Source organism: Sphaerodactylus townsendi, linkage group LG06, assembly GCF_021028975.2.
Source record: "Sphaerodactylus townsendi isolate TG3544 linkage group LG06, MPM_Stown_v2.3, whole genome shotgun sequence".
NCBI classification, from domain to species: Eukaryota; Metazoa; Chordata; class Lepidosauria; order Squamata; family Sphaerodactylidae; genus Sphaerodactylus; species Sphaerodactylus townsendi.
Window position 1 is genome coordinate 91,449,163 of NC_059430.1, and position 60,948 is coordinate 91,510,110.

The following is a 60,948-nucleotide window of genomic DNA, read 5'->3' on the forward strand; positions in this document are numbered from 1 at the left end:
AGGTGGGTTATTTATTTCCATGTACTCTGGGTTCCTTTATTTAAAAAAAAGAAAGAAAAAGCAATTCTGTGTTTCTGAAAGGCCAATAATTAGCACTGTTAAAAGAAACCCAGCTAATGGAGCACCATTTCTTCCTACTTACTGTCAGTAAGGGGATTAAGCTCATTAACAGGAAGAATAATCTTTATATGTGGTTTTGCACATAGCAAAATTTAATAGGGCTGGAGTCATTTCCTTTTAGATCCTCCTTTTGGGCTTTGATCAGGGTGAAGACCCAACTGTTAAAAGGCCTAAAGGCCTGGCTCTTTTCTTGCATTTTAACTGATTCTAAGGACCCCCAAGGGCATCACTGTACAAATTCAGATATTAATTAGCTGAAAGGGTTGCAAGTTTAAATGTTCCATGTTGTGTCTGAACTAAAAACAAGCCCTCAAGGAAATTAAAAAAAACAAACCAACCAACAAAGAAAACAGCAATAAGGAGTATGGTGATGTGCTGTATGTATGCAATTTGTTCCTGAAGATTGGTTTGAAATTACATGACACGTATTTTGCATGCTGATGTCTGTGATAATAACACGAACACCGTTGCTGTCTGATGAAAAGCTTATGAATATGCAAATCTCCACAAAAATACTTGCCTACCTGCCAGCAGGCAAGACTGTATGTCATCCTGGTGAATAAATCTCCCAGGGGTCAGATGATACTATAATAACAACTCCAAACTCCCGTGGTTTCAACTTAATTTGAATTTTCCTTGCAAGTAATTGTTTTTTATTTATTAGCAGTTAGTATAAAGTCTGATTAGCCTAGGAATTATCACGGCAGGTAATATTGTGATAGGAGCCCCATGGCTCAAATTCAGTTTCAGGTACCTTGCGTAAAGTCGACTCAGACTTCCATCCTTCTGAAGTTGGTAAACTGAGTACCCAGCTTGCTGGGAGTAAAGTCTAGAACCATGGTGGCGAACCATTGGCACTCCAGATGCTATGGACTACAATTCCCATCAGCCCCTGGCAGGGGTTGATGGGAATTGTAGTCCATAACATCTGGAGTGCCAAAGGTTCGCCACCACTGGTCTAGAAGATTGGGAAAGACAATGGCAAACCACCCCATAAATATAGTTTGCAATGTGATGTCACCCCATGGCACAAGCGTAGCAATGGGGAAAAGCACCCGGTGCACTGGTGCGTCCTCCGCCCTCACCCCGTAACTCCCCCCGAACACCCACCACCACGCCCCTACAGGGGCACACCCCCAGTGTGTCGCACACACCCCAGTCCCCTTGGAGCTACGCCTCTGCTCCATGGGTCAGTTATGACCTGGTGCTTGCACAAGGGACTGTCTTTACCTTTATAATTGTATTGCCCTAATTTGGCTTCCCCAGGCTACCCCAATCTCATCAGTTCTGGGAAACTAAGCAGGGTTGGCTCTGGTTAATCCTTAAATGGGAGACCACCAAGAAAGTCTAGGGTTCCCTGGAGGAAGGCAATGGCAAACCACTTCTGTTAAAGATTGCCATAAGTCAATTGTGACTTGATGGCACTTTCTACCACCAATATTGTGTGATGGGATGACAATTTAAAACTGGCTTGCAAAAGAATGATTGGCTACCAAGTCAGAAAAAAATAATTGTAAACAGCTATTCCAGTCCACACAATCCAGAATGAGAATTAAAATTACCGGTAATATAAAACCTTTTTATTAGGGCCAGTCAAAATGTCACAAAATATTGTGCAAAGCTTTCACATTTGTTAGAACCCTTTATCAGGCAGATATACAAACTTTAAAAAGCAAAGGGGAAAAAAGACAAACTCACTTACCAGGTCTAGTAGCATTGGATGCTGACAGGCATACACATTTGTTTAATTGTTGGAGGGCTTAGATTTGAGCACTTGTACACTGGAAAGAAGAAGTAAACTGTAAAGGCACATCACAAGCTCAACAACAGTCTGTGGGTCCCTGCAAAAAAGGCCATATACTGCAGGGACTAGACCAGTCATGCCCTGTAACCTTGATGCCTACGAAAGAGCTGCAGTTGGGTAGGTGCCCTCTCACTGTGGCATCCTAAAGAGTTACTTGGCTGCAGATCTGACCTTGGCTATTCCCTTCCCCAAAGCCTCCAGTTGGTGGCTATTGGGAACACAGCACTGAATTGGGTGAACCTCTCTGGTCTGATGCTGGAGGACATTTATGTTCCTTTGATGATAATGGGGGCCTTTTTAAAATAGCACTTTAAAAGTAAAGCTAAGCGCTTTATGTAAATGAAAGACAAAATCGATGCCTCTAGAGCTACAATTGGAGACAGACATTAGCACTTGTGACACTACATGAATGCTGGAGGATCTGATCCAGGGAAGGAAAGCCTGAGGGGAAAGTTGAAATTTCAGACACTTCTCTGCTGTCCAGAACAATGGAAAATCTGTATGTTGGGAGGGAGCATGTTCCTCAGGAATAGAACTGAATGCATATAAAAACAGAGATGGGAAATAGAAGATGGAGAAATCTTGGAGTAAAAGGAGACAGCAGACCAGGGGGAACATTAATGGTTTTGGAGAGAAGACAGGAGAGAAAAGGGAGGTTGAGATAATCTAAGTTTTTATGGACTGGGTTATTATTCAGCCTTGAAAATAAGTCACTAGGCCATAAGAATGCTAATCTCTCCACAGATCTGTTAAGTTAGCATTCTGCAGAATGTTTGATCTCCTCTCTCAGCTCTTATGCACTTATCTAGTACTTCAGGGCCTTTTCCAAGAAGGGCATCTTGCTGTTGGATGAGTGAATTTCAAAACTGTTCTCGAGACCTTCCATCTACTCTCAGACTTGCTGTTGTGAAAGTAGATTCTCAGTTCTGTTATCAGCTTGACAGTGAAAAAGCTGCCTCATCCTTGCTATGGAATGCCCAGCCTCTGGCTAGCCTGTCTTACAGGAGGCTTATCAGACTGGGAAAAGAGGATTAAGTAAACTTCTCATGAGCTGCTAAGAAATCAATGTTCTGGGAAGATAAGGCAATGTACAGACAGTTTTGTATACCAAAAAGGGTGTCAAAGCAGGTGATGGGGAGCAGGACAACAAGTTCCAGCTGGAAAGGCCGGTCTTCCTGTAGAGAGGTAATAGGATCCCCCTGGAAAAAGAGGTTGTAAGGGGAAAGAGCACAGAGAGCATTTTAAAAAACTGACAAAGAGGAAGCCTGACCATACTGGTTTGGCTTTGTGTAGCAGCTAAAAAATAAGTTGCCATGTCTATGAATTGAATATCAATTTTGAATGTCAGGAATACTAACACTAGCTTTCCTAGTGTTAGAATGATGCTTCAGTTCAGCTGATGGAATACAATTCTTCAATCTATAAAGCTGCAGAAATCAGCATGGCTGCCCTGGAGCTTGGAGTGTTTCGTTTGTGATGCATCTGATGAAGTGGGCTTGGGTCCAAGAACAGGAATGCCACAACCAAGACCTTGACAGTATGCTGAGTCATTCTCATCAAAATACATTCAAACTGCAGTAACACTGCATAGACTTGCACTGTTTAGCATCAACATCTTTAAGACACCACCAGACTCACTGATAGTTTCATCTTAAAGCAGCTTCTGATAGATGATACAAAGGGCTTTAAAAATTCTCATTGTTGTTGAAAGAAACTTTCACACATAAAAGGAAAACATAAGTGCAAAAAAACTGAAGAATTTCTGCTAGATGTCTTTTAAAAATGGGGAGAGACTCTGTGGTTTTCATAAAATCTGCTTTGCTTGCAGAAGGTCCCTATTTGGCATCCCTGGCAATGGCATCCCTGGCAATGACATCAAATCTCTCTAAGAATCACCCAGTTTTACCATATCATTTTGGCCAGTTCTTACACATGATGTCACTTCTTGGTTTTCCCAGAAGTGACGTCATGCTTTTGGCCAACAGCCATACCCCACGCCCTCTCCAGCTCCAGGTCTATATTATTTTAGAATAGCCACTGTCTCTAGGCCTCTACCTTTTCCCTGGCTCCAGTCAGTATTAGCTGGTCTAAGTTACATGGACGTTATAAGGATAATACTTTCAGATTTTATGAAAACTGCTCTTAAATGAGGTTGTATCAGTCTGAAGGAAAATAAAAAAATGAAAGTAATTAAAAACCTATTAGGCACAAAATAAGCCCTGTTCAAACCTGAATGCATGCATAATCCACATGCAGAGTACGCTAGAGTTTTCTTTATGTATCCGTTGAGTAATTCTCATGTTACATTCAATCCATATACAGTGGAATGTATGATTTGAAACCCCACGAATATCCAGATACTTGTCCCCAGTTCCATTTGTAAAGTGAATGAATGTTGAGTCTTCTTTACAAACAGGTGAACACTTCCACATGTAGGTTGCATGTATTCATTATAACAGGGGTAGGGAACCTTTAACACTCAAAGAGCCATTTGGACCCATTTTCCATGGGAAAAGAAAACACTTGGAGCCGCAAATAATTTTTGACATTTAAAATAAAGATAACGCTATATATATATTGGGTTTTTTTACCTTTTACTCCGCTCATTCTGAAAAGCGCATTGATGCTCCCGCCCTGCTGCCTGCAGGGTGGGCAAGGATGAAGCCGGCGGCTTGGGAAGTTGGTGGATCGGGAAAGCGCCCGCCCCGCTCCAACGGGGCGGGTGAGAGGGGAAGCCCGCAGCGCGGCCCAGCCGACCGCGGGCAGTTAGAGCACCCGCCCTGCTGCCTGCAGGGCGGGCAAGGATGGGGCCGGCAGCTCAGCTCGTGGAGCCACAGTGCAAGGGCAGAAGAGCCACATGCGGCTCTCAAGCCGCAGGTTCCCTACCCCTGCATTATAACGAGTGAACAGGGTTACAGAGGGCAAGCTTTTGAGATCTCCAGCACTCTCTCTTCTTAAGGATAGATGTTTCAAAGTAATGAGAGAGGATGTCTCATTCCATCATCAAGATTAAGATCCAGCATGGTGTAATGGTTAAGAGCAGTGGACTCTCATCTGGGGAACTGGATTTGTTTGCCACTCCTACACATGAAGCCTGCTGGGTGCCCTTGCGATAGTAACAGTCTCTCAGAACTCTCTCAGCCTTACCTGCCTCACAAGATGTCTATTGTGGAGAGAGGAAGTGAAGTGGGATTTGTAAGCCTCTTTGAATTTCTTTACAGGAGAGAAAGGTGGGATATAAATCCAAACTCCTCCTCTTCCCCTTTTTAAAATACCCATCATTTATGAAGAATTCTGAATAAATTATTGTTATTATTGCATAAATTTATCCCTAGGTATTCTAGTGAGGAATGGTTCCAGAAAATACAAGAGTATAGATCTGTGGACAGATTAACAACTCTACTCAAATAACAACAGTATAGACTCTTATACTAAAACATGGGATCCACAAATATGATCCAACTACTATGAAAGTATTAATAACAATATGAGATTTGTATATATTACATGAATAATATTATTATATTTCTCTTTCTCCTCTTTCTCCTATTCTAATGATTTAATAATTACCTAAACGTCCCTTCTACTGTATCAATGAATCACATTCGCTTTGTCTAAGATTACATAACTAGAAATATTTGTAACAAAGGAGAAATCTCCTTTACTACTTCTTTATATGCTATCATAATATATGTTTTTGTGTTTTCATTGTGTTAACCTTGCAATAAAGATAATATTTTTTAAAAAAAGAAAAAAGATTTCTGGAGAACTCAAAACACAATGTTGTGTTATTTTAGTAGGTCCTAATAAAAAGTAGGGCATGGGATTTTTGTTTTGGAATTTTGCTCTCAAATTCTAACTCTGCTAGACCTTTTAAGCTCTGCATAAGTTATTGTTGAGAGCCAGTATGGTGTAGTGGTTAAGAGCGGTGGATTCTAATCTGGAAAACTGGTTGTGATGCTCCCCTCTGCTGCATGAAGCCTGCTGGGTCATCTTGGGCTGTTTAGAACTCTCTCAGAACTCTCAGTCCACACAAAGGAAGGCAATGGAAAACCACCTTGGAACATCTCTTGTCTTGAATACCCTGGAGGGTTGTCGCCTTACGTCAACCATGACTTGATGGCACTTCCTCCCCCCACCCTCCCCAGTTACTGTCATAATGTAAAACCTGAATATTTCTGTTAACATTAGATTCACTATCTGGATTACAAATGCTCCATTAATTTGTTTACCATTATTACCATATTGTGACTTTAAAAAGAAGCAAAACAAGTATGGGATAAAACTCATTTGGCATTCGGACCACAGATCTTTTTTTTCTTCCCAGATTCCCTCTTTGTGCAGTAGGGGGCAGTGTGGACAAGTCCTGGAAGGCCTTCTGTGACTCAGCCAGTCCATCCCAGGGAGGTGTTGGTTCTTATTATTAGTCACTAGGAAAGAGTATGTTGGCTTGCCACTCTCTTCTTCCCTGATGCCTCATTCAGAGAAAGCATTTGAGATAATTACTGTGAAGCCAGTGCTGAACATTTACCACTAGTGCTGGCATTTCAGGCATTATTTTTAGATAAAAAATCAGTTGTCAGAGACTCAGTATCAATTTAAAGATTTATTTTAAATCCTCTCTACTTATTTGGAGCAGTTTCTGCCTACTTTTCTGGGGACATGTTGTAGCTTGTGTTGGAATAAATAGTACTGCTTAAATGCGATCCACAGTCCATTAAGTTCTCAGTTTCTTTTCTTCAGTCTCCTTACCATCTTACTCATTTCTGGAACTCCCCTTTCCCAACGGAAAATTTTAAACACTGAAGTTTATGACTGATTGTGACAGACCCAGGGGACCATGACTGTTAAAGGGCTGGGTCACCTAGAACTAGCAGGGACAATGGAATGGCCCTACAGGAGTGGGGAGTATGGCTGGGAATGGCTACTACTGAAAAGTGTTGGCTGATCCATCATCCCTGTCACTTCCATATGGGATGAAGGGATTCCCCTGATTTTGAAGGATCAATGGAGCCACAAGTCAGTGAGGTCAGTTCAAAACCTACCACCCCACTTTTCTATGCGCATTTATATATTTACCTCAGCTTGTGTATCATTTCTAAATAAAGTCTGTTCTGCTCCCTGTCAGCTTGACTAATCCCTCAGCTACTGATCCAGGCTTGGATGGGGTTTATAAGTCTGATTCATTGAAAACTATTTCCACTGGAAATTCCTCAAGGTTGTAGAGAAGGTGGGATCATGACAGAAAATTTTTTCAGACTGTTGTCTAAGACCAGAAAACTGTCATACTTATAAGGGAAATAAAACATTGCTAAAGGGAGACTGATGAGATTCAGCAGAAAAGCAGAATGATTTTTTCACCTCTGTCACCTAGAACTACTATTTTCAGAGAGGATGTCAAGAGAATTTAATCAAATAGAGGTGACAGGAAATGAAACTCCAGGGTTAATCAACAAAGTAGAGACTACAACATCATAAACTCTAGGCTGGAATAACTCCAGAGTTCTTTCAAAGGTGGAATTGCTGAGCCTCCAAAATTCAACTTGTCACTAAAATAAAATTTCCGACTACAGGATAGGGAAGAAGACAATGCACTCTTTGGATCCAACCTAGACAGTCCAAAAACGAGCATCCAAAGCATATTACCACAACATAAGGCTTAATCTATTATTAAAACCAGTTGTTGCAAATTTAAAACACTTAGAGGAATTTTTAATAAGTCTTTGTCTGGATGCAATCAGAATGTGGATGGGTTTGGTCAAATCTTAATTTTCATTATACTACTCCAGTTGGACAGCAAAGTGTGGGATCTGTGGAGGAGACCTGTTTTGAATTCAAAATCATCCAGTTGCACACTTGCTCCCTCCAGAACAGATGAACATGGCAACCATTGTCAATAGCAACATTTCAATCTTGAATAAATTAAGCTTGACTGCATACATTTGAAAACAAAGATACACTAATTTGAGTCAGATTCTTAAGTCTGTCATAATCGGTACTGTCTCCTTTGACAGCTCTCCTAGGTCTCAGACAGAAGTCTTTCACATGCATGCTATCTGATCCTTTTAACCAGAGATGCCAAGGATTGAACTTGGAAACTTCAGCATACAAGGAAGATGATCAACCACTGAATCACAGTCTCACCCCTTGAGTTGATTAGCCCTCATCCATCCCTTCACTGCCTTCAAGCACTACATCAGGACGTTCACTATCTCACCTGATCCAGATGAAAAAATGAAGCAGTTCTGCATGTCACACTGGAGTCATCTCAGTGCAAAATCTCCAACTGATCTTTCCAAGTAGTTTCATGTAGATGTTAAACAGCAGAGGGGACAATATAGAGCCTATATTTCAAATGCTAAAAGGATCAAGCAGTGTTTCCCTAGCATCCCATCTTAACTGATCAACTAGGTAGGAATGGAACCCTTGCAATATGGTGCCTTAGCAACCAGTCAGCTCAGGAAAACAACATGGCCACTGTTATCAAGGATTGCCAAGAGATCCAGGAGAATCAATAGGGTTAGAGTCAGATTCCCCTATCCTGGCAAAGTTTGTCAGCCATGATCATCAAAGCACTTTGTGTCCCATAACCAGACCTGAAGCCAAGAAAGCCTCGAGTTGCATGGCAACCATATGCTTGAATGCCTTACCCCAAAAAGTGTTCTGTTTGGTTCTCGGGGATAGTTGTTCAAATCTTCTCCATCTAAGGAGGGTTTCTTAAGAGGAATCTCACTCCCTCTCTTAGGAAATCATATGCTACACCAAAGAACCAGCTATGCGGTTTCCTTTGGCTAATTGTCAAAACGGGCAAGGGTCAAGCACAGTTGTGATGGAATGCAACTCACAAGTCACAAAAGCAAAGCCTGAAAAGGGGAATTTTAAATGATCACGCACACCTGGTCTAGGGTTGTCAACCTCCAAGTGTCTGGAGAACTCCCAGAATTACAACTAATCTCCAGACCACAAAGATTAGTTCCCCTGAAGAAAAAAATATGGCAGCCTTGGTGAGTGAACTTTATGGCACTATAGCCTGCTGGGGCTGCTCCCTACTCAAACTCCATCCTCCCCGCACCTCCTGGAATTTCCCAAGCGGTAGATCTCAGTGGGGCATATTCCTGTAGATTCCACCCTCTGAAGCTATCATTTCCTATGCAGTATGGAGTTCAGTTGTAATTCCAGAAGATCTCCAGGCAGTTCTACTCAGGGAGCAAGTCCTCAGCACTCAAAGAATCCCCTCTATTTGGCTTACCTCCAAGAATGCGATCTAACCCATCAGTACATACAAAGTCCTTCTCTGTGGAATTTCCCATGGGACTCTCTCTCTCTCCCTCTCTCAAACCTAATCTAATTTCCATTATAACTTCCTAAGAGATATTTATTTGATTTGGCTTCCTTCTGAGCTTTGTCTTTCAGCTCTTCCCTGGATTTTTCTGATGAATGAGAGGGAAAAAAAGAGAGATGCACTTCTTGTTCAGAATCGTTCTGCTGGCTTATTAATTCCATCACCAGAGCATTCCTCATCTCCATCAAGAAAAATGCTTTCACTGGCATGATCCTGAGTATGAGACAGATGTGGATGCCTAAAAATACTGCTCCATGGCATCAGGAACCCTATGGTTACTAATGCCATCTTTCCAGCACTTTGTGTGGCAAAGAGTACAAAGTGAATCTAGGAGAGAAAGAGGCCACCAATTTTGTCTCCTATGTGGGTATGTTGTACCTTTTGGACACTCTCACTGTGCATATCTCCTACACAGCCATATGCTTCTGCCATCTCTTCCAAGCCAACTAGGAATGTACATTTAATCAAGATTCAACCCAAACCACAACCATATGATAGATGTTCTATCTCCTAGCTGAGTAAGTTCTGACTCTCATGAGGACTCAGAACCCTCATGACCTGATGGTTATTCTGGTGTTTTGTTATCTGAGTTCAGTTTCTAAAGCTGAGGGATGGATAGCTGGGGAAGAGCTGAGGAGGATACTGTCCAACTAGGACTGTTAGCCAATCTTCTTGCAAAACAAGATTGTTGCAACATCTTTATACAGCATTTTTATATTTCCCCAAATCCTTGCAACCTTCTCCATTGGCTTCATCTGCTTCCTTTTCATTTGCTGTAGCTGTATCTGCTAAGCAGAGATCAAGGCTTAGTTGGTGCATACTGCATACCACTTTAGGGCACATAGATATGCCCATTTTAGGGCACATAGATATGCCCTTCGGGGGTTGGGTGGTATATAAGACTGATAAATAAATAAATAAATAAATAAATAAATAAATAAATACACAAGCCCTTCCCACCTAGTCTGGTGTAAAACTATGAAAAACATCCAAATCCTCATTCTAAGCAAATTAGATCAACATCACATCCATTTAAGTTTTCAAAGGCCCATAGGAACAATGTAGCTTTGCATCACTTCTTAAATCTTCACTTCTTAAATCTTTCCAGAAACCAGGCTCCAAATGCCTCTTCTGGCAAGCCAAAATTTGTTTGCCTGGAGATGAATAGGGATAAATGTTCATACCCCAGGGAATGATGGCTCTATCATACTTTCCCCCTCTGCAAAACCTTTTGTCTGTTTGCAGTGTTGTTTGTTGCAAGAAAGAGAGAATTTGAGGCACAAGAAAGGAGAGAAGAGAAGTGGCCACCCTGCTTTAGGATCTAGAGATGTCACCTTTGCTTTGATGTAGTTATCAGGGGGTGGGAAGTGGCATTTATACATAGTATCACGGTTGAACACTTACCACTTTACCCTTTTACCGAGATGCATTTGTGTGAAAACTGGCCAGAACAAAATCAGTAAGGTGGGCTTCAAAGTAAGTTTATTTCAAATGAAGGTCAATATTCATCCTATCAATTAACCTTTCCCAAATGGCCTCATTTCCAGCAGGAGGGTCCTTCTTCCTCAAAAATGTCTCACTCATGAGAAACATTCTGAGCAACTACAAGAATCTGGCTATGAGCAGCCATATTCCTGTTTCTTCCTTATGACCCTCTTTCAGTGGTGTAGTGCCAATGGGGTGGGGTGGGGAGTTGCATTTGTCAGCAGGAAGGAAATCAAATTCCACACATGTATGGAAGCCCAGCCACACACAAGAGTCTCTTAAAATGATATTTAAGCCTTTGAGTGTTCGAATCCATTATTTCCCATGTTTGCTGGGGTACTTGGGATAATCAAAACGACAGCTTTATGCAGAGTTGTCCTTTGGAAGAGTATGTGTCCTTGGGCATCACTTTTATCCTCTTTTTTAGTAACTCCTCAGCAGAAGGATCCAAGACCTCTGAAAAAGGCAAAGACTCTGCTTTTTTTAAAAAAAGAGTTTGCAGCTGTTCATAGCAGCTGGGACAAATTTAGTTTCACAAACTTCTTCACAGTTGGGATGATTGCTAATTTTGGTGTTTTCTCTTTCTATGACATGCAGCATCCCTAGCTGAAAAAAGGGCAGGTTGCATTAGCTTAAGACCAACTGTTCTGTGGTTAAGAAAAAAAAACACTCTAAAATTCTCTGCTATATTAGCATCACCTGAAAGAAAAGCTCATCTGCACTAATGACAACACATGTGTACAAAAACTGTATATATTTCCAATTAGTGCAACCAATGGCCATGCAGTGCCCATCTATGCATGCAGTGCTTACCTTGGGGCTGTTTGCTTTGCAGTGGGTTTTTCCCATGGTTTTTTGTTTAAACAAAGTATTCTACTCCTGTGAAGTGTCCAAAGCCTAGCTGATCCTCTATTTTGCTTACCCCCACTTCCCTGTTCTCTCCATGAGATTGCCTGCCACCTTTGGGGGGGGGGGAGCAAGTGCCGTCTTTGGTCTAGTGTTAATTTGATAGACTGTGTAAGTGTTAGGTCAATTTCCAGGATCTTAGTGTAAGATTAAAACAAACAAACAGTCCTTCTAGTCCTTCTGAAGCAGAAGAGTGTGAGGAACTGCTGCTGGCAGATGGAAAAAGCTGGGAGGAGTGAGAAAACTCAAAGAAAGTGAAACACATGTTGATTTCCTTTGCTCTCCCTGCAAAGGGAGAGGAAAACTCAAGCTTTCAGAGATGTCAAAACTGTGGAGATTCTTTGATCTGAGGTGCGGTGAGTCCAGGCAGGGGGAAATGTGTGTGTGTCCAAGAATCAAACCGGAAGGGAATGGATGTTCAATGCAAAGGAGACTACAAGTGCATAAATGTCCACTGTGTTAACAGCCTAGGCACATGTGACACAGAGTTATCCAAAATGCTGGGGTCTGCCCTTTTTAATGTGGGGGAATTAGTGAGGAGAAGACTTTGCTCAATGAGAGCTAAGAATCTTGGTTTCCAGAGTTTACAGAGAGTTAATTTTGCAAGAAATCTGCAGGACAGCTGTGTAAAAGTTTAACCAGTTTTATTATAAAAAGTAAAAATAAACTTACACAAGCACACAAATGGTCAAAGCACACAGGGAAATCACACATTAGGATATATAGAGACTTGAGCTAATAGGTTTGGAAAAGTAAAGGGATTTGGGAATTGAAAGGGCAATACTTTATCAGATCCTGAAGAGGCTTTGGGTCCAAGAAGCAGAGTCCAGCAACCTGTACTGGGCTCCAAGGAAGTAATGGCACGCAGTGTAACTGAATCAAAGGTTGGCTCAGAAGTACTGGGCAGTGAGTGTTTGGCAAGGGTCTAATTTGTAGGGAAGGTTTGGTCCTCTAGTCTTGCTAAGAGAGCTTAATCTCCCTAGATAAAGAACATTACACTTAAGTGTTGGGTAATTAATCTAATGGGTTGAGCACTTGGTTCAAGTGGCTGAGCCTGGAAGTACCCATAAGTGGAAAGAAGTTGATTCAATTACAGCTGCAAAACAATGACAGTGCAAATAAGGTGGTCTTTAGAGAGATGTTAGTGACAGAAAGAAATTAAGATTAGTGTAGTACCAGCAGGAACACTTAGAGCAATCACATTTGCAAGTTAGTGAGGTAGAAAGTCCAGGCCTGGAGGTAGGAATGGGCTTCCACAGCAGAAGGTATTGTTTTACCGTAATCCCTTCAGAAAGGGTGTGAGGCAGATATGGGCAAAGGGCATATCTTGCAAAGCAGATATGGGCAAGGGCAAAACCAGACAGGTTTTCTGTCCTTGTGGGTACATTAGCCAGTGCAGAAAATGGGTGCCCCATCTTGGCACTGCACTGCTGGGCACCCCAAGGATTGGCAGGATGGGTAAACACACAGTTCTCTTAGAAACAAAGCCTCTCATGGGTCTGTCTGGTAACAACAGGGTATGTGTGGCACTTACAAAGAATACCAGGCATACCACAAAAGTGTATGAGATCTGTTAAGCATTGCAAATCGGTGTGCTAAAACACCTCTGGAGCATGCCAAGCCAATCACCCCTCTGCTGTACTTGGCTTGGATAGGTGTAACAGCAGCTGTAAGAGCAATAAAGGCTGATGAGTGATATGGTGAGTGTAGCCAAGATGGAACCATTTCTCCTCAGTGGTCAACAATCTCCAGCCAAAAGGCACATGAAGAAACCGACTGATAAAGCAACACTTCACTTTGCCCAGATTTAAGAATTTATGAAACATTTTGAGTCTGCCGTGGATAGAATTGAAAGCTCTGTTCATTGAGAAGGCTTCTGTTCATTGAAGACTTTTGTAGAAGACAGAATTTCACTAGGTGCAGCTTTTCTCATTAGTGTGGCCCAGGGATGTGAGAAGCCTTCCCAGGTGACATCTGCCTTTTAATTAAATGTTTAAAGGAACAAAAGCTTTCTCTGAGTCTTCACCTTACAACTACAATGTTAGGGCACATTAAGGAAGAGGCTGTGGCTCAGGAGTAGAACATCTGAGGCCCCAGTATCTCCAGTTAAAAGGATCAAGTAGTGGGTGATGTGAAAAATCTCTGCCTGAGACTCAGGAGAGCCCCTGCAAGTCTGAATAGAAAATGTTGACCTTGATTGACCAGTGGTCTGATAAAGGCAGATTCAGCTGCATTCAGATGGGATTGTGCTTTACTTTTGAGGGGAAAGGGTAGCTGGGCCTTAATTATATCCATCAGTCCTGTCTCCACTCTACTGATCACCTCCAACTGGTCTTCGTAAGCTGCACCTTAGTTCTTTTCTTTTTTCTACAGGGCACTGTACAAATGATTGATATAGAATACATTTCATCATGGGAAAAGGAAGGCATCACATTGCAGAACTCTCTTCCCCTTTACTCTCAATATTTTTCAGAGAGATAGGATTCAGAAAGGGAAAAATCTGCTGACACTGGGTCACCAGAAATGCCCACAGAATTGGTCAGTCAATATTTAATACAAAATCACTTCCAGATACCCCTAGAGAAGAAGGATCAACTGAGATCTTGGACAGCACAGTGGATTGCTCCTTTTGTGAATTAGGCTCCTCCTGGCCTTTAAAATCTCTGCGCCAACCTGTCTCCTTCCACAAAATGGCAAAATAGCATCTACTAGCTCATCTTCGACCTTCCTACCACCACCTTAATGCCAGAAAACATTGGCTCATTGGTTCCATTCTCTCTTTTGGAATGCCGCAAAGCAAAAAGACCACCTAGACTTCTTCTGGGGTAGAAGCTACTTCTAGTAGCTGTTCTGTGTGGGAAAAGGCACTCTGTATTTAGTCGTCAGAAGTGTCGACCCTGAGTGCAAACTGCCAGCCAACTCATGTTTAACAAGCTTCACAAATAAAGTCAGCTGAACTTCTGCCAAGGAAAACAACCAAGAGGGTTAAAGTGTTACCTTTATAGGCTGGCAGGGGAAGAAATATTTTAAAGTAGGATAATCGCCTCTTTTTTTTGTGAGTGATAAAAACATCACAAATTGTTAATTGTTTTGTTTGCTGTTTCTTCATCAATTTAACTGTGGCTTCCTAAATAAGCAGTGATATACTATTTACTTTCCAAAACAGAAAGCTGTTCTGGGGGGCCTCACAGCAGAGTTTAATTTTCTTTGGCTGCAAAAGATGGGGTGGGGGATTTTTGGCTTTACTGTGCTCTAATGGCACATTTATAAATAAACAAAGATTATGAACTCCTTCATCAAGCTGACAACTGCTAATCCTGACTGAGATTCTCAGCAAACAACTGGACCTAAAGGATGCATAATGATTAGGCCAATTATAACCCAGAATTCCCAGCTTTCTCTGCCTGTGTATGTGAAAATGCAAAGTGCAAACTTCTGTCTCTTCATCCCTGACCCAAACTCCAAAGGATGTGACATCCCTATAGCCAGAAACACACATTTTGGGACATTAAGAATAATCCTTTTCTTAAGTCCCTGAACACCATTCAGCTTGATGATTGGCTGCCTCTGAGTATTTGTGAATTGGCCTAACTGATCCCACATCTTTAAAAGGCTTGTACAGCATAATGTTGTGGTTAGCATTTCATACTAGACCCAGGTTTCAATCCCTGCTCTGCCATGGAAGATGGCTGGTCACTTTGGGCCAATCACACACATTCAGCCTCAACTACCTTACAGGGTCGCTAACAGAATAAAAGAGAACAAAAGAGAACTCTGTAAGCTTTGTTGGGTTCCCACTGGGGAAAAAGTCAGGGTATAAATAAACAAACATGGATTTTGCATACAATGCAGTACAAATGTGAGAAAAAGATGTTTGGCTCTGCAAGGGTAAGTGGAATCAATGCTCTATTTCCCCAGTTCTCTACCCCTTCCTTTGTTAATTTCTTAGATGAAAAAGGTCTTTCCCCTCAATGTCTCTGTGCATCTGAGGGGCCAAAATCCCTGTGCTGACTGACTCTTGAAGCCGTCATCCTGCCCTGATACAGCTTTATGTCTCCTGCAGAGAGTCCTATTCAGTTTTCAGCTTCTGTGCCAGAGGAAGACTGGATTGAGCCCTTTGAAGGTCACACTTGGGATTTCTAAATTAGTATTCAAACCATAACTCTTAGGTTCTTTGTATATTTTGACAACAGTTATGAAAGGGCATTTATGAGAAAGGCCTGCTTTATCTGATAAGGAAATACCACCAGAAACTGATAATATGAGAATCTTGAAGAAAATATAGCAAAATAGCAGAAGATGACTTCCTTGTCAAATGTTACAAGAGCCAGTTAGTCAACGTTGTACACTCTCAGATTTACAGTTATGTGTGTGGGGGGTGGGATTGATATTTTGTACCTCAGACTACAAAGGGATGGATGCAGACATGGAAATGAAAGACAGTGGGGCTGAGGTTTCAGGTCATCCACACCTATCAAAAAAGCCAACAGCCTGTTCCCAAATACTGTACTTCTATTGTTTGGCACCTGGGCTTAATGTTCAACATCATGAAGGCATCAAAAGCAAAGTTATTCCAAGATCACTTGCATTACCAGAGAAACAGGGAAGGAAATGCTAAAGCCCCAGGGAAAGAAATGTTTAGTTTACATATCAATAAAAAATGCAAAAGAGAAAAGTAGTTCCTGCCTGCCTGGGAAAAAAAATATGTTTGTTTCCCACTTATCTGACAAGAGGAAGGGAATGAACACTCCCCCTCCCATGCATGAATGGCTAAGCACACTGGCCCAGCAGTAATTGGCTCCATTGCATTTATTCTGATTAGCAAATTTTGGCTGCAGTTCTTTTGTCAGATTCATGCTGAGCGCAGATAGGAGTGGCATAGATCATGCTAGCTATACAGAGGAATGTCTCAAATCAATCTTCAGGTCCCCTGTGAAGAAACAGCAAGCATTCCCCTTTGAGAAATGGGTCTGAAGACCTTTACTTTAAATGTCTGATAATGTCCAGGGCTAGGAGAGGAGAGGAATTTTATATTCAGAATCCTTGTTATGCATAAATGTACTGATGACGGGTGAGATGGGGTGGAGTGGGGTATTTATGAAGTGCACATGGATTTTAGTTATGTATCTATTAAAACATTTGTACCCCATCTTTCCTCATGGTTCAAGAAGGCTTACAATATTAGCTAACATTTTCAGTTAAAACCAAAATAAATAGCAAACCTTATATCTCCCCCCCTTAAAAGATTCCTTAAAATCCCTGACAAACATGGGGCCTTGCAGTGGCTCATCATGGTCTCCAAGGAGCCCCTCCACAATCTCTTCAGGGAGCCCATTCCATACAGCCAGAGCCACACTGGAAAAGACCCAGATTCTGGTCGATGCTAGGTGGGCTACTCTAAATGGTGGGACAGCTAACAGATGGCTGCCTAACAACCAAAGTGGAATGAGATATATGGAATGAGATGGTACTTCAAATATGGTACTTCAAATTTGTGGGTTCCAGGTTGCAAAAGAATTTACAGGTCATAACTAGCATCTTGACTTGAATTTAGAAATGTAGCTGTTACAAATGGTCCTGGTGGCTAGCTCCCAACAATAGTTTAATTGCCATATTCTGGAATAGCTGTTTCTGGTGTCTTCAAGGGCAGCTCTATGTAGAGTGTGCTGCAGTAATCCAACTGTGAAGTTACAGAGTTGGCAAATCAGATGCAGCTGATACAAGGTGCTCCTGGCCACCATGACAACTTGCTTTTTGAACAGTAAGACGGGATCCATTAGCACCTCCAAGTTCTTGATCAGCTCTGTAAAAGCCAGCATCAGTCCATCTAGGACATATGGATCCAGATCCTGTAGAATATCAGCCTTTCCAACCAACATTACCTCTTGTTTGGATTTAGCTTCAGTTTGTTCAGCCACCTGAGCACAGCCTCAAAGCACCAGTTCAGAACCAAAACAGATGCATCTGTAATCCTGGGTAATTAATGTAGAACTGAGTGTCTACATATTGATAATACCCAACACAACTCTCTGGGCAGTCTTATTCCGTAGCCTCACATATGCAGAAGGGGACTCTCAGTGTCTGGTCAGACAGAAAAGAATAAAAGCACTGAAGGGCTACACGCTTAATACCAGCTCCATATTCAAGCTGGTGGATACGAATGGAGTGGTCAAAGGTTGTTGAGAGGTCCACCATTATGAATAGGAAAGATGTATTATCAAGTCATGAACTACTTTAAACAATTAGCTGGACACGATTCTGCTGATGCAATGGTAGCAGAGAAGAAACTCTTCTTTGTGGCCATCACAGCCACCTCATAGGCCTGAAAATGGGCTCTATAATGTGCTCTGATTCATCCTGAGCCTTCTGCCAATGTCGCTCTGTCTTCCAGTCCACTTCATATTGCCCAGCTCCCTGGTAAACCAAGAATTGGTGGAGAGGGTAGGGCTCACAGAATATGGTAGAGGACACCAAGGAGCACCATGGACACCAAGGTTTATGACCCCAGTCAGTATTATGCAATACGAGGGCTTCCACAGAGTCACTGGGAGGCTCTCAACATCCCCCAGAGTCACCTGAAAACCAACAGGATACAATAATCTCCAAAAGAGGACCATCCAAATGAGTCCCAGTAGAAAGGCAACCAGTACAACTCCCCTATTCCAGATCTTCAGAACTGCCGCTAGAGGGGTGAGACAGCCACCATCCAATCCCAAGCAATAGATCCAATGTGGGGTTTTGCCAGCATTCCCCATCATAGGGACTGTCCCTTTTGTGTCCCCCTCCAGCACCACTTGAAGGTGCTGCCCATTACAGGAGATTTGTGTTATAAAGGCCAGTGAGCCCCAAGGGGCTGGCTGCTGGCACACCTGAGTCAGAAGTGGTTCTCCACCCAAGATACCCAGGCAGTGGCTTGGGAATGGTACAAAGAGAAGAGCTAATGAACCAAAAGGGTTTGGCTTGCTCCCAGCCATTAGATTGGCATTGCCTCCTGATCTCATGCCACTGGCCAGGACCAAGCCATGGCTCCATAACAACAGCACTTGGAGGTGATGTGCTAACAATACACCTTGAACAAGGCATGCATGGAACCATCATGTATACAGACAGTCTCGCTGAATAGCATGTGCTGGGGAGAAACGGCAACAGTGCTGACAATACACCTTTCTTGCTAGCAGAAGGATTCAAAACAATAGGCTAGAGGGGCCTTTGACAACAGCTGTGCATTTAAACAGCACGGTATCATGAATAAATATTGGAATTTGTGACTTTCAGAAAGAAGGAGGAGATCATACAACTGTGTTCTCTGGAGCTATAATTTAGAAATGTGAAGCGCAAAATTAATTAAAAGAGCATTTCATGGCTTCTATGATCAAAAGTTATGAAACAACATGTTTCCTGCCTGAGGAAGAAATCCACAAGAATTTTTGTTGGAGGGAAGAGGAATGAAGATGACATTCAGAATGTACCAACTTTATACAGAAAGAAGTGAGGGGCATAGCTAGCTTCATTTCTTACTGCCTTTCTTTCTAGTCCTAACTTCCCTAAGTGATAAGAGGCGACTACTACAAGGTCAATTTTCTGGTGATGAGAGAGTCCTGGATACTTGCAGATAAGCTTGTGCATGGGGAAGCAGACAGGATAGCAGACAGAGAGACAGTGCTAATCTCTCAAGCAATCAATTTCAGCCTGGTATTCACCTGCTCTGATACTGGACAGCCTTCCTCAGACACTATTGAGTCACATAGCCCAACCAGGTGCTGTGGAGATAGAAGTAAGGGAAAGCCCATTCCCAGGAATGTACCAGCTTGGCAGCCTGAGAGACTGGCAGTAGTGACAGCCCCGTGGGAATTTTGAAGACGCGATTCTGGTCGGGTCCACAGAACATTGGCTAGGATGCTCTTGTCCCCTCTTTTCAAGTGTCAAAATGCACCCTCCACAGCCATTTTGGTGCTTGAAAAGGCGGGGGGGGGGCATAAACCTCAGCTCGCCACACTGTAGGCATGATCTGAATGAGGCCTTTGTGGCATTTCTAAATCCCTTTAAAATGACACCCACGTTTATGGGTCTGACTTGTAAATGCTATCCCATCTTGTTTAGCCCTAATGGTCACTGATTTAAGCCCTTCCCAAGTAAACAGTATGCTCTTGGAACAATTGAGCCAGCTATCCAAATGACAATTTCTGCCTCCTTCTCTGGGTCTGCGCAGCACCTCAAATTGTTTCCCACCAGCCCTCACAGATAAGTGAATGGGTATCCACAGGTAATTAGCAGCCAGCGTCGAAAACATAGAACAAGGAATAGTTTTCTTGTGACTCGGCATGACTCAAAAGCATTTCCTACTACACTGTTTGTTTGATTATCATTAAAAAAACCACATTTCTTGTCTTCCTGTGAGAGTATTTCTGCTTCTGTAAGCCTCTATATGTAAGGTTGCCAACTTCCAAGTAGGGCCTGATGATCTCCTGAAATTGCAACTGATCTTCAGACTATAGAGCTCAATTCCCATGGAGAAAATAGCAGATCTGGAGGGTGGACTCTATGGCATTTTAGCCCATGGACCTCCCTCCCCTCCCCTCCCCTCCCCTCCCAAGCTGCATCCCTAACTTCCAGGAGTCTGGGCTGGCAATGCTAAGTCATGTGTGAACATGTCCATTGGCCAAATCCTGAAGTCAACGAGTGATGACCAGTTTCATTATATGCTGGAATTCAGCCTAGAGAGCTGCCTATTGCATCTGCTAAGGAACTGTAAACAACATACAGGATCTTTCCAGGAACCTCCCAGTGTTAAGGGGAGTAGGGGTCCAAGTTCCCCCAACAAAAATCACGGAAAGGGACTGCTGTTAGCAGAATGGATCTGTCAGATCTGGCCCTCAACGCTTGTTTCCATTCTTTCTCCCCGATCTATGCTTCCTCCTTCTGTATCAGCCAATCTTTTTTGATTTTTAAAAAAACTGCATGCCCAAGCCAAAATCTAGCAGCCCTCAGCTTTTCCCTTCCTTTGGGTCCTTTTCCCTGTTATGTCTGTGAGCAGCATATAGCTCATTTTCACTCTTGTGCTTATTTTGTTTTTAAGAGCCCAAGAAATAATACTGATGAGGTTAGGGATGAAATGGCGCATAGGGCAAACACTAAGCCTCTTGATATTTTCTGCCTTCGGTCCTTCTTTTCGAAGGTTCATAATAGTGCATGTTTCTTCCTCTCTCTCTTGGGCTTTGAGAGGAGCACAGTGTCAGCACTACTGACTGCTACTGCTACAGCCACAGCTTGCATATGAGTGCATACAGCAGCGCACAGCTTTCTCCAGTTACCGCTCCACCCTTCATTTGAAGCACAGCTCCAATTGGTCAGGAGCGACACCTATAGCAAGCCTTAGGCCCCCACCTCTTGTGAGGGATCCTGTTTCATAAACTGAGCTTCAGATTCCTTTTTTTAAAAAAACTATTAAGTACTTGGGAAACTTCAGCATCTTGCCTGGGTGCAGTCGGCATCTTTCTCTCCTGTTCATCATGCTGCCCAGCCTGCTGTTGCTGCTGCTGACTCTCCTGTGCCTCGGGACTCAGCTCCACCCTGGCCTGGCCTGTCAGCTGCCGTCTGACTGGCGACCCCTAAGCGAAAGCTGCCGAGCTGAGCTAGCAGAAATCATTGTCTATGCCAAAGTCTTGGCTTTGCACCAGGATATCTACAGCATGTACAACTACTTGCCCTGGCAGTACGAAGCCACTGAGGGAGGGCTCTTCTACTCGGCTGAGATTGAGATGCTCTGTGACCAAGCTTGGGGGAGCATGCTGGAAGTGCCTGCAGGATCCAGGCTGAACCTGACAGGATTGGGCTATTTCTCCTGCCACTCCCACACAGTAATGCAAGACTATGCCTACTTCTTCTTCCTCAGGTGAGTACTTCTGACAAGCACACAAGTGCTTCAAAACAATCTTCCCCTCCATGCAGGATATTGCCTCTGGTTTAACAACACATGGATAACACCTCACATTTATAACTTTATGTTTTAGAATGTTTGCAGTGCTTCACTCTCATAATCCCATCAAATTCTTACAATAACCCTGCAAAGCAGGTCATATTTATTATCTCCATATTGGACATCTGATATGAAGGATGCTCATTTTACTGCCGGGACTTCTGCATTTTAGAAAGTCTGAAGTGGTACGGTTCTGTTAGCTTATTCCACATAGTGTGTGATTTAGTGTGGTGCAGTAGGTAAAGAAGTAATGATATCTGACTATGGAGACATGGTTCCAGCTCCCATCTTGGTATGATGTTCAGTGGCCCGCTACGGCCACTTACTGTCTCTCTGCCTAACTAACACATCTTCCCACCTCCCCACCCCCCTCGGCCAGTAGGTGGAAAGAAACTCTGTATATGCTGCCCCCAACTCTTGGGAAAAGAGAATGACATGATGCAAATGTGATCAAGAGGCAACAACCTGCAATTCTGTTCTCAGTAAAGACTCTCTTCCGAACTTGCTTAAGGCAGTAATCATAAACAGTTTCAAAAAATGAGAGTGGTTCAGTTGCCAACAAAATGTTGTCATGACAAGTTTAGAGTTTGATTTGAGCTTGCCCTACTGCCTTTGAAGAGTGCTTTTGAACCAATGAAGAATATTTTTCTGTAACCATCAACATTTTTTATTTAAGATTATTCTCTGCTTTTCTTCCGGATGAGGCCTCAAGTGGCTTCGGTTACAACACTGTCCTTCCTCACTCCCTTTCATACTGACAATATTAACTCTGCAAGGTAGGCTAGGCTGAGAAAGAAAGTGACTGACCCAAGGTCACCCAGTGAGTTTTCATGAGACTGGGGATTTGAACCCGAATCTCCCAGATCCTAGTCTATCACTCTGACCTCTCTAAAAACAATTTGCTTCCACAACGTTTGGGCCAGGGATTTCAGGGCATTAGATTGGCCAAAGAGATTTGAAAACTGACATGTCACATTTTATAGATAAATCTAATAACAATACTTTGTGGTTTCATTGCACAAAGTTTTTCTACATTATCTTAGTAATTAGAGTTGCCAACCTCCAGGTAGGTTCTGGATTTCTCCTGGAATTACAACTAATCTCCAAGTTCCCCTGGGGAAAAAATGGCAGGTTCAGAAGACAAACTCTGTGATATTTTCTAGGTGAAAACCCTCCCCAAATTCCTCTTTCCAAAGGCACTGCTCCCAAATCTCCAGGAATTTTCCTGGCAGGAGCTGGAAACCCTAGCTCTTCCTGAATTGCACCAGAGAGGGGGTTGAGAAAGTTGTTTGTCTAAAAGCAACCTAATGAGTTTGTAGCATAATTTGAACTGGGACCTTCCAAGACCACAGCTCATTCTCAGCTACATGAGCTCTGATTGTCTTGTCATTCTGCCATGACCTCCACTGTGATCTACGACTTGACCTCCCTGCCAATGTTGATACAGTGAGTGAACTAGAGGCTATTTGGCCATTTTGGGTCCTATATTAGATCAATTCAGATAGCTCTCTCCAGCTATCTGATGGTAGATGGAGTCCTGCTGCCCTTGATTTAGACCATTGTTTTTAACAAGCATGTCAGAAGTCATGACCAAGGCACAAAACTGTGCCACTTTAATGCACACTGTTGCATGTGTACAGCAACTCACCGTCTGCTGTTAAATCAACCACTTGCTTCCTTTATGCATGCCCATTCTGGTTGGCTAAGGCCAGCACCGCACCGGAGGCGTACAAAAGATTTTTTTTCATCTCTGCCAAGCCCAGCAACAGGTCCCCTACCTGTTCCATAATGACCAGACTACAATAATCCATGCAATGTTCACTGGTCGACTGGATTACTGTAACTTGCTGTATGCAGGGCTACCTTGAGACTTCTGGAGAAATGACAACTGGTCCAGAAAGAGGCAGTGTGGACCCTGATGGGGACCCCATGGAAGGCAAATATGTTATAACCTGGGTTCTGCTAGCTGCAGCGGTTTCAGATTGAGTATTGGATCAGGTTCAAGGCTTTGGTACTTACCTTCAAAGCCCTAAGAAGGCTGGTACCTCTGTATCTTTGGACTACCTCTTCCAATACACCTGTCAGAGAGCTTTATGCTCCTCAGAAAACCACTTTTTAGTGGTCCCTGGACCCACAGCTATCTGGCTTTCCTCAAGCAGGGCTTTCTGGCTCTGACCCCAGCCTGGTAGAACTCTCTGTCTATTGAGACCCAGACCCTGCGAGACTTAATTCAATTCCACAAGATCTATAAAACAGAGATGTTCCACCAAGTACGTGGTTGAAGGAGTGGGAGTTTAGTTGGCCTCCCCCCATCCTCCCCCCGTCCCGCCCTCTCATCTTCTCCCTTTCCCATCCATTCACTCCTTCCCTTCCCTTCCCTTCCCTTCCCTTTCCCCTCCTTTTCCTTTTTCCTGTTTCCCCTTCATTGGTTCCTTATCCTTTTTCCTTGGAGGACCTTTGAATTCTAGGGCACTACTGGTTATCTGCCTATGATGATTTATAAGCCAACTCCCTGTTAGGAAGAAATTAATATGACATAATAGGCACAAATTAGAACATCACCTTTTAATTGTGATTATAGGTTTAATTTTATTCTTTTTTACCCATATTATATTGTATCTGTATTTATTCATTGTTGAAAGCTGCCCTGAACTTGACTTTCTTGGGAAAAAGTGGGATATCAATAAATACATAATCTTGAAAAGAGTTGTGAACTACATGAGTGAGGCCTTCTCTGTTCATAGCAGGAAAGTCACAGGATTAGTTTTTCCCAGACAGGTATCCCTATTCCTTCTCTCTCCTACTCTAGGCAAAAACCAACATATTTGCCAGTCACCAGTCTTGTAGAAAACAGATTCTTGAATTATAAGTTCTTATGTCTTGGAAACACTACACTTATATTTCAAACTTTATAGCCGCCTAAACAAATTAAACCCGTATGCTGGGCCCTTAAGAAGACTGGTACATTTAGAACAGATGTTGGCTTAATTTTACATATGCAGGTTTTACATGTATTTACGTGTATTTTATATGTATGTTATGTGTATTTATTTTTTTCTTGTTATTGGTGCTGATTTCCTCCTTGTGAAATTATCAGAGGACAAGTTCTCCTGGGACGTTTCAATTAATGGGCCAACTTTTGAAAGCAGACCTGTAGTTTATTTGTTGGTTATAAACCAGCACTCAAATTTCTGCTTTCTGCAGGCAAGAAACAAACCCTATGATGTCCAAGGTTGTTTCTGGGATGGTGTGTTATTTTGCCTAAATAAAAAAAAATAGTTTCACTAGGGTAATCAGATGCAAAAGAGGAGAGGTAGTACGGTATAGTGGTTAGGGTGCTGAGCTAGGATCTGGAAGACCCAGGTTTGAATTTCTACTCTGCTGTGGAAATTCATTGGGTTACATTGGGCTAGTCATACACTTTCTGCCTAATGTAATTTTTAAGGGGAAAGATTTATAATATGCCTGTGCGGATAAAATGGAGAAAATAATGATATAAACCACTTTCAGGTCCCACTAGGGAGAAAGGTAGACTGAGGTGGGGGAGAGAAATGAAGTAAATAAAATAAAATAAATGCTTCTTTTCTTATTGTTGCTAAACTGCTGCCACCACCTAAACTCATTCTTCTACACAACTATGCCAGAGATAGATTCTCAGTCCTTGTTTTGTTAACTTCTCATTGAAGGAAAAACGTTATGACACAATAGATGGCACTGCAGCAGAAGGTGGTAAATGTACATATTCAGCCTCTGAACATGAAGGTTCTATTAAGCTATGGCAGCTAACAGCCATGGATGGATCCTTCGTGTTTGGACCAATAACTCTGTAAAGCAAATGGGCATTACTTCTTTCTCTCTTTCTATATGTTCTCTATATTACACATTGTATGAAAAAGTACTTACTTTTGTTTATGCTAAATATAGTTCTTCTTCTTATGTAAGAAGACCCTAATTACTCTGTGACTAACAAACCAGAACTCAAAAGTATTTTGAAACTTTGGCTGTTTCCACACAGGCGGAATACAGCATCCCAGGGAAGCTAAAAACAGCATCCCTGGGGAGGGGTTCACACGGGCGCCGCTGCCGCATCACAGCAGCAGCGGCCTTGCAATCCCCAAGCGTCGTGAAGCCGCTGTTTCTGAACCTCACTCCCTGAGCGAGGTTTTTTGGAAACAGCAGCTTCCAACCGCTGTCATGCAAACGGCAGTGGCTGGAAGGAGCCATTCTCCCCTTTCCCGAATGCCTTACCGTCCCTCTGACCTTCGGGTGCAACGCTCAGGCCAGGGAACACGCCCCCCCGCCCTGTGACTCCAGAGCTGTCATGCAAGGCGGGGGGGGCGTGTCCCCTGGCCTGGGCGATGCACCGGAAGGTCGGAGGGATGGTAAGGCATTCGGGGGATGGCGCATGGTGGCCCAAAGTGTTGGTGGAACTGCTGCAGTGAGGGCAGGGGAAGGTGAGGAGGAGCACAAAAACCCAAAGAAAGCTACATGGATGCTTATCTCTTTCCCTTTCTCTGCAAAGGGAGAGGACATGTAGCCCTTCCAGAGCTTTCATAAACGGTGGGGATTCTTTGATCTGAAGGCAGGGTGATTGCTGAAGAGGGGGAAATGTCTGTGCAACTGAGAATTATACCTGAAGGGAATGTATGCTCAATGCGAAGGAGACCACAAGTGCATAAAAAGCCAATGTCAAATCCTGGTCAACAAACTTGTGAAGAAACAGCTATTCAAAGAGACAGTAACCTGTCTTCTGTTTAAATAACCTGCTTTGAAAAATTAGCCAGGAAATGGGTACTAATTTAATAGCACATGGGCATCATACACTGAATGCCACTCAGTTACTTTTGGGAGGCCTGGAAGGGCCTTGTTTTTGTGATTACAGTCTGGGTCTGCTGCCATATTCACTCAAGTATGGGCCAACAGGGAGTCAGGAGAGTACTTTCTGTGATGGGTGGGGGGGGGGATAGATCTTGCAGTTAGATATGTAACTATGATCCTGCCTTTCTTTTTCAGAATGGATGAGAACTACAACCTCCTTCCACATGGTGTTAATTTCCAGGATGCAATATTTCCAGATACCCAGGAAAACCGAAGGATATTTTCGAGCCTCTTCCAGTTTTCCAACTGCACTCAAGGGCAACATGCTCTAAACTTTGCCAGTGACTGGGAGATACAAGAAGACAACAGGGTAAGGATGTGTGGATTTCCCCCTTTTCCTAGCAGGCAGCCACCCGAGCAAGTGTTACAATATGGTCCTGCAGAACCAATTATGTAGATTCCCTTTATCTGTAGTGCTCAGGGCTTGAACAGAGTGCCTGGCAACACGGACATCCAACATATTTTTAATCTGCGTTCAAACAGAGATACGATTTGTAGGAATGCTTACAACATCTGGGTTTTGGTGTATTCTCCCGCACCAATACAGCAAAGCTTTAAAATCACGAGATGATTCCTTGTAACCATGGTGGAGAAAGAATGGCTGTAGGGTATTATTTAAGAAACTGTACCTATTGTTGGTAATTCTCTCTGGTAAGAGATACCTTTGCATTACAAGCAGAGTGCACTGACGCAAAACAGAGTGGAGCTTACCCAAGCATGCGTGTGTGTGCTGACAACAAAGACAATTTGGAGCCAGTTCATATAACTAATAAGAGTAGTCTTTATTAGTGAACTCCATTCTGGATAGAAAAGTGGAAAGATAAGTTCTCTATTCTAATCTATTTATCTGGATGGTGAGAGATATTGTCTGCATCTCTCTGCACACATGGCGTGAGGTGGTGGGGTGAGTGCAAGAGTGTTGGAGAGAGGAGGAGGAGAAGTAGGAAGGAAGAAAGGAGGGAGTTCCCTGAGAGTAGCAATCTACACATCAAAGAGATAGTGTCAGAGTGGTAGAGAAAAGGTGCCCAGAGTCTTGACCCCCTCTAGCTATCTGACTCACTGAAGTCCTTCTCTGTCATTGAGGCAGGAAACAGCATGACGTCCTTCACTTTCAGCATCTATTATATTTATCCTTAAGTGGGAACCTGCAAGAAACGTGCGGGAGGAGCTATTCCATTCCTACCACCTTTGCTTCCTCCACTCTCCCCCTACTTCTCTCAGTTGCTCAGTCAGTATTTCTTCCTCCTGCCACTCCTCTTTTTACTTTCTCTCTCTTCCATGCCTGTTACTTTCTCTTTCTGCTCTCCCTCCTAGCCGTCCACTTGCTCCTCCCCCCACCCCTAGCTTCAGGTGCTCTCTTGAAATCAGAATGGATCTCCCAACAACGGAGATCAGTTCTCCCTGGGAATCTTGGGAGTGTCAGGTTTGGGGGGTCGGGGGAAGCAATCTCAGCAGGATAAAATGTCATGGAGTCTAACCTCCAAAGAAGCCATTTTCTCCATGGGAACTGATTTTTGTCATCTGGAGGTCAGTTGTAATTCCCGATGATCTCCAGCCTTCACCTGGAGTTTAGCTGATCAAATCACTCTGCTCCGCAGGCGGCTAATGCGTGTGAACACATACAAGCTTCTTTCTTAACAAAATAGACTACGGTATTATTTCTTATTTTAAACAGATTTTTTTTAAAAAATGTTTCAACGATTTAGATCCCCTAATATTGAAAGCTGTAACAGCATTAGGTCAGCATTATATTTATATAGTGCAGTAAAGGGTTGGTGCCATTTAGTGGAGCAAGGAAGTTCTCAGTTCAGATTTCACCAGCACCGTGGGCTGCTTCTTCCTTGCACAAAGAGCAGGAAGCCTCCACCTTGCATGGGGACATGATGGCAGCATTCCTGGGGATATTTCTTGTAAACTGGAGTGAAAACCAGCTAACGTTGCTGTGGGTGATGCATCCCTGCTTCCCTGGAAGGCAGGGCAGCGTTGAGCTCTGTTCTTTCATTAGCATTAGGCAGCTCACTGCCACGTCCCATTTCTCCCATCTGAGCCTTTTGAAGGACTTTGTTTTGCTTTCCCTGGCAAGCTGGGCTGTGTCACTGCAGCAATCCAGGTATAGGTTTTTTACGGGGTGGGTTCGGTGACTGAGGGCTTTATGGCTGTTCCATTCCATGCATTGTTTCAAGCAAGCTGAACATGTAACGGGAGGGGTTGGAACCCGAACCCCCCCATACCTACGTCCCAAAGGGAAGGGAGAGGAAGGTTGCTGCAGCAAGGAGAGTCAAATGGGGTCTTTGTGTGGATGCTGTTCCTGTCTAGCGCCATTCCACTTGCTGCTGTTACTGCTGTCATGTGGAGCATCTTTGTGCAGGTGCAGCCCACCTCAATTATGTAGGATGACTAAATGAAACCTTCTTTTGCAAAAAGAACATGTCTTTGTTTACCAGTTGCTGGCTGGGGAAATTTGGTGGAGGGTTGGGAAATTCCCTCAGATTCGTGGGCAGAGCCTGTGGAGGGACTTTAGCAGAGTATTGTGATATAAAGTCCACCCCCCAAAAGAGCTATGTCCTTCAAGGGGGCAGATCTATGTACTCTGGAGACTGGGGAGAGATCTCCACAGCCCAGCTGCAGGTTGGCAACTCTAGCTTGGTGTGTGATTTCTTTATGCCAGACATCTGCAGGGCAGTCATTTACATTATACCCACATCTTCAAAGAGTAAATTCCAAGTGCAAATTGGAGGGTGAAAGTAGGAGACAGGGAGGTTTATGTAGAGGTGATAGGGGCTATCAATGACCATGTCCACCAAAAGGAACATTGTTTGGCAATGTCTTCAGCTTACGCTTGTCCCAGGAAATGGAAGTGGTGGGGAAAAGAGATTCCTCCCCATCAAAGGCAAAATAAGAGATACAAGCACCACTGAAAAGTCCTTCAAGAGGATCCTGTAGTGGAGGGAAGGAAAATGGAGCGACCATGCACATGTGAGCTCTGGCACACATCTTCACAATGGGACTGGAGGTATGGGGTCCATGGCTCCTGCTGGAGAGGATGGTAGATCAGAGACCAAGACACTGAGCGCTCCAGGGGAGACAGCTGGGAATCAAAGATGCCTTGAGGGGGTGGTGTGGTGGCAACTCTCCACACCACCATGGTGTGCGAGATAGTGTGTGCAGATTGCTGACTTGGTGTGGGAGGACAGGGCAGGAGAGGGTCTGTTGGTGTGCAGGCCTCCCAAATTGCCACGTGTCTGTGGCCTACTGTGGGGCATCACAAAAAGCCAGGTACCCAGTGTCATAATGATAGGGGACAGACTCGCATAAAACAGGATTTTTGTGTATACATCATGAGGGACAAAGCGATCGTGTATTGATGGGAAGCCCAATGAGGATAAAAGGGATGGTTAATCTTGCAGCATTCTTTTTCCCATAGTGAGAGACTGAGAAATCATAGGAGAGATTAGCACCATTCAGACAACAACACTATAAGGAAGGAACCCTTATAGCACCAGTTCAAAATAACTGGTCTTTCACACTTTCTGTCACTTTAAAGGTCAGGAGCCCAATCAGGAAGCCCACAAAACAACAGGGAGACTTTCTAACTCGTCTTCTACTGGCCAAGGACTGTCTGTTCTTCTGTAAGCTCCCTTTTCCTTTTATAGATTCCCCAGTGAAACCTAATCCTGCAAACCCCCCTCCCCTCCACTTGAGTGAACAGGGGAGCTTTTCGTTAAATTAGCTGCTGAGCCTTTGAAGCTGAATTTGTAGCAATCTGTTATTCTTTCCTGGGCTCTCTTACAGGATTTTCTAATCCCCCTTCTTTGTTCCTTTAGTTGCAGTTCCCCCAGGGGCATGATTTGCTGGCTGGCTGGTCTCCAGGACAGATTTGAGAGACATACAGTAGAAGTATGCCCTTCGGGGGAGGGCGGTTTATAAACCTAATAAATAAATAAATAAATAAGTGTTGTGGCACTTCTGTCTTAGGCCTGGTTTAAGCACGCTGGACAGGCAAAAGAATGCTCTGGGGAGAGGCACCTGGCGATCACCTGGAGTCGACTTTAACCTGGGCTGTTAGCCTTTGAATAATAGAATTATAGAGTTGGAAGAGACCACTAGGGCCATCAAGTCCAACCCCCTGCCTTGCAGGAACACACAAAAGTAGAATATTTTTGCCTTACTGCTTAATGTCACAATAAAATCTTACCTTACATTTTTTAAAGAAATGGTTGGATGATAGCCACTCTGAGCTTTTGGGAGAAATGGCCACACACACAAACCTCTTAGGTACTGTGGTTGCCAATCACTAGATGAGACCAGGAGATCTCCTGGAATTTTGACTGGTTTCCAAATGACAGAGATCAGTTTGCCTGGTGAAAATGACTGCTTTGGAGGAGGACTGTATATGGAGTTATAACCTGTTAAGTTCTCTCCTGCCTTCCCCGAGCTTAAGTTCCCTCATACCTTCCCCTCATTTCCAGGAATGTCCCAACCTTGAATTGGTGTCCCTAGGGTCGTATCAAAATGCCTCTGCAGAACTGCCAGCAGTGCTCAGTTCCTTAATTCTCTACTTGGTGGCCTGCAAAAAGGATCCCCAGATCCTTTACTTGCTTCCTGGGATGCGTCCACACATTAGTAATGCTTAAAGGACAGCTGTGGATGATTGCTGCAGTACTAGGATATACTGCTGTTGTCTGTAGTCTCTTCCTTTCCCTGCTAAGATGTTGTCCAGGCTGGCTGGGAAGGATGTTTCTCCAGGGTGTTTGCTTCCATGGCAGAGGCTAGGCTTATTCCTTTCACATGCCTAGGCAATATGCTGCTGGCCAGTCCATTAGGCACAGTCTGCTATGCAGAGCTTTCTCAAATAAAAAAGGTCAGTCCTCCCTGAAAGCTTTTTTCATAACAGCTGTGTTGAGAGCTAAACCCATTTCATAAATATGCTAATACTTCTTTGTCTTCGAAATGAAACAAACTTGAACTGAGGGGGTTCCTGTGCTTTTGCAAAAGAGAAAGCAATGAGCATAGAAAAATAAGCACACTTAGAGTCCAGTGGAAACCAAGCATTAATTTGACATAATATTACCAAGATAGCTGGCCTGAGCTATTACAACTATCTGTATTAGCAGAAAAAGGTAAAGCTTTGTAGCTCTGTCCTTCTGATAGGACTTGACACCCAGTTCAAAATGCTTCTATTAAGCTCTGCACTTGAGGGCCCTTTACATACATAAGAAACATCCCCTTCCAATCATTTTAATGAGACAGCTCTGACCAAAAGCAATCATGTCCCTTTTAGGAGATTTAACGCTACATAAGCCACAAAGAACCACCGAGCTTTAAAGGAAAGGCATTTAGAGAGACATGTAGCACAACCCTATGGCTTGAAGAAATCACACTATGCTCTATCCTCACCATACAATCACAGGACCACATTTTTAGAATCATAGAGTTGGAAGAGACCACAAGGGCCATCAAGTCCAACCCCCTGCCATGCAGGAACGCACAATCAAAGCACTCCTGACATTTAGTTGACATTTGCATTGAGACACTGGATTGTCAAATACACTGCTCTATAGAACAGAATCTCTATATAGAATCCAACAGGATTTTCTGGACCCAGCGCAAGCTTGTTCTCAACCCGATTCCCTGGAGAAATTCTGTGGACTCTGTGGGTAGCCTCACAACGTTTTAGAAAGCTTCAGACAGAAGTGGCAGGTGAGCCTGGAAAATTCTACCCCCTTCTCCATTTCCTTATGTGCCCTCCCAACTGTGACTCCATTGTCACACAGATATTCCTTAAAAACTGCAGCCAGGTGGCAGCTGAGAGAACAGGGACCAAAACCTAACATATCTACATAGAGAAATTTCAAGCTTTATCCAAAATGTGATTAGACAGCAAAGGGTGGAGACTCTTCTCTGTTGGGCTTCCAGTTCCCCCTCCCCCAGTACTGCATCATAAAACTTCTACTTCTTTCTGTGGCTCTGTCACCTACATTTATGACCAGTTTTCAAATGAGAATGGCTTTACCTGTAAAATGAAAAACCGTACTTAATCCCTTCCCCTTTAAGATGAAATCAATAAAAGGCAGAGAATTGAAAGGAATGGTAGCCCTGAGAAACTTTAGAAGTGCTTTAGTAATCATCAGTGGACAATGTAGTGCTAAATTGCATTTTATGTTCAAAGCAACCACCACAGATCAGGTCAGAATAAAAGATGGGAAGACAACAGGGAAAACACTGGAATTTAACCAACAATATCACTGGATTCTCTGTATAAAAACTGAGTGAATGGTGGCGCCACCACCCTAAGTAGAGTTATACCTGCTAAGGCTGTTAAAGACAGTGGGTTTAGAAAGCTGTAACTATGCTTAGGATGGCACTGAGAGGCCAATTGTATACTGCTGCTCTGCCCCACAGTGAGGGAACATTTCTTTGGGGGCAGAGATTTCTTTGCAGATGTGTTCTGTGTTATGGAGCTGCACATCCTGAAAGCTCCGCTGTTAGTGAGAGCGGGGAAATCCTGATGTTTTTCCTTGCTTCAAGATTTCAGCTCCTTCCAGTCTTTCCTCTTCCATTCCTTGTGAGCATTTCCAGGGACTCTATGGCTGGCTTTGGTGAAAAGCATAAAAATATTTATATAACAGAAATATTGTTATAGCACAGAAATAGAGGTATATCATAGAAATAACAATATAAAAATTTAAAGGGTTTTAAACACTCAGCCAACCAGTCTTGCAAATAACCGGGAGCAACCCAGAAGTGTAGGCAGGCAAGCCACGCAGGAGGCAGTGGGATGCCTCCTTGTTTGTAAACAGAGAAATGCAAGGAGACCCCACCATGACCCCACTGTGGAGTGAAGAGCCCTGAGGAAAGCACTCCATGCATAATGGCAGTTCCATGGCAGTTCCATTCTAAATAGCTATAATGGAAGCACCCTGTTTTTGTATTCTGACAATGTGCCTTACTTCTATATCTTAATCATTATCAAGGAAGTGTTTCTAATATTACAAATAGAAAGTCGTGGCATGATATCAAAACCAAATGTCACACATTTGACTAATGAAGTGCACTGTGCCACTGTTAATGGGTGTGGAATTTTTTAAAATAATTTTCAGAATAGGACATAGTTGAGACAAGGAAAATTTCAGTCAGGCTTCTTGTATTTTAGCCCCTTTCAATTCTGCCCCTATCCCCAATCCATCCAGGGTATATACATCTCCCACTCATATATGATCTCATATACAAACTCTGTTGTTTCTGGAGATGTGAAAGACATGATATATAGAAACTAGGAATGCCCAGTGATGGCTGAATTTTGGAAGGAAGGACTTTGACATAGTCTTTGAAGTGCTTGTTTTTGGAGATATCACAGCCATATGCTGCTAAAAAGGGTACAGCTTAACAGACTATTAGCCATTTTTAGTAAAAGAAGAGTAAAAACTGAACGTGCAATGATGTATGGTGAAAACAGCAACTACTTAACGGTGATGTCTTTCAAACTGCAAATAAAAGAACCCTCAAATGTATTACATTTTATAGCTTGTTATGATTTCAGAGCCAATCTCATGAGGCTGAATGTTGGAAACAATAAATACCATCTCTGGAAGAGATAAATGGACACATATTTTTTTTCCTGAAGTTGAAACCAAGAACTCCTAATTCTAAAATTGATGTCTAGGATTGTAAGAAGTCTTTTCTCATTTCTGGATCTTAATCATTGCTGGATACATTAAACACCTCTTTATATCAGTCTGGAAATTGCATATGCAGCATCTCAAAAGAGGAGCAAGCCATAGTTTGAGGTTCACCAGGGACTGGTGGTGGTAGAAAGTACAGTCAAGCCACAGGTGACTTATGAAAACTCCGTAGGTTTTTCAAAGCAAGATATTTTTGAAGGTGGTTTGCCATTGCCTGTCTCTGTATGGACTGAAAGAGATTTGAGAGAACTGTGATGGACCCAAGGTCACCAAGCAGGCTTCATATGGAGGAGTGAGGAATCCAACCTTGTTCTCCAGATTAGAATCCACCACTCTTAACCACTACAGCACACTGGCTCTCACACCAGCCTCTTTTTTCTTATTTAAAAATACTATATTTTGTGACTCTAATGGTAGGATAAATAATTATGGATCTGCTATTAGTTGTAATATGTTTCTGTTGTAATGCTGCAGGCTTGAAACCTCTTTTATATTGGCAACTTCTGGTCAGAAAGATTCAGTTCTGGAAACTAGAACTCTATTGCAGATAATTCTCAGCAGCATCCTAACAAAACTACAATTCCCAGGGTTCCTTGACGGAAACTCTGAGATCTGCTGGATCAGGTAATATAAATTCCAGCAGTATGACAGTTATATACTTTTCATTTTGTTCCATAACTAAAACCTTACCAGGAGCTATCTTTGCATTTAAAAGCACATTCAATCAATATTAGCAACAGCTCTTCTCACAAATATATGGAATCTACATAACTTATAACGCCTGTCCACATACCAGCAGAATAGTTGGAGTTTCCCTTTTGTGAAGGCAGCATTTATTTATATCACTGTCTCCTTTCACAGATGGAAGTAATTAATATGTATGGGATTGCCCAAGCCAGTTCTTCCCACAGAATGTTGCTGGAGGCATTGATAGTGCAGATGGTTTGTAATGCTGGTGCAAAAAGTACTTTGGCTAGAATAGTAACGTGCATTACAAGCACCTCCTTTGCCGTTTTGATTCTGCACTGATTTGTTTGAATTCTACCTTTTCTCCGAGAAGCTTCAGGTAGTCAATAAGGATGTTGTCCCATTTTGATTCTCACAACTCTGTGTGAGGGACTGAACTGGGTTCCCTCTGAATAAGCATCATGGAATTCAAATCATTACCCCACATTGGCAGGAACAGACAGTGATGAGGCTGAGTTAGATCCAAGGACTTCTACCAGAAGCGCTTTCCTACCCAAAGTGGTTCCCCTCTTATTTCATCTGCCAAAATGGATCCATGCAACCCAATCACATAGAGAGAACAACAGACATAACAAGGCAACATTAAACAACACTTCGACATGGAAAAACACTTCTTAAAAGGACAGAACACTACCCACCTCCGTTTTTTCTGTTTGTTATATTGGCAGCTATAGCAGAATTTCAAGAACAGACAGTGATGAACTAGAGTAACAGAATCATGCTTTAGTTAATTGCATTCCCTACATTTCAACCAGTGTGGGTACAAAATACTGTTATCTATAAAACTACATTTCAGGAATGCCACACAAACAGAGTTCATTGTTTCCCTGTAGTATTGTTAGGATGCTTTTCAGAATTATCTGCAATAGATTTCTAGTTTCCATAACTGAATCTTTCTGAACAGAAGTTGCCAATACTCCCAAGAGTATGAATCTTGCTAAGAAGGCATGAAGGATCTTGCTAGGAGGTTCTGTTTTCAAATGTTACCCAAGCCCATCCTCACATCTTGCTTAACAGGCTATACATTTAAATATCTGGACAGGGGCTATAGCTCTTTCTACTTTCAAAAAGATGCATGCAGAAAGAAATGGCATGTCTAGTTAAGGACAACTGGTAGCAAGTGAAAGGAAAGATCTATCTCTGCATAAGAACTGGGGAGCAGCTACAGGTCAGTGTTGAAAATGTAAGTTCAGTAGATTCTGCATGTTCTTAGTGGCCATTTCCTTAATGTCGGGGCATGCTTCCCACTCCCTGGATTTCACAAGAAGGGTTTTACAAGGATTTCACATGAAATGTAGCATTGTGCAAAGTTTTAGGCAGCTGTAGGTTTGGGCACAAGATAGATACCATGTTTGAAAGAAATGGGGTGTCCACAAGGCTGGTTCATGGTAGTTTGTTGCAAAATTCAGCTGTCTCCTGCTAGGTAGGCCAACCAAGTACTGTTATGTTGCCATAGGAACTTGGCTTGGACTGCACCTGAAGAGGAGGATACCCACTTCATTGTGATACCACGAGCATGGGTGGCTTGGTGCTCAGCCTAATGGTGCTCAGGATCTTAGTTTTGGGTAACAGTTCTGTAACAAGATTTGTGGTCTTCTCCTCCTCCTCCTCCTCCTTGAAAGGATTGGGGAGCAGCAGGCATTCTACAGTTTGGGGGGCAGGCAGCAACACAATACCTTTCAGTAGCCTTTTGCTGTCACAGAAGGTGAATTCAGGACAACAAATAGCTGATAAACACCATTAGACATCTTCCTGATGCAGATTATTTGTGGATTATTTGTCCACCTAGCCCCATCAACTCATCTCTTCATTGTGACATAGATTATTGGGCTGTGCCATACAACAGTGGGCTGCACTGGATGGAGGCAGGCTCTTTGTAAAATTGAGTCAGCCCTTTGATCCATCTTGCTCTGTATTCTAGTGGATCTCCAGGGTCTTAAGAAGAGAGGGGGAGGCCTTTTGCAGTGCTTGTAATCCTTTCACTGGAGATGCCAGGATTGGACCAGGTACCATAGGCATGCCAAGCACATGCTCTAACACTGAGCCACAAGCCCTCCTGATCAAAGCTGGCAAAGTTTGCCAATTGCATATCTGTGCAGATTTTTTTACGCTTCTTGAGTGAAAGCCATTAAGAATCCCAGCTGATTCCTTTGGCGAAATTAAAATTCAGCAGCCTTGGGAGAGGTTAGCCTACTTTGCGGTGCTCTCTATAAGACTAAAACTTTAGCTCCCCTGGAATAATGGCAGGCCGCAGTAAGGAGCTTAAAGGTTTCAAATGGATGACTACTGCTGAGAAGTGTGGGCTCCTGCTTCAAGGGGTTAATTGGCAGCCCTTTCATCCACCAAGGGGGAATGGCACATGCTGCTTCCTCACTTAAAGCTATTGGTAATTATGCAAAGCTGCAATTTGAACATGTCCTGCCAAACACACTAAGCACTATGTCATTCAGGATCTCCTGGCAGGATCTGCAGTATTGGTAGGAGTCCTACCCCTGCATATGGGTCTCATTGATACAAAGCAGGCTTGCTTTTCATCACTGCAGAGGGTGGGAAAGTCAAGAATGCAGAGTTGGCAAAATAACAGTTTGTAAGAATGGGGTTTACTTTGGTCTTTCATTTCTAAATGTCAGTTATCTCCCCAACTATTTTAAAAAACTAGGAGCCCCAGAAGCCATTTCTTCCAACAGTAGCCAATCAGATGTTCCATGGATGGTCACAAGCACAGCTCATGGAGATAGTTATCCCCTCATCTCCTGTTGACCATGCAAAGTCCCTTTCCAGCTTGAGGGCTAACAGCTATTGATAGACGGGTTGTCTGTATAGTTTTAAACCATCTTTATGTTCCATCTGCTTCTGCTAGTCTATCTCCTCTTCAGTCTGAGATCCAGTTAGGTTAGCGACACTGGTCAAAGCAAAACTGGCGGCATTGTGGTTGGCTAGGGATTTAGGCCTCCACAGGCAAACCCCATTCAATGATCTTTTTCTTTTGTTCTGAGCCATCTCAGTGTTTGTCCTTTCATCCTAGTCATGCCAGCAACACAGGGCCAGTTCTGACAGAGTAGGCGGTTTATCAGCGGATAGGTGTGTTACCAGAGAAAGATAAGTGCGGTTGAAGATGGCTTGGCACAGCAGACAAATAACTCCACCACACAGTAGCTTCACTTCAAAGAAGGAATTTTACTTTCAGGTGCAAGCTATATACAGTGAATATCAAGGAACAAACCGGCAGCATGCTTCGCAGTAAACAAGAATCCCTAACAGATAATGTGCACTGATAGTGCTCCACTAATATACAAATACTGCCCAATCACTGAGAAGGTCACAGCACCGGATCAGACTGGTTTGGTTCAGTTGCATCAGGCTTTTGCCAACTGACCCTGGATGACAGGTGCTGTCATTTAGATCTCCATGATCTGTGCACAAGATGCACACCTCTTTATTTTGATTCCCTGACAAGTTCTTGGGGCAAGTCACTGAAGAGCCTTCTTGAGCGTTACATAAGAAGGAAGGCAACGATAGACTGCAGGTACTGAGCTTATACCTAACAGTCAGCAATATCCCTGAGGAACTGAACCAGGTATATAGTCTTAATTTGAGGAAGAGGGATGTCAGCCTCCAGGTGGGATCTTGGGATCCCCTGGAATTACAGTTCATCTTGAGACTACAGAGATCAGCTTCCCAGGAGAAAATAGATTCTTTGGAGGGTGGACTCCATGGCACTGTACCCCACTGAGGTCCCAGTCCTCCCCAGACTCCATCCCCAAATCTCCAAACTGGATCTGGCAATCCTTCCTCCTATCCTCCACCAGTGGTCTGGGCGGCCTGGCACGCCTATGAGAAGTAAACTGGCAACCATAGTGATATGGAAGGTGGCAGGCCTCCCCTCCTGTACCCATACGTCTACCAGCCAGATATAGGGCTTGCCAGCACCCAGCACACCTGAGGCTGCCTCGAGTGGCAGGAGACAAATGGATGGGGGCACTAATGCCAAAAATTGGTTCTGGCAGTGCACCAATATGGGAATGGCTTTGCTCTGTCAGGGCGATGCTCTAGGATGTACCCAAAACTCTATAGTAAAACTATCCTCACTCTCTGCCTTTGAATGTTGCCAGGGATTGTCAAAATATCTTGAACTGACCTGTCTGTAACACTACTGCATCATAAATGTTGCCGAGCATTCAGAGATTAATTATACTCATTTTTCTACTTTCAAAAAGATTTACAAGCATCAAACTCATTTCTCTAAGTCCTCTTGGTGGTTCGGTAGTTAAAAATTTCCCTAGCAACAAGAGGGATCAAAAGTCTTGCAAAAATAGGCAGGGAAAGAAAGGCCAGTATTCTTTATTCCCAAAAGATTTTTAAAGGAAACTTTCCATGAAAGAGAGTATCCTTACACTGGCACCCAAAATAGAGTTACAAATGCATTGGTTAATGGGCTTAGAAGGGTATAACTCTGCTCAGGGAATCTTTTGAAATCTATCAAGGTTCTTCAATATCAACATTTCTGATCCAGGTTCAAATCCCCTCTTTGCCATGGAAGCTTGCTGGGCAAGTTACACAATCTTTACCTAACCTGCTTCAGGGTATATTGGGAGTGGGTTCTGGTTTTACCATATACTCTGGCCGTTTCCGCACGAAGGCAGAAACGGCCGAGTCGGCGTTTATGACGCCGACCCGATCATCATCTGGGACCGTCCCGGCGATGGACGGGTTCTGGGAACAGCCGGGCAGCCGGGTCCCATGGGAGTTAATCCGGGCGCTCTGCCGACTGGTGATGTTCCTGGCCTCCGGGCGCTACGCCTGGAGGTACCTGGGGACACGCCCCCCTGACTTCTGCGCCGCCTGCTCCAGCGGGCGCGAGGGCTTAGGCTGCGTGGTCCCCAGGCCTCGCGGACGTGCCAGGAGGCCTGGGGACAAGGTGAGTGCCGGGTGGCGAAGCCGCCGTGAAGCCGCCGCCATCTCGCTCGGCAGCGGCTTCACTCGCGGCGTTTCCTCAAAAAGAGTGCCGTAAAGCCTGGGGAAACGCCGGCTTCAGGCCGGGAGGGCGGGCGCCTGAGGGCGGGCGCTGCTGGCGCTGGTGCAGCTGGGCGCTTCCGTGCGAATGGCGGCCTGGAGACGGCGTTTTTACCGTCTCCAGGTCGCCATTCATTGCCCGTGCGGAAATGGCCTCTGTTAGACATCTCCTTTGGCCCTAAGAGACAGCAGTAAGAAATGTTTGGGTAGTGGCGTAGTGGTTAAGAGCAGGTGCATTCTAATCTGGAGGAACTGGGTTTGATTCCGTGCTCTGCCGCTTGAGCTGTGAAGGCTTATCTGGGGAATTCAGATTAGCCTGTGCACTCCCACACACGCCATCTGGGTGACCTTGGGCTAGTCACAGCTTCTCGGAGCTCTCTCAGCCCCACCCACCTCACAGGGTGTTTGTTGTGAGGGGGGAAGGGCAAGGAGATTGTAAGTCCCTTTGAGTCTCCTACAGGAGAGAAAGGGGGGATATAAATCCAAACTCTTCTTCCAAACTCTTCTAATGTCAAAATGCACCCAGACCTGGTTCTCATTTTGTTCATGCTGTTCCCATAAATTTATCTAAAAAGATCTTTGTGATACATGTATTTAAGGAAAAGCACATGTTTGTTTATTCTTTTAACAGATTGTTGGGTAATAGCAGACATCTGAAAAACAAGACTGGTGCAAGAAGGGAACAGGAAGATGCTTAACCACTGCTCCAGATATGAAAATAAACTAGGATTCCTCTAGACTTAAAAGTGTGGCTATGATAGCTCTTCCCTCTGTCCTTATTCGTCCTCTTTTTCCATTTTTTTGCATTGCCCTTTTTCGACTGCCTTGATTTGGCAGTTGCAAAGAATGCAGTCAAGCTCCTGAAATTATGTGACTTCCTCTTAACTGAGGACAGTAGTAAAAAGAAATTATTTGGGCCTAAGTTGGACAGTGTCCTTTAATAAACTGTGGTCCAGGCTTTTAAGAGGTTCCGCCTGTACCTTCCATTAGAGAGTTCCTTTGTGTGCCAAGATGGATTGCAAAATAAATGTCAAAATAAATGTTAAAATAGGACTAAAAGATCACTTCTTCCTTAAACTACAAATGACACTGCGGGTCCTGCTTACTGGCAGCTGGATGAATTTCAGTTGTTTTCAGAGACATAATATCCTGCCTGTGCTTTTGTGCTTCACCAAATGTTCTGGTGTGGGCAAAAAGGCCAAAACAAACCTATTCACAGAAGAGAAACAACAGCTCAAATGAAGAAACAAAGGCTTCCCATAAATAACAGAACCAAGACATATCACTGAGTCTGAGTCAGGTTGAAACAATTGGGGGAAATGAAGACAGACAAACCACATATGTTACCCTCAGCTATTTAGAGGAAGGGCAGCATAAAACTGTGACAGATAGATAGATGGTGGTAGGAAGTGCCATCAATTAGAGTTATGATGACCCTGTAGGGTTTTCAAGGCAAGAAACTAACAGACATTGTTTGCCATTGTTGACCCTGGAATTCCTTGGTGGTGTCCCATTCACATACTAACCAGGGCTGCTGCACCCCTTCCTTCTTAGCTTCCAAGAGTTGATGAAATCAAGCTAGCCTGGGCCATAATAGTTTTTACTTTATTTTACTTTAATCAACAATATCCTGCCTTCTCCAGCCAAAACTGGGCTCAGGGCAGCTAACACACATTTTAAACAACAATCTTAAAACTCCACATAAATAATAGTTAAAACATTCTAATATATACATTCAATATATAAATTACCAAGATGGTTTGCTACTATAAATCACCCACACCGTACCCATATATAATCCTCACACTCCCCAGTTTTATAATAGGAGAGGCGGGTGCATGTGTGTGTGGACTCAGGGGCCAGATAGCACAGTTTGGACTGAATAATACAATTTGGACTGACATCTTCAGTTGTAAGCCCAGTGGTCTTACAGGCCCTGTGGAACTGACTTATATTTCACAGTACCCTAATGTCTGCTGGGAAGGAATTCCACGGAACAGGATCCAATGCTGAAAAGGCTCTGGTGGAAGTCAGCCGAACATCCTTGGGGCCGGGAACCATCAGTAAATTGCTATTGCAGGGTCGTCCATGGGCAATATTGAGAAGTGCAGTTGCAAGGATACAATGGTCCCATGCCACTCAAGGTCTTAAAGGTTAGAATCAAAACCTTGAAAATGATCTGGAATTCAACTGGTAACCAGTGCAGCCAGTAGAGCACAGGTCTAATCTGTTCTCTCACTGGTGTTCCAGTGAGTACTCTCACGGCCACATTTTGGACCAATTGCAGTTTCTAGAGCAGTCTCAAGGGCAGGCCAGCATTACAGTAGTCTAGCCTGGAGGTGACTGTCTCATGGACCACTGTGGCCAGATCTGTATGGGACAGATAGGGCCAGCTGTCTGATGAAGATGGAAAAAGAGAAGGTACTCCTGGCTGTATGTGTGACCTGGGCCTCCATGGACAAGGAGGACTCCAAGAACACAATGAAAGCAGGTGTTAAAGACTCACCAACTAAATTTGGCAGCTGGAATCCCCATACTGGCCCCACTAGACCCAGCCACAGGACCTCGGTCTTCAATGGATTTAGTTTCAGCCTACTTTGGCGTAACCATCCCACTATGGCCTCCAAACACTGAGCCAAAGTATCTGGGGCAGCGGCCGGTTGGCCCTCCATCAACAGAAAAAGCTGAAGGTGTAGAACTGGAGATTAGATGAGGTGACAGAATTATGGGTTGAATCCTGTAAATTTGTTCCTCTAGCAGTGGTTCTTTCCTCTGGAGAGAACTCCTTCCACGGAGTAGAGTGCTTCTGCTAATGGAAAGGATTTACCAGATGTAAAGCCCATGACTTTACATTGAACTCTTCCTTTTCCATTTAAAACTGTTCACAGCAAAGTTTCTCCCTGACAGAAACTTTCTATATTAAACTAAGCTTCTGAAATACCAGCATGAGCAGCCTTCATTCTTCCAAGTCAGTGGCATTCTCAAGCCTCTGGAATGCCTCCCACCCATAATAAATTATCCTTGCTCTTGAAAACGCTTAACAGATGTTAAGGAGATGAAGAACCAGCTTCATCCTCTCTATTAAAACTGGGAGTTATTTTAAAAAAGCTACCAGTGCAGGACATTCTTCTGGCTCCAAGGAGACTATTTCTGGTCCAGAACTTCCAATCACAACTTATTTTTACTTTCAAAGCAGCAAAAAGCTTGTGCTTAGGAGGGGCAAGATGTGTCAGTAGCCTATGTGCTGCAAAGGGCAGTGTCAACCCGTGGAGATGCACTAACATCCTGTGTATAAAGATCCATTTCATAATCTTGTAGTAACTGCGACAGCAAGGCCAAGCCTCTTGAAGCCACAGTTGCATTCACACTGTGGCCAACAGAGCTCTGTCCCTACCCCTCCCACTTGTGATGGCCTATTTAGTACCTCTTTTAGAAGGCTTTGACAGACATTGTTTGCCCCCTTCTTCTATTCAAGACTCCCACCCCCTGCCTGGATCACTTCATCATAGCATTTCTATTGCTACATGTCTAGCTGAGAAGGGCAATCTAGTCTCCAGCTCTGCACTGCTTTGTTTACTCTCTCCAACTCTACCCAAGTGAGTATTCTGGGTGGGATTGCTCTTTAGCTTGCTTGCTGCCCTTTAGTCTGGCCATATACTCCCTTTTGTCTATCAGAGTTGTTGCTATCCTGTCAGAGTTCCATCTGCCTAAGAGTCTACTATATGCGAAGGAGACCAGGTTGCCCACTATGGGGGGGGGGGGGCAACCTCTTGCTCCTGTCCCACACTTCTTCTGCTGTTGGTGGAGAAACAGGTACAAAGTGTTTTGGGGGGGAGGGGGAGGGTGACATTGTGCAATGTTGCAACACCACTGCCAAGTATATTCCCAGAGGAGATATCATGACAATGCTCTAGGAATTCCCCAAATCTCTGATAAAAACCATAGTGATTTGGAAATTTCCTATGGCATTAACATGGAGGAAATTTCCTGTGTTTCTGTTCCCCCTCAAGAGCTCCACACTGATGTCATCATGTTGCCAGTGGTGTAGTGACACTGGTAATTAGACAAAAACTATATAGTAAAAGAGGTTTCTACAGTTGAGTTTTTGTCCAAATACCAGAGCACAATGTATTACCATTAATGCAATGACATCATTTCCAGTATGCCCCCAAAATGACAACACCAGCCTAGTGTTCTTTATGCTGCCAAGGTAGGCCTCATCCGCTGCCAAAAGCTGATTGATGTGGGGGGGAGGGGGGAGGCATGTCCCAGCAATGTTCCTTAGGATGGCTGAAGGCAAGGACATGGAGATAGCCATTCCTGGCTTCCTGCATGGGTACCTCTCTCCCCAAGGGGATGAAGAGTGGAGGGAACACATATTGTCTTTGCCTATAAGGATGCCTGCATAAGGATGGAGGAATTGGGCCAAAGAGAAGGTGCTCCTGAACTGGTGGAGGAAGAGGAGACTTCAAGGGTGCCTTCAATCCCTTCCCTCTCATGCTCAGGTTTTGGGGTCCAAGATCACTCATGTCTCCCAATCCCCTTGTCTAACACTCTAACCATTAAACAACACTAATGGGGTGAGTGTATGATGGGGTGCGGGACTCCTGTCAGAAGAAGATCAGACCATCTCCCAGGGATAGGCCAAGGCCTCTCCTGAAATGTGCATCAAGTATGCCATCACCCCAGTTTCCTATGTGAGTGAATGGCAGAGGTGGTACTGAGCAGTGGTGGGATTCAGTGGTTAGCACCACTTCAGCAGAACCAGTTGTTAAATTATTTGAATCCCACCACTGGAACCGGTTGTTAAATTATTTGAATCCCATCACTGGTACTGAGCCTATCCTGGCAACTATTATGTGTGCTTGGGGCTCTGTTGTCAGGAAGCACAACACGTCTGAATGATCTGTTTATAGGGCATGGAAGTTACCTTTTAGTTTCCAGGCCCTGGATCTTGCCTCTTTATTCAACAAAGTTTGAAGCCTTCCTCCAGCTGAAATGTCTTTTGGCCAATTTGTTTTTGGGGCACAATTGAAGTTGCAGGTACCTTACCTCTTTTTCTAACTTGAAGGTTTTCCCATTTTAGAATTTTATAGTGCTGCTCCCATCATTACGATGGAAAGGAAGAGGGAGTCCATAAATCAAAAAAAGCCCCGTCTCAAGTTGTCTTCTTTAACAGGGCCTTTTAAGGAAAAGTTGGACAGCATCTCTACAGAGCCCTTCCAAGATCTGATCCTAAAACCCTATTCTCAGATCTTTGGCAAGATCTCTGACAACAATAAGACCCTTTGATTTTGTGTCCAGGAACTCTCAGGCAGGGTAGGAGCAGTTATCAGTAATTAATAATGAATGCAATGGAGAAAACTGCGGCATTCTATGAAACTTGCATATTATGTAGATTTAAATCCAGTGCTGCCCTATGGCAAAGCATTTGTTTTCTGTTGTATATATGTCAGTTCTATTTATATTCAACAAACAATTCTTCTGGCCTATGATAACAAAATTTTAGGAAATGATCTAACTCTATAAACAAAGTCAGATTTTTAAAACATGCAAATTTAAAATGCATATCACACTGCCTTGTAAAAGACAACCCTCCATTATTTTAAAAAAATTGTTGGAAAAAGTTTTGCAAAATAATCTCCATGTGGTATAGAGTTCAAAGATAACTTTATTGCCTGGGGAAATATTATGTATAAACTATCAGAAATCCTGATAGTGTCCTGATTTTAGGTCTGCTTAATTAACCCACATGTAAAGTCCTCGGGGGAATGAAATCTGGCACTCACATTGTCCTCACGAGGGTACAGTGTGGGTTCATCCAAAGTTTTTTAAATCTTGTTTTTATCATGGGAGCAGGCAGAAAATTACAAGCTTAAACCCTTGAGTAGCCATTGAAAAAATCTCAGGTAGATGGGGTGGGGGCGGGGGCGGGGGTGGGGGCGGGGGCGGGGGAAGGAGGCATCTCCCTCAGACTTTGGAAATGCACTGCCACAGTGAAAGACTTTTGTCTGCCCAAGCAAGGCATGTCCAGCCCCTTTTAAGACCCAAATCCAAGCCTCCAGGGCATCACCACAGGCTTGGAGACAGATAGCTCAGGTGCTAGTCTAGAAGGGGATGCCAGTCATCTCCTGCATAACTGGCAGCTTGGTGGGAATTAAGCCCCTGTGGCAAGTCAGTAGCCTTCCAAGGGTGCCACTCAAGCAGTTGCCTGGCCAACCAATCTAGTGGCTGCCGGTCCTATTTACTCCATTTATACCCTGCCATTCCCTCCAAAGAGGAGACAAAGTGGCTTACATCATTCTCCTCTGCATCATTTTTATCCTCGCAAGAACCTATAAGCATATAAAGTGGTCCAAGGTCACCCAACACGCTTCTATGGGGATTTGAATCTGGGGCCACGCTAACTATTATGCCAGACTGGCTCTCAGATCAGGCATTGCTGGCCTAAGAAACAGGCTGACTTTGTACAGGGCAGCAACATGTGTTCCTATTTTCCTCACAGTCACAATAGTCTTATGGGCCTTGTCCAGCTGCTGTAGAGGAGAGGTAAGCATGACCTTAAAAGGCTGTTCGAGCTGGAGCAGGTTTGCTCATTAAAACAGAGACCAATCATATCTCTTCAAGCCGTTCTTGGAGAACATTGTATTTTGTTGGGTTTGCAACAGAAAACAATTTCACTGCTGAGCAACATCAGCGGTCTAACAGAGAAATCAATTATGCCTCATAAATTCCACTTTCAGAAAAGGGCCAACACTGCGCTATTTTAAGGCAAAGGGAAATTTCGCTCCGAGGGCCTTCTGCATGACAAATGTGCAAACATTATTTAGTTTAGTTAACACAGAAGTTTTCCCTTCTAGGAAACATTTTCCTGGTATTTTTTTTCAAGATGATATTTTCATAAGGCTGTTTCTCTTTGGATATTCAGAATTACTTGCTTTTAAAGCCTCTGTACCATTTGATTGTGGAATGTGCTTATTTCATGATTATAACTAGAGCCAGTAGCTACAGAAGTCTGTGTCTTGTTTCCATCTCCTTGGCTGAGTGCTGAATTTAGCCATTTGAGATAGAGCAGCAGGAAAAGCACACTGTTTGGGAACTGGATTGGCAAGTGGGAGTCTTGGCTGGCAGAACTGTATGCTGTGTAGCTGGGGAAACAGATGCCACTCAACTGCTTCACTGGCATATTTGTAGAGATGTTACGGGAATATGGCAAGTCTTGCATAATGTCTCCATACCAGGAAAAACTGCCTAACCATGAATGAGACTGTTGCAGCTGGAAAAGAGGCTACTTTCACCCCAGGTAAGAGGGATGTTGAGAGCCACCATGGGCTCAAAGGTTCCACCCAGCTCCCCTCCATGACCCTGATCTAAATCAAATGTCACCCAAAACAAACCACTTATAGGCATAAAAGAACAGGTCTGTCTGTCCATCTGTCTATTTATGGCAGGCATAACTCATCAGAGAATAAAGCCAGGAGGATCAAAACTGGCCACCAGCTTCAGAATGACTGTGGGAGTTCTAGGTCCAAAACCAAAAGTCATGAGAATATCCTGACCCAGTTGAGACAGTCCACCGCCCAGTGCTATAAGGGTCTCTGTATGTGGCAGCCCTAACTTACAGGAAAATAATGCTACATGTTTGAGAACTGGCCACCAACCCCAGAATGGTACTGGACAGTGTCAAAAATGAAGGGAAGTGACAAAAAAGGAATGAATTAGAATTGGAAGGGAACCAGATTATCTTCACAATAGGCAGCATGCTATAAGAGAGCTTTTAAGCAACCTGTCATGCGTCTTTAATATTCAATCCACCGTGGGAGGTTGCTGGGTGTCACATACGCTCATCCAGACATACTTTTGTTGTGGAACAAAAGAGAGGACAGGAGAATAATGCCGCTTTAGATTTCCATTTCTCCCCATTGGGAAAAAAGCCTGGGTATGATGTTTATTATAGATCTAATGTTTAATTGCATTAAAAAGATTATGACATTCATTATGTGAGCCTGGGGTGGGATGCTGTTGAGCAGGTGGCTATCCTGCTGATGTACCCGCTCACCTAGTGCACCAGCAGATATCCTGTGAAAACTGATAGAGGTCATCTAGGATTGGGCCTCGAGGTACCCTAAGATGTGGAATCTGAAGCCCACTGGCAGTTCTCTTGATGAGCTGGTAGAGGTCTGGAATACCTGGCTGTCTGAAGCCATTGATGAGATCACCCCTGATGTCTTCTTTGTACCTGTCTCAATCTGGCCCCCTGGTATACTGGGGAGCTAGATGAAGCAGGAACTACTACGACTAGAACAAGTGTGGCGGTGAACTTGTGATGAAGCTACTAGAACATCTTATAGAATGCTTATGAAATCCTATGGTATACCAGTGAAGGTCTCCAAGAAGAAATTCTATGCAGCCTCCACTGTGTTTGTTAGACCATACCTGGCACAATTGTTTAACTCGACATTTACGAGAGAACACCACCGTCCCGGGGAACTCCCACCCACTTCCCTGACAGCCTGAAAGGTTCATTCTTGTTTGGAGGAAGGCATGGGGAAAGGCCATTGTGGGAAAAGAGGCTTCCTTGCCCCCCCTTTCCTAGAGCCCATTTCATTTCCACATGAAATGGACTTTGCTGCTAGTATAATCATCATTAAAATTTAAAACTTGCTCTTTAGTTACAAGAATGCACTTTCCTATTTTTAAGAGCCCATCTATGCAAAATTTTATAATCAGTTTTACCCTGTGTAACATTTGTGGCTTTCCTTATGAGCGAGAGTGCTGGGACTTCAGAGGAGAGCTTCCCCTCCCCCCTCAGCCTTTGGGACAGAGGAATGTAAACTCATGCAAGTCCCTTGTGTCATGATACCCTTAGTCTTTGCAGATCAGACTAAAAGATTTCTTATTAGGAGGTTGTTTGTTACCTTCAAGGGACATTATCAAGCCCATCAATTCCAGCCACCTGAGAGTTGTCTGAAAAATTCTGATTACTGCCGCAAGCCTATTTCCAATAAATAAGCCCTCCCGTTTGTTACTCTCACTCTAAAGTGCTCTCCTAGCCCAGAAAAAAAAAGACTTCCCAATGACTGACCTTGAGGCTCAATGCTTCTTCTGGACTGTTCTGGCAACCCAGAGAATGCTGCAAAGCAACGAAGCATAACGTGTTCTTTCTCACACTATTCCTAGGGGTAATTGCCTGAAAAGTTTTTCTGCCAGGCTTGCCCAACATTGTCAATGGCTTCCATTCAGTATTAATGAATTTATGAAATTTTATGCCAACAAAGGCTTGCTTGCTTGTTGAAATTGATAAAACAACAAGACTTTCAAAATGAAAAAGTAAAACCTTTTCTCCACATGTTGAGATATTCATAAATCCTTGGAATCAAATATTCTCCCTAACCAATATCAGCTCCTGCAAAGCACTTCACCATACTTCCCTATGCCTGCCACATCCCTTTGCCGCTCTAGCTCTAACTCCTTAGCAGTCTGATGCTTTCTAACACAAATCTACACATTCTCCCTCCCCTCCTGAATGAGCATGTGGCACATGCCCTCACCCTGCGTTCAATTAAGCCTCTCTTCAAAACCCACACTTTACAGGAGGCCTTTGGCTCAACCCCTCAACCTTAATTCCCAACTGAAACTAAGCTGTGTTGAACTCCATTCACATCTTGTTAAGCTCATCTCTTCTTCCCTTCCCTTTTCCTCACTGTCTGTCCTGGACTGCAAAGGTGGAAATTTTCTTGGCAAAGGCAAGGCCAGAGTCCTGGACTGGCTCATATAGTGGGAGTGTTGGGGCACTTGCAGTGGAGGATTAGCAGGTGGACAAACTGCTTAACCTGTCCTGTTCCCACCAATTCTCCCTTGCAAATTTCCTCCCAAGACTGATTACTTCCCTTGTTTGCTTCTGGTTTTAAAGTCTTGCCAGGCACAAAATAATTTCAGAGTGCTGCGGAGAAGCCAGAAAGGGAGGGTTATTTAAATTCCAGCCTGCTGACTTCTTTTACGTGAACATCCTACTCAATGCAGCTGTTGTTTTTTCCAAGAAGAGAGAGAACATGCCTCAGGCATTACATTATATGTGTGAATGTGTGATGAAGGAGAGGGGCATTCACACAAATAGTGTCTCTGGCCAAGTGTTAGGTACAAACAGGGCTGTCCTTTACCAATACCTTCCTCTGTTCCTCTTTGAAGGCTCCTGGGTCTCCTAAGCTTTGCATTAAGCAGTCTTAGGGTTTTCAAATGGTTTCAGGAGGGATTCCAAATGACACTGCAAAAACTACAAGCTCCATTACAACCCTTGGTTTTGAAAATTTAACCAAGCAAGTAACTCTAAGGCCTCTTCCGCACATACAGAGTAATGCACTTTCAATCCACTTTTACAACTGTTTGCAAGTGGATTTTGCTATTCTGCAAATCCAGCTACAAGGTACATTGAAAGTGTACTGAAAGTGCATTATTCTGCATGTACAGAAGAGGCCTAAGACCTTGTCTCTCTCTGAAAGTAGAAATTTTGAAAACACCCATATAAAAGTTCTCAGCAGCTTTGCTTCTGTTTCACAAACTGCCATAAGAACATTTTCCTGGCATACTGCCAAGGAGGGGAAGGTGACACATTATCATCCTGAGCCGTTGTTCTGTCACCTTTTGCCAATTCTTCTCTCTCCAAATGTTGACAGCATAAGCCAAATGCAAACTAATAGGCTGTTGAAATGCTTGGTGAAGATTTTCTCCCCTGCCTCACTTGGCTTCCTGGCTTCATCATTTTAAAAACATGCATGTTGTGAAAAGTGAGGTGCTAAAACACATTCCAGTGGCAGCACGCTCACTTTCAAAGGAAACACATATGCTTTGCAGCTGCAACAGTTTAGACAACTATAATAGTTGAAACAGTGAAGGATGAACATTGCTAGAGAAACCGAGAAACCTGGAAAGAATTCTATGGATTCAAGTTAAGCCTGCTGCATGAAATGAGGACAGGTATAAAGGGAGTTGTGCTGGTGTGACAGTGTTTAGATTATAGTTCTCTTCCCATTTCACACAATAGCTGAACTATAAACCATAATTTTTTTTTTTGGAAAAAACATCCAGTCCTCTAGTTCTCCGTGTCACAGGCTCTGAATTCTCTCCCAGCCCTCAGTGGCAGGGGAAGGGTCTGGAACTCTATCTTGAGCCCTTGCCACCAACTACTAGGTCCACTCCAAGACAGTCCTTTCTGACTTGGGCCAGAGAGAGGATGGATGTGCCTTTCACAGGGAGACAAAATAACCTTGGAATGGTCTTGCATCAGACCCTTCCTGGGCACAAACTAGGAGCGTTTCCCCACTTACCTTGGTCCAAAGGTTGCTGCGCGCAACTCCCAGCGTGTGCCATTTCTAGCACGTGCCTGGGCTTCCCCACAACCCCGTGCTCTGCGCGGGGTCATCAAAAGGCGCCATTTCAAAAGGCACCAGGAATGACGCACGCTGAGGGAGTGCAACAGCGGGAGCGTCGGGGCGGCTGCGTTGTCGCCACCCCTGTAGTGGGGAGTGCTGGGGGACCCCGCGCTACTTGCGGAGAGTAGCATGCGGCTTAAGGTAAGTGGGAAAATGCCCAAAGCTTTTCTAGGTCTCTGTCAGGCCAGGTATCAACTCCAATTTGATCATGCCAGGTATCAACACCATTTGCAGAACTCAGGAAGAATGAGATGAGGTGTGGGCCCCTTTGGTCTCTCTGCTCCCTCCTCTCAATTGCACACCCTTGAGCCAACAGCAGCAAATGAAAATTTTGGGAACTGAAGTACGAGAAAGGAGAGCAGACACCCCATTCACAAGTAGCAACGACCTGTGTGCAGTCTCTACATTTTATACGTGTGCTGAGTAATTCTCGTGTTACATTAAACACATATACAGCTGAACATATAATTGAAACCTCACGTTTAGCATGGGAACAGGACTAGATACTCTTACCTTCGAGGAAACTGGGGGACTCCCCTTGTGACAGCAAATCCACTTCTGAGCTGACTAAGCCTGCAAATACATTTGTTTCCTGACCTTTATTCTTATTTTCAGGCACATTAACCACATTCTAAGGCTGGTCATGTGGGGCCTCACTCCCCCTCCATGAACTCCAGTGTAAACTCACCAAACCTGTCTGTCCAGTCCCCCCTTACAGCAGGACCCAGGTTTAAGAACAATCGGCTCTCTACTGTCATACACATTATGGTACTTTTACAAGTTTTTAGAAAGTAGGAATGAGATGGGGAAAGGCAGCTTCACTCCACCCTGTAAAGCTGCTGTGGTTGAGCCTCTGGCATTCTGGTTTTGGGCACAGAGTCAGCAATGGAGCAGCAGACTAGGATATGGGAGACGTCAGTTTGAATCCCAGCTCCGCCTTGGTGGGTGACCTTGGGCCAGTCATGCACATGCACCCTAATTTACCTCAAAAAGGGTGCTGTAAGGATAAAGCGAGGGAGAAGAGAAGGCGCTTTGGGTTCCCACTACGAAGACGGGTAGGGTATAAATGATGCAGATGAATAATAATAAAATAAAGAAATACTGAGGGCTACAGCTTGTACTCAGACATCACAACAATTGGAATTAAACTGGGATTGCGTCTGGATCTTGTTTGTTGCAATGCCCTGTGCTCAGAGCTTGAAATGTCCTGGTTGGCTGTGCTCCAATTTGCCATGACTTCCACACAGAGGCATATCTGCCCTGTCACATGGGATACCCAATGTCCCCAGGCGCACACCATCTGGTCATGTGGGGGCACAAAAAAGTCATGGAGGCTCAGTATGTGCGCACAGACCAGCACCTCCAGCAGTGCCCGCGCGCACGAGAAGGTGAGGCCCCCACTCATTTGCTTACCTGCCAGTCTCTTTTTAAGCAAATTTAGGAGGCAGGGCTCCATGACCCGTGGGGGGCGGGGCTCTGCTACTTGCGGGGGGCGGGCCTGGAGGAGGTTTTGTCTCCGGGTGCCATTTCCCCCGCATACGGCTCTGCTTCCACCTACAGATTCCTCATTAATTTGCATCTGGTCCACTCCTCAGCAACTGGGATTCTAAACTGAGATTGATCCAAAATTTAGAATCCTGGCTTGTGAGGAGTAAACAAACAGCATTCTCCCCTGGGTGTTCAGAGATCTTGGGAAAAGTCTGAATCCAGCTCCATGTACAAAGGGAGTAGGGAGAATACAGCAATCAGATGTGCTTGTGGAATGTCTTACTTTGCCATAATGTGTGAATGCAGAGATCCAGCACATGTGAAGACTCAACAGTCTTGATGTCAAGAATGCAACGAAATCGCTTCTCACTAGCTTCTGAGAAGGAACTAGGCCAGGGTCTCTCATGACATTCTTGCTGCAAGCGTCTCAAGTAATTGTAGCAGCATCTCTGTTTTACGCTACCATCTTTTCCCATTCCAAATCATACTATAAGCAGCAGAAAACAGCTTTCTCTCTGTACTGCAGCAACATATGTGAAATGTACACGCCACAATCTAAATATGGCGTGTTAAGGGTGTTCCTAGTTTTGGTTTGAAAACAAAACACAAAGCAAAATATTGTATTGAATTATCCTGCCATACATTTCTTTCTCCAGCCAATTCTAAGATGACATGTCTCAATATACAGGTTTGCATTGTGACAGTCATTAACCATTTCACTATAGGCCCAAACTGGGACACCTCTTTCTGCATCAGTGGGCCATCTGCTCCCTATCACTGAAGTTTCTCAAAACTGCAATAGTGGTGAAAGTCTCACAAAGTCAGAAAGAGTTTCTTAAAGCAAGTCTGGTTACTCCTGCCCTTGGAAAGCAAATGATACATATCCCTTCACACAAAAAGAAAATGAAAAGGGGAGGAAGGGAGGGAGGGAGGGAAAGAGGGTAGGATTGGTTGAGTTTCTATAGACATACTATTTAAAAAGAAAAAAAAATGAAAGAAAACATTCTCATAATACACCACCTTTTCACTATTTGACACTGAACATATTCAAGAATGGGATTTTTCATTTTGGCTGCAAATATTACCCTCATCCACAAGTGATGCCCCTGGACTGCTTTAACTTTTTCTTCCACATCGAAGTCAAAGGCATCTGGCAAGGAAGCACCCTACCGTAACCAAGATCATATTTTTAAATGAATGAGCGCTTTCTAAAGAGAACCTTTTCTTTCAAAAACTGCTGAGCACTGTGGTTTTAAGGACATTTCTAAAGAGGCCTTCTGTTGAGTTTTTTTGTGCGCAGACACGTAGAGCAGAGCGTCTCCTTTCTGCTGAGTCAGTTCATCTCAGAATGCACTGACAACATGCTGCCCAAACACTCACCATTTCAGCAAGCCATGGAGTGGCAGGGAATCCTTGGGATCACTTCAGACAGTAACTAGGATGTCTGTGTCACATCTTAGTAAACATAATTGAAGCTGAGGAGAAATGAGAGCAAATCTCACTCCAATGCCTCTTCTGTTATGCTCTTAGCATGCATAGGATTTCTTTCTGGAGCAGAAGAGACAGTTATTTATTTTTCGATATAATCCAAAAGAAGATCCAAGAACTCCCAACTGCATGAGCTGATGAAAAATAGGACTGCCAACTTCTTGGATCCAGAGAAGATTGGGATGTTAAAACAGATGTCGTAGTGGCATGGATGGGGATGGGAAAGAGACAGCGGTACCAGGAGGGTGGCGTTGGGAGGTGGTAGCTTAGAGAATATGCATTCAAATTTCATGTCTGCCACAGATTCACACAGTGGTTGTTGCTTAACCTCAGTCTCCCATGAGTAATATAAACTTACCATGTAGCGTTGCTGTGAGGATTATTGATAATAAAAATGAGGCAGTTTCAATGCTGAACATGCTATATCAGTATTAAGTCATGATTCCCATGGAGTTATGCCGTTAGAAATAATGGACTGAGATGATGTACCCAGTTACCTCAAAAAAGGTCCCTCAAAACGTACCACCCAGAAGCAGAATCTACATATTTTCAGGCAAGGAAAATCCCCTAACCAATCAAAATCTTAAATCCCCAAGAAGGAGCTGATGACTTCCAGGTTGATTATACACAGATCTCTGCCTTGCGGCAATGATGAATGTACGTCACGGCAAGATTTCTTGTACGGACGTTTTCCCCCAAGCCCCACGTCCACTTTCCAGTTTGCCTGTACCAAGCGACACCACTTTAAGCATGTTTAATTTTCTTCACTGCTGGAGCAATGATGATTTGCCAGTGAGCACAGCTTTGCCTCAGACATCTTCCCCCTGCCCACTGCCAGCCCACATAGCTTCACCTCATGCCTCTCTTCTTTCCCCTCCCTGTGACAGATTCCTTCCTTTTCATCCTGCCTTGATCACTCCCCCGTCAACCTTTTTTTTTTGACCCAGAAAGTAGCATTTGGACACAGAAAAATTACTGTTAATGCTGTCTGTTTGGACAGACAGAAGAATGAGCAGTTTGTGTTAAACGGAACACATCACAATCGAAGCAACCTTTAGGAAAATGGAAGTATTGGGGATTGGGAGAGTATGCCAAGAGGTGGATAATGTCAGATTTGTTATATATTATAGTGAAATGTCGATATAAACAGAGAATCATAGCAAAATTGCTGTTTTTGTTGCATTTGATGTTTAGCTCCAAATGGCAGATCAGGCATTTTCCTCGCCTTCTCACTTGCAGCAGCCATTGAAGTTAACAACAGGTGGGGGCGGGGGGGGGGATGTCTGTCAGATGAATTACAGATGGTGGGCTACAGTGGGAACATTAGATTGTGGTGCTGTCCCCCTTCCTCCCCCAAAGCACCAACATTATTGCAAGGGGATGTCTCCTGCCATGGTCAGATAAGCACTTGCATTGGTCCACTGACGTAACGCTGGCTGCGACGTTGACGAAAGACGCATGCTATCACCAATAATGCGAGCAATACTATGAGGCTTGGAGTTATGTATTGTGGTTCTGCTAAATTATCTCAGAGATCCACACATGATAAAGTCCTTAAGGATACCATGCAGAATTTGGGAGTTTCACATCAGGGACTTTGTTCTCAAGTGAATTTGAATGCTGTTCAAATTAGTATGATGGTTCAGGGGGGAGAAGGGGCTTTAGCCATTTTCCTGCCCTGAAACAGCCTGGGAGAGCTGCTCTTCCTTTACCAGCTTACATGTAGCCCATCAGTACATGTAACTTACTCTGATGGGCAAATGGCTCCCAGAGCTGTTCCAAACTGGAAAACAGTACAAAGGAGACGAGTTCAGCACCTTCTCTCTGTATGCCTTGGTCCTGATATGAATGTGGGTATGGGTGGGCAGGGATTACTTTCCCAGCAGGGAACCCCCCAACACATCTGTCCAAATTCCATGTGAGGGACATATGGACCAACCCCCAGATTGTGTCTGCTCATTTCTTTAGTATGGAGAGCAATTGGCCATGCTGGCAGGGGCTGATGGGAATTGTAGTCCATGAACATCTGGAGAGCCGCAGGTTGCAGACCCCTGGTCTCGGCAGAACCTGGGTTAAGTTGATGTTGTTTGAATTGGAGGCCCCTGCACATAAAATGGGCAGGCATTGTCACATTATCCAAAAAAAAAAAATCTTGTCCTCTTCTCCTGTTTTTAAAAGTGACTTCTGCTGGGATACATTCTCTACCAAAAGCTCAGTTCCTGACAAAGCTGTGTGGCAGATTAGTAATAATGACAGAGTCAAGTTTATCCACCGTGAATGGCTCAGTTCTGGCAGGTCATTCTGTGGTGGATTGTTAGCTGCTGCTGATGCTTTTCCAAAGCAAATGATTTCTCCCCTCTTCCTCCGCTCCTCCCGTTTCAGCTTGCTGGAAAATATGACAAAACAGAGAATGAAAAAATAGACACAACAACATATTCATTATTCATGCAGCAAGTGATATCTTTTGATTAAGGTCTAAATTGCAGGACCTTTTGAAAACATATTAAAAAAACTGGGGGTGGCGAGGTGGGAGAGTTAAAAAATGCATAAAACTACTCAAGAACGACCATGGGCAATTTTTCCTACCCGCACATCAGTTGATCATCCTATTGGATTAACACACTAACTACGCAATTCTATATTCTGAAAAACCAACTACTTGGACAGAATAAGTATTTTCCAGATTCTTCGAAGAACTGAGTTTATACAGCAATAGTTCAAGAAACTATTTACTAGGGATACTTGCCAGTAGAAATTTCTATACTGGCAGTCCTGCTGACAAACACTTTTAACGGCAGGCAGGCTTGCTAGTCCCCTGGTCAGTCCCCCACCCCCCACTGTTCCACTGCCTGCCACTACTTCAAGTGGCAGTGTGTGTGGTGGTGGGGAGACCAGCAACATTGGCTGTATCACTACATCACTTCTGGAAAAAACCGGAATGTGACAAAGCAACAAAGCCACTGTCACAGCCACACACACCCCTCCCCATCCCTCCTGTCAGTTGCCAGGATTGGTCCAGCAACCCTACAGGCAGATGAAACACAGGAGGACAGCTGAAGGGAAATGGGAGATACAGTCTAGATTTGCCCCACAAATTGCAGACTTTTGGGTGAGACAGTTCCATAGGGCAATACACAGAGAGCACCACAGAACATGCTCTTGCTATGAATGCTTCAGGGTGGCTCTCCTGCAGTAGTTATCAGCTCTGAGCCCCTCACTCTGATATTTCCATAGCAACCCTGTTCCCAGAAGGAGAAAGGAAGAGCCAAGAAGAAAGGAATGGCATCACGTCAGAGTCTGATAATGGAAACACCCTCTTTTTCCAGACCTGGTGCTTCCTATTTACTAGGGTAAATCCCAATGTTTATTGGTATCCCAGTGTTTGCCTTTAGCAGATCTCTTGTTAAGCATGAGGTGCTAGGATTTCACCCTCTACCTAGCAGTTTCTAGAAGTGAAATCTCGGAAAATGAGTTCTGATGATCTGTCTCCAGTGTCAGTGTATACTTTTGAACACTAAGGCATGAATCAGTGCGCACCCTGCTACTTCGCACATGGTAGGTGCTTGGAGACAGTTATGCTTTTCTACTGTATCTTTAACCAACATAACAAACACATTTACCTGGACTCTAAATTGCTGTCAGGTAGGAGATTGTTCAGCAATAAATACAGCATACAGAAAGGAAGGCAGAGTCTTCACCTGAGGAATTTGAGAAGGGGGAAGTTTCAAGAATATTCCTGTTTTCATTTGTAAAATGTTACAGGTTATGCTCCAGGGAAGAGCAAAAGAAACAAAAAAGCAATGCCTGCATACTCCCCATTCTATAACATTTACCCTGTCCCAAGTCATCAAGTTTTATGATTTTTCTCTACTTGCCAGCCATTGATGTAGAAAAAGACAGGAAAATGTCCAACAAGAGGAGACAACAACATTCATTTCGCTACGCATTATATAGCAGTGGGCAGAATTTGATACAGGGTTGCTATTTCAGTGGAAACCATGTGTTTTTCTGACCTATAACAGTTGTACAGAAAAGTACTCGGGGGTTTACTTTTTTAATTAATCGTTAACATGATATATTACCTGTGGGTATGCCAAGAAGGATGAAATAAAGGCAGAGAAAGAAATGAATCATATGGCAATTATAAAGAAAAGCAGTATAGAACAGACTGAGTCACTGGAGTAGGCTGGTGCAGAGGTGGCTGTTTTAGTAAGATGATAAGTGTTGGTGCATTTGCTTAAATATTTTTATTAATACTCTCTTAAAAGACAGCTAATTGACTAATATTTTAACTCACAAATAGTTGTCAAGATTTTGTCTTATGAAGGACTGAATTGTTTTACTGGCTGCTTGGCAGAATGTTTGCAACTGTAAATTAAGTCTACTCGAATGTAGATTTCTCATTCTGAATCATGATTCGGAGGACTGGTGATTTGGTGGCCCGGATCCTCCCTTTTCTTCCTCATATGCACATTCTCTCCCCCATTTGCTGGTTTGTTGTGACTGTTGTTTGCAGTGACTTCTGAATCATGTACATAATGGTTTGTGCTAATCCAGTGATTTTCATACTATCAGATAACCTTCTCAGAAACAAAAGATAGGCAGAAGAGTATGTGAGCAGTGGCTGGTAAGGTGAGGATCCAGAGCCCACAAAGCACCAGAGATGTAGTACAGTATTGCAGTAACCAAAACTTCTTCCTTTGCGTCCTGAGGAGTGACATAAGAATAAAAGACGACTCAGAGGTTAAAGAAAGAACCAGCAAGACTGTGCTAATGTTGCAAGTACAGTTACAATTTGTGGTTTCAAGTAAGGATGCAAAATATGGCTTGGAGCCTCTTCTCCTTAGTACCAACTGTAATTTGTCCAGATCAGAGATCATGGCAAACTGTGGAAACGAAGGCATCAGGAGAAAATCAGTACATGAGAATTCTTCAGGCTCTGTCAAAATAGTAAATTTCTAAGCTAATGCTAGGCTACACCTGCTCAGGAACAAGATACAATACATACTGAAAGCAACAGGAGGCAGCTGTTGGCAAGAGGAGGGCAAATATCTTCTGGGAGTGTTTGTTCATTCAGCTCTCCTGTGGGTCTGTCTTTTCAGCTGATGTGCTCATCAATCCAGAAGGCCTTGTTTGATGAAGAAGACCGTGCGAAGAAGCTCCAGCAGACCGTCACAGTCCTGGAGAAGCGTAACAAGCAGCTACGTGACCGAATAAAGAAAGTGAAGCGGTCACTCCGGCAAGCCAAGAAGAATGCCAGGCACGTGGAGCTGATCAATCGGAAACTCAGTGAGAAGCTCTCTGCTGCAGGGAGCCAGATCCACCATGCTAATTCCTTAAAACAAACCAACTCTCATACCACATACCTGAAAGTGTAACGCCAGGGTTGGAACTGCAGGTAGTGATCTCAGAGTTGACTAAGAGGCAGATGCTTTTTCTCCTGGGTTCATCTTGCAGTCCAAAGGGGCATTAAGTGTTCAAGTCCCTTGCTGGCGCTGCACTAGGCCCAAATCTAAAGTGGAGATTCACATATAAATTCTGCTTCTAATTGTCAGCCCCTAAGACTGTAAGATTTCCTTAAATGTGTCATTTAAGCAGGTTTGAACCCAAAGAGTGGCTGGGTCCCATATAAGTTCCATATAAGCTGGTCTGAATTTCCCAAGAAAGGGTAGGATACGGAAAGAGTAGGAAAAGAAAAAAGGCACCTCATTATTCCCAACAAGGTAGATGCAAGTCTGTACAAATGCTGCCATTTTAGCCTCATCTGAATCTGAGATGTGAAGGTGTTAAAATCTGATTTCCAGATCTTTCCTTATGCTGCCTGACAGATTTTTTTTAAACAGGCACCAAACAGATTTCAAAACAGGCACTTATTTTTGTCAGCTGAATCTCTTAACAAGCAAATACACCCTGCTTTTTAAGTCAGAATTTTTCTTCTTTAGTCTAAAATTTTCATATGGATTAAATCTGTAGTAGAAATTTTAAAGGCTACCGTTTCCTTCAATTTACCTCAAAATTCCAGCATTTGCACCTTCATCTTCTTGAAATGGAGAACATATGTTAACTTTAATAATGTTAAGGGGATTTATTTGTCGTCGTCCCCACCCCCAAAAAACTATTTCTGTAAAGCTGAGCTTCAAACACTAATTTGTATAGAAAGTTGAAACGTGTTTATATTGAAATAAATAAATAAATGACTATATGATTCCCTTTTCTGCTGCAAATCAGTACCGGCAACCCTATTCTGTCACTGACTCTTGCCTCGGATCCCCTTCTTTTAATGTATTCTGAAGGTTGTTGAATAGCTTCTCAGTACAGTGGAGCCTCGGTAATCGTTGCCTTCGATTTTTATCGGTTTCAGTTTTCGCTGGTCTCCCCCAGCTGTTTTTTTGCCTCGGTTTTCGCCGTGCACCTCCGTTTTCGTTTGCGTAAATTTATGCTTTTTGCATAAATTTGCTATGCCATTTGCATAGTGCATGTACAAACGGCATAGCTTCAGTTTTTGCCGGTTTTGGTTTTTGCCGGTTTTGGTTTTCGCCGAGCGTCGCCAGACGGATTACCAGGAAAAACCGAGGTTCCACTGTAATTAC

General features: G+C 43.6%; 1 protein-coding gene across 1 annotated transcript; it reads left to right on the forward strand.

The window, feature by feature from the left end:
- Nucleotides 1-21,117: 21,117 nt before the first annotated feature.
- CCDC3 (coiled-coil domain containing 3) lies at nucleotides 21,118-60,556 on the forward strand. Its single transcript, XM_048499240.1, has 3 exons — nucleotides 21,118-21,549; nucleotides 26,647-26,821; nucleotides 59,461-60,556. The coding sequence occupies exons 1-3, from the start codon at nucleotides 21,167-21,169 to the stop codon at nucleotides 59,734-59,736; spliced, it is 834 nt and encodes a 277-aa protein (XP_048355197.1). The 5' UTR covers nucleotides 21,118-21,166; the 3' UTR covers nucleotides 59,737-60,556.
- The last annotated feature ends 392 nt before the right edge of the window (nucleotides 60,557-60,948 follow it).

What these genes read in the sequence shown, in the direction of transcription:
- CCDC3 (XM_048499240.1), top strand. Translation starts at nt 21,167, where the DNA reads ATGCTGCCCAGCCTGCTGTTGCTGCTGCTGACTCTCCTGTGCCTCGGG. An exon ending in GCCTACTTCTTCTTCCTCAG is followed by an intron (nt 21,550 to 26,646) that starts GTGAGTACTTCT and finishes TTTCTTTTTCAG; the next exon opens with AATGGATGAGAACTACAACC. An exon ending in AGATACAAGAAGACAACAGG is followed by an intron (nt 26,822 to 59,460) that starts GTAAGGATGTGT and finishes CTGTCTTTTCAG; the next exon opens with CTGATGTGCTCATCAATCCA.